This window comes from Olea europaea, chromosome 8 (assembly GCF_002742605.1).
Source record: "Olea europaea var. sylvestris chromosome 8, O_europaea_v1, whole genome shotgun sequence".
NCBI lineage: Eukaryota > Viridiplantae > Streptophyta > Magnoliopsida > Lamiales > Oleaceae > Olea > Olea europaea.
In genome coordinates, this window is record NC_036244.1 from 17476364 (window position 1) to 17548452 (window position 72089).

At 32.5% G+C, this 72089-nt stretch overlaps 4 protein-coding genes across 4 annotated transcripts; 3 read left to right on the forward strand and 1 right to left on the reverse strand.

Annotated features, from left to right (window-relative positions):
• Nucleotides 1-15037: 15037 nt before the first annotated feature.
• On the forward strand, nt 15038-16460 carry LOC111399031 (AP2/ERF and B3 domain-containing transcription factor RAV1). Its single transcript, XM_023026230.1, has one exon. It carries the CDS (start codon nt 15184-15186, stop codon nt 16237-16239), a length of 1056 nt encoding a protein of 351 aa, XP_022881998.1. The 5' UTR covers nt 15038-15183; the 3' UTR covers nt 16240-16460.
• A 7631-nt stretch (nt 16461-24091) lies between these two features.
• On the forward strand, nt 24092-41758 carry LOC111398382. Its single transcript, XM_023025295.1, has 17 exons — nt 24092-24239; nt 24483-24869; nt 24987-25073; nt 26325-26454; nt 26517-26533; nt 26611-26711; nt 28225-28312; nt 28592-28945; nt 29319-29400; nt 30105-30342; nt 32914-33075; nt 33156-33197; nt 34110-34181; nt 34875-34954; nt 36267-36364; nt 40553-40600; nt 41277-41758. The coding sequence occupies exons 1-17, from the start codon at nt 24092-24094 to the stop codon at nt 41420-41422; spliced, it is 2280 nt and encodes a 759-aa protein (XP_022881063.1). The 3' UTR covers nt 41423-41758.
• Nucleotides 41759-53134: 11376 nt separating this feature from the next.
• Nucleotides 53135-54342, forward strand: LOC111399032 (allene oxide cyclase, chloroplastic-like). The gene is made up of 2 exons (XM_023026231.1): nt 53135-53450; nt 53541-54342. The coding sequence occupies exons 1-2, from the start codon at nt 53216-53218 to the stop codon at nt 54065-54067; spliced, it is 762 nt and encodes a 253-aa protein (XP_022881999.1). The 5' UTR covers nt 53135-53215; the 3' UTR covers nt 54068-54342.
• A 6622-nt stretch (nt 54343-60964) lies between these two features.
• Nucleotides 60965-62849, reverse strand: LOC111399281 (zinc finger protein WIP6). The gene is made up of 2 exons (XM_023026541.1): nt 62396-62849; nt 60965-61610 (listed from the first exon to the last, which is right to left on the reverse strand). The coding sequence occupies exons 1-2, from the start codon at nt 62756-62758 to the stop codon at nt 61134-61136; spliced, it is 840 nt and encodes a 279-aa protein (XP_022882309.1). The 5' UTR covers nt 62759-62849; the 3' UTR covers nt 60965-61133.
• Nucleotides 62850-72089: the final 9240 nt, after the last annotated feature.

The window sequence follows — 72089 nt, forward strand, 5'->3', positions numbered from 1 at the left end:
TAGTTGTATTTATATAATGTTGTTATAAATGTTAAAAAATTTAATTATAGTACAGAACCGAACCGAACCCGAACGGTTCCATAATTATATTTGGACCCGGTGGTTCCATTTACTAAATACTCGAAAATTTTGGTTCGAGGCTGAAAGTGCATAAATGACAATAGACGTTCAAACTGCTCAAACCATCTCTCATAGTATACCACTTCGGCAACAGTACAAACCATCTCAATTTTTATATCTCACAACTTCAGCATTTATAACTTTGGTTCTCCATGTACATACTTTGAGGAAAGGCCATTTATTTGTACAAGGCACATAAGCCTCGACCTCAGTTCTGAGGGCTATTGTCGTATATGTTTGGCAAGTCTAAAATGCTCATGTGAATATGTAACAATTATACTTGGAGGATTGATGTTACTCCCTGTATTAGGTTAGCCATCAGAAAGCCACATGAAAAATCCACTAGCGTCATCAGAAGAGTCTGCTCAAAATGTATGAGAGACGAAGCAATAAGGTTACATATTGGCTCTAGAAGCCGAAGCCCTTGTCCTGATCGAGGTGCCATTTAACCAAATGGGTATCGAAGCCCTAACAAAGGGCCTATGCTGAAGTACTTATGTTCACAACCTGCCAAGGTTCTAAAAGATGAGGCCGAAGTCCTAAGAGGCAAAGAGGCTACCACATTTGCTAACCTAACGAATATCTTTGTGAAAGACTAATTAAACGTCTACTTTATCTTATGTCAGGAATATTAGCCTAGAAGTATAGAGTAGTTGGCTTTTTGTCAATGTAATAAATGCATGTATAAAAAAAATGTGATGTATAAAAGAAGGAGAGAGGGGCACATGGTTTGGATCCAACGACCACCACGTCTTCTCCAAACTCTATATATAACATCTCCTTAGAAAAAGAGGGAAGAGGGAGAGGAACGACACAGATAGAGAGAAAAAAAAAAGAAGAGAAAACTCAGGAAGAAGTGTAAGGAACGGGTACATAAAATTTTGGCATATTTTGAAGAAGAAAATAAAGACAACTCCATACGTCTCTTGCCATTTGATTGTATTCTTATCTTGCTCTCTTTTACCATTTACTTGCAAAAGTTGTAATCGTGTTTGGGTGAGATTATCACTGTCCGTGTGAGAGCTTTCCAATCACTTCGTCGGCTTCTGAACTGCATAGTCTCGTGTCAGATGAGGATCTCCTGCGTCCATTCTACAGTCCGATCAAATCAACGATCCAAACGCACCAGAATTTGCGCATGTGACGAGTTGGCCCGACATCTGTTGGTAGGGCTGGACAAATCTCCCTAACCGATCGAATCGAATCGAATCCGACGGTTCTTGTTAAATTAAATACCCGAACGGGTATCTGAATTGAGAACCGACGGGTACAGTTCGGTTCTCGGTTCTAGACCAAGAACCGAAAAATCGAATAAGAACCGAATCTTTCTAATTTTTTTTATATTGAATAAATCAAATTATTTTAATTTTAATTTTTTCTAAATAAATTAACAAATTAACAATTTCTAAATCCAAATTTTTGGCCTAATAATTTGTTTTATTTCTAATTTTTTAATGTTTGTCCCAATTACCCCTTTTATTGTTTTATTTCTTAGCCTAACAAAATCCAACCCTCTAAATAACCCTAAATACTTACACTAGAGTGCATAACGCTGTTTCGACTCTCGCAGCCTCGCTGACATTCCAAAACTTATACAATTGTCGACCGACGCTGTGACCTCTGATCGAAGCTGTGACCTCCGCCAACCGAAATTTTGACTGTAGCGATCATTTGAACAAGGTAGTCTACGAGTCTTTGAATTTCAAAACCATTAAATATGTCATTAGTTGTATTTATATAATGTTGTTATAAATGTTAAAAAATTTAATTATAGTACAGAACCGAACCGAACCCGAACGGTTCCATAATTATATTTGGACCCGGTGGTTCCATTTACTAAATACTCGAAAATTTTGGTTCGATTCGGTTCTCTTTAGATCCGAACCGACCCGCGCCCATCCCTATCTGTTGGCGTCATTTTTGAAGGTCAATACAGATCGTAATTAGCATTCATGTCAAAATTATCAAAATTTACATGTTAAACAAATCAAATTTAACAATATTAAACAAGCGTAGAATAGAAAATAAATATTTGAATGTACCTACATAAATCAAATCTGTGAATACATTATTGATATTTAATAATACAAATCAACTACTATAAATTAATGTTCACCAACTTTTAATTTGGGTAAAAAATAATCTCATGGTGCAAATTTATACAGTATACTGCTTAAAATTTATTATGATACAAAATTTTAATATATATCTTTTCATAAAATCTCTAGAAAAAGGGACTCATTGAGTCGACTTCTTACCTTTCAAATAATTTGTAGGGATAATTGCAATTGTACCCCCAATCCTTTCAAAAGATTGCGAACTTTCCTCTAACATTTACTATTGTCACTCCAGACATTTTAAAACGTTGCAGTTGAAGTTCAAATGAATGGAAAACATCCACATTTCTGTTAGTTGACCAAAAAATGAGTTTGATCACATTTTTAATATTTTTATGAAGGACAAAATAGTGACATTCTATTTATCATATTAAACAATTACAATAATAAAATAAAAATAAAAAATAAAATAACCGTATCTTCTTCCTCCCTCCCATCCCAAACCATCAAAAAACTAAAATTACCGGTTTGCAATCATTGGCATCGGCATTCCCGTCACCACAAAATGACGATGCCTCTAGTCCTGCCCCCCAAACATCCGGTTATATATTCGTACCCTCCCGATTCAAATCATAGTTATTTAAACCTTGAAAAACCTAATAAATCCCCTTTTCTTCCTCGTCCCTTTTATGTCCTCTCTCCCGAATGATGTACTTCGGCTCTTTCTTCTTCACACACACTATGCACTTCGAATCCATTATATATATTCTATATCTGCTTGTATATAGTATTGCATCTATTATTTTCGGAAAATGGTAATTTTCAAACTTCTCTCACTTGAACAATATATATATATATATATATATATATATTATTAATATTGAAAACCAATAGTTTGACATTTTTGTTGCTTGCAGATTGTGAGCCACTCAAGAGTTTGATAAAATAGGATGCAACTTGCACACAACGTTGAAAATTCAATACAATAGAAATAATAATTATTTAAAAGCGTCCACATTATATACTCCACCAAGAAAATGCAATTGGTATCTTCTTGACTTAATTAAACGTAGCAAAGTCTTCCCTCCTCTTCTTTCATCGTGCAATGACTTTTTATTGTTATATTCATCTGTTATGTTCTCTTCACGTAAATGTCAAATTATATATTTTCACAGAAAATACTTAGTTATGACACGAACTTTTGATAGTTATGCTTGAGTTAATAATATTATAAAATTGAAAAAGATTTAGTCCCCGTTTGTTTCTCATTCTTTTTTCATCAAAATGAAAAATATGATCGTTATACATCACATCAAATTATCAAATTTGAATTATTATCTCTTGTGTGAGACCCATAACAATTATATTTTTCATTCTCATTTTTATAAAAATGGAAAACAAACATCATATCTTCATGGTTACTCGTGAATATTTTTAACATGACTTACTGTTATAATGATTTGCCAAGTTTAAGGGCCTAGCTAGTGGTGGTAACAACTAACAACATGGTAGATATAAAGATAATGGATGCCTTATCTTGTATAGAAAAACAAAAACAATAATATTGTTAAAAAATATATATTTAATCAAGTTGCAAAAACTGACTTTGACTTTGCAGCTCATAAAGTTGTGCGTGACATGTCGGCAAAAAATCCTTTACCACTTATTTTTATCGAGAAAATAAGTTATAGGCCCATTAAGTACGGTTTGATGCATTATAGTTGAGAGTTGTACCGTTAGTTTTCCGATTCGGGATGTCGTCAACTTTATACGATAATTCAAAAGTTTATGTATCCATTGAGATGTAGGTAATATTTATTGAAAATCGTTCAAACGGGACGGAATCAATTTAATGAAAATGAAGAAGTTGAAATGGATGAGCCTAGACGGTAGGGTGTTAAGTAGGATGAATCGACCAGCAAAATTTTGGTGCTCGTCGCTCGTCGAATGGGACATTCACACTTTAGTTAAACAAGTCAGATCGTGCTCGCTGTTTTCACCTCTATACGTAGATAGATAGACAATAATAAGATAATAGAGGGTAGGGAATCTGCGACTAAGCTTCTCAACCAATAGAAAGAGTTATGTGGCACACAGGTTTGAATGGAAATACCTACAATCTCTCTTTCTCTCGTCAACAAAAGCAACTCAACCCTACCCCACTTGCACCAACACCGCAACTCCATAATTTTGTTTCTTTAAACTTTGAACTGTTTTATTTTTCCAACATTTACTGCTGTTATTTATTAATTAATAAGGGTATTTGGTGCGCATAAACAAAATATATATAGTTTCTTACATGTTACCTTTCATGTCAATTCAGTGAGCACGAAAAGTTGAAAATTTTGCAAAACCAACGTCGACTAATGAGTCAATCATCAAAAGTAGAATTATAAATTTGTTGATATTGATGATGATGTTTCTTATTTCTCATTGGATCGATGAGTCAAGTGTGGTGTTGTAATAATGTCTATGGTCTGATGTAATATCCAATAGGAGAATAATTCTTCAACAAATTCACATTGCCTCTCATGGCCTTTGACGAGTTTTTTTTTATGAGAAAATTGCAGCAATTATGAAACATTAGATATTACTATTCTCTTTTCTATTCACATTGCTTTTGTTAAATTGTGTTAAATAATAGAAAAAGTTAAACTTTTGTATATTTATAAAGGGATAATATTGTCCAATATTATTCAATAATCATGTTGAATTATTTGCTAAGGTTTCTTTATGCTATTTAATATTTATATGAGTATAATGTCCTTTCATTACTTTTATTTTTGTCGATCGATACATGTGATATTTGGGATACTGTTTTTTTCACGGGAATTCACAAGAGAACATAATTAGGGTTTATTAATCAAGATCTATGTGTCGTCGGTTTTCAAATGCCAATACTAATTGGATTTTTAAATAATTGCGTTGACAATATGTGTAACTTAGTGCTAAAATATAATGGCAAGGCTTTACTAAGTCCCTGTACAAATGATTTTTTTCACTTGTCAAGATTCCTTTGTAAAATTTAGGGTAAATTGCATTTATATTCCCCCAATCTTTTTAAAAGGTTTTTGTTCCATCTTTACCTTTGATTTTTTGTCGCCAGACATCTCCAACCTTCTAGAAATTGTCTATAATGATAGAATATGTTATATTTTTCCATTAAATGATTTCAGTCGACACCGTTGAATCACTACGGTCGACTTTTGTTCTCCTTTGACGAGTGGATTTTGTAGCCAAACTTCCTTCTATTTTACACTCGAGGTTCAATCTATGCCTGCGAAATGTCAGCATAATGATCTGGCAAATAGAGGCCAGGGTGTCAAGCCACTTGAAAGCTTACTTGTTAACTTTAAGATAAATAGGGAAAAAAAAAACATAAAAATAAGAAAAAGTAGTCATCTTTTTTCCCAAACCAAACCCAATCCCTATCACCACCATCGTCCACCCCCATAAGTGGGATCACCACCGTGTCGACCTCCATAAAGTGGGATCTCTTTTTCTCACTAGAAAAACAATTATATTTTTCCTTTCACTCTCTAAAAGAACTTGCTTTTTTTATTATCATGATTAAGGAATCAAAATCCACCGAAAAGCTATACTAATAAAAATCTTATCAATGGAAGTTCTATTCACATCAGCTATCCCAACAGACCCTCTGGAAAAAAATTTAATATTAAATTAATTAAGACCATTTAATTTTTTTTTTTTTTAAAGTCTGTATTTAATTATGGTTTGAGGCTTTTCAAAATAATTTAAAAATCACAATATTCAGTATTTGGTTTGATCGCCTGGGTTGACTGAAAAAGTTGGGGTCTTTGTCCAAGTCGGTGCAAAAGCTAATTTCTATATTTCTCTCTTTTTCTAGTGATAAATAGGATATTTTCTACGCAATGTAATTAATAGAGTTTATCAAAAGGAAAAAGTTGTTTGTATGATAATACCTCATATTTAACGTGTCTTTTTAATATTATAGGAGCTCATCTTGTCTCAATTATTTGAAAATTGATGAAATTTTTCTTTAATTGAAATTAGAGGAAGTGAAAACATAACGGTAATTTAAGATATTGTATTAAAATTTATAGCTGAGAAATTTAACAACTCGTCAGCTTCAATTGCTGTGGTAGCAATTGTTTGTTCGTCATGTTATAATTTACGCATTTTTCTTATTGTTAAAGGTTGAACCCCAACCTTCAGGGTCTCACGCCCCGTCCCTGAAGTATCGTGCGGGAAGTAAATCCCGGGATGTGCTCCAACACGTCAAGGAATTAGAGTTTGTCCGTACACTAGGACATACAAAAAGTCCAATTTCATATCTCAAGAATCGAACCCTCACATTGCGATTGTCAATAAGGCTAAAACTACTTCACTCATGTCCTTTCCACTATTGAATTATGCCCCAAGGGGCCATTTTTCTTATTGTTAATTACAGAAATCGGTGTTTGTTGTTCAAGAAAAAAATTACCTAATTTCGAAAGTGCTGGGTAATAGCAAAAAACATTCTTCACAAATGTGTTTAATATATTGAAATTGAAAAATATAAGAGAGAGAGAGAGAGAAAAATAGATGAGACAATATCTTTAGTTTCCCTTCTCATAAATCAAGTCATTAATGTATTTTTATCACAATTCAAGTATTTATTATAAAAATAATTATTTTAAACTTATTATTAATATTTCAATGTATATTTTCATAAATCCCGATTATAGGAGTGAAATGATTTGAAATTTAATTTTTAAAATTCAAATTCTTCTCATTTCTGTTAACTTTTAGGGTGTGTTTGATTACATTTATTTTCCTTGGAAAATATCAGTTTTCCACCTAAATTCTTACTTGAAGTGTTTGATTGCTATTTTTTTCCATTGAAAACATTTTCCAACTTTTGAAAATATGCCTAATTTTCCTTGTTTTTAAGGAAAACATTTTCCTTGGGTAGAGGTGATTTTTATTTTCCACAAAAGATGAAAAATATTTTCTTTTCTAGGTAATATTTTTCATGTCAATCAAACACACCCTTATTGTCTTTATTAGGTATGGAGAGAAAATCTTTTTTGTTATTCAGCATTTCTGCTACATTATCGTTCCTACTCACTTTTAGGTTCCAATCATATTTATCTTTTTCCTTGCAATTTTGTACAACGATATATTTTTGTGTTTTGCACTTTTTCCAAAGTTATCTCAACTTTGAGACCGTGATTACAACAAACAATCGAATATTTCAATGACTATGACTAAAAGCATTGATCATTTGAAGAAATAAATTATGGGGGTGTTTGAGCCACATTATTTTGGTAATAATACATTATTGAATAGTGTATTGATAGGAAATGTGTGGTTAAAAAATAAGAAAAAGTTTTTGATTTTCGTGTAATATTATTTTATTGAAGAATGTGTGGTTGAAATGATGTCAAATCACTGTTTAAGAATGCATTTTTTTGGAATAATGTGGCTCAAACAGGCTCTATATTATAAATGGAGATCACCAATATAATTTACATAAATAGAGACATGAGTAAATATATTAGAGGTCAAATAAAATTTACACAAATGACATAGGTGATTATATATTGAAAGTCATAAAATTTAGCAAGTCTTTTTGCTAGTCACAAGGACAGTTTTATTAAGACCACAACATACTTCAAATCGTTACCAATATTATATTTCGTACAACAAAAATTGAGAGAGAACAATATCACAAAGACAAACATATTGCACCAAATAAGTTCAAAAAAGTAAGATTACATATATAAAAGTAATTTAAAAATTAATATTAAGATCGAACGGATCTTAATAAGTAGTTTCTTCCTAATCTCTTACCCGCCTCCCCTCGTTTGTAAATCTATCAAAATCAAAAGAAAAATGAATGTTCTCCAATTGTTCGTCATGCACCTAAATATGTACCTTTTTTTTTTTTTTTTGAAAGGCGCATTGCATTCTTAGCCCCCTGTTTGTATAATGATTATTAAAAAATTTTAAATAGTATTTTTTGAAAAATATGTAGTTTAAAGGTAAATAAACTTTATTGATTTGTGTATAAAATATATTTTTGTATGAATGCATGGTAGAGAATGATACCGTAACAAATATTTTAAAATTTTAAAGTGTGACAAACATGCATATTACATCGTAAAATAAATTATCTATTATTAACAGTATCTTCAAAAAAAAAAAAAAATCTTGTTAAACATGAGATATTTTATATTTTAAAGAGTCAAACCTTGAAATCACGTTTCGGAAGACTCTTTAAATTAACATTTAATTTAGAGAGTGGTTGGAGAGACAAACACACTTTTTATAATTAAATGCATTCAAAATGTTTCAATTTTCAATATAGAAAAATAATAAAATAATCTAAAGAAAATTAATTAAAATAAGAGATAAAAAATAATAATTATTTTTTTGAAGTAGTAAAATTAAATATTAAATATAAAAAATTTGTTGGAATATTTTAAAATTTTAACTCTATAAATTTATAATTACTTTTCAGATAATGAAATATGCCATTTAAAAGAAGAAAATCTCTTGAAAATGCACCTAAAAGATAGTTGAATAATACCAGTATTGAAGATTCGATGATGCTGTTTTCATCATCAAACGTACAACATTATAAATATTTAATTCATGATATCATTTCCTCGGGAGTTGGAAAGTGCACTTTTGTGATACAATTATACAAATACATCTTTTAGTTTTCACCTTATCTTCTACAAATTGTGGTACTGAAAAAGTTCCAGATAAGGATAAACGCGCATTTTACTTCTTTATATATATATAAGTTGAAACCCAATCTTGAGGGTCCATACCGTCTCGTCTCTAGAGTTTTGTGAAGAAGGTAAATCGCGGAATGTATCCCAATAGGCTAGAGAACAAAAATATATATAAATTAGGCACTAGTCGATGTGGAATTTGATGATGACATGTGAATTAGGAATCTTAATCTTCTCACTATTAGAATATTTGGGATGTTGTAGTATCGATATAATTTTGACGAGATGTCAAACGTCGACAAAAAATGGAGAGTTACGCATGTGAAAGTAAGGTATATGATGATACTTTGATCAGAAATAAATATAACGCGAAAAAGAATACTATAGATTTGTAATAGGACGTGACAATTATGATAATGATAGTGGCTACTATGATGAAAAGAAGAAATTGATCGTTTTGATGAGTAGAGAAGCATAAACTAAAGCCCAAATCATATAAATTAAAATATATTAGAAGCTAATTAGAGAAGAGATTTATTAGGGTATAAATCCTCATGTTAAATGAGATTCTTGACTGCGACACCAACAAACAGAATCTTCAGTTTGTGCCTTGAAGATAATTTAGAATAATGGCATTGATTATCCTAAGCATATTTCCGTGAAAGAGGCCCTACCACAAAATTGGATTATTGATTTTTGATCCCATAATCGGAAAGGATATCCCACAAAGATTTCAACAATTTTATGCACATTCTAATTTTGGTTTTGATGTGTTCCCACCCACTTAACCATCTTTGTGGCTTTTCAATACCTATCGAATTAACATAACTCACCAAATTATTCTCAGAATATCGAGTTTATCTTAAAAAGATCATCACAATATCAACTAGTGTTGTAAAACTAGAAGGTTCTAGATGGAGCATTAAAATGTTGCAATAAAGTTACTTGTTACACTATATCACCTTGGGGCAGAGAAGGAAGTTTGATTTTAAACTTCTCACACAAGTTAGTTAAACACAGAGTCGACTAGTTTAGAAAAGGCCGACACCAATATGAAGGTAGTGACATTCGTATCAACGTTTACGCACTCGATCAGGGTTTCGTGAATCTTCAATTCTAAATTATTTAAATGTAGAACATGCAAGATAGAAAAATGTCTTTCAAAATTTCAAAAGATGTAAAAGTGCGTTTGATTGTCAATATTTTTTATAAAAAATGTTAATTTTTTAACCCAAAATCCTATTTTTGTGTTATTTGATTAATATTTTTTCTATAAAAAATATTTTCCTACTTTTGGTCACGTGATCATATTTTTCTTGAAAACAAATAAAATATTTTTTTTAGGAGGAGTATATTTTTTATTTTCGAGATAATTCACTCTTTATTTCTCTCTCATCTACTCTCCCTCTCCCTCCTAGATACCTACCATTACCAATAAAAAAAATAGACAAGTATAATATTTTTAAAGTTGAAAATAGAATTAATCAAACACATTTAATTAACAATTTTCATGCAAATAATTTTTAGACAATTCAATTACATATTAATTTATTTTCTTTCCATGTTATTTTCATGCTTCTAATCAAACACACCATAAGATTATTTCACCTACTCTTTAGATGACACTTACCCTCTCCCATCTTAAATAATCGCGTGGCTATTCACTCCTATCATTAGATAGTTTCAGAGGACATTAATATTATATCATATTAAGCTCTCGTTTGTTTTTCATTTTTGGAAGAATGAGAATGAAAAATATAGCTGTTACGGGTCCCACACAAAATATAGAAATTCAAATTTGATGACTTGATTTGATGAATAACTATCATATTTTTCATTTTAATGAGAAAAGAATGAGAACCAAATAGGGGATAAGAGTGCAACTATATTAACTTCATCGTGAGATTTGAATCCACTACCTTGACTTCTAGATGTCAGCTCATTTTGTAGCATTGAACTCGTCCCACCATCAATAAAAAAAGTCCGAGAAAGAAAAGCCTCTCGATGAATGTTTTCATCAGCGTTAAAGTTCAAAAATCGCCTAATTGACATCAACGACGATTTCTTCAATGAGTAAATACAAGACCACATTTGAAAAATGAAAAAAAAAATGATAGACGGATAGAAAAGTACATTTACGAAATTTATCTAACAAGCTGAGATGGTGGTATTTGTAGATATTTAGTCATTTTTAATTTATTTGATTTTCACAGAATTACCCAACAAAAGAAGAAAATAATTCACCGTCATTTCACATGACAAACCAAACAATTCACGTGCTCTGCCGACTGCCACCCGTAAGGAGATTAGAATTAGCAAAAAGGACAGATTCCCCGTATAAACTAACAGAGGCGTACCACCGTACGATCCGCAGATTTTTTTTCAAGCAATTCACATGAAATGATTTTGATACCAATATTATCAATTATCAGGTACCACCGTACCACACCCAATGAATTAGGCATATGTTAGAGATTAAAATTTGTTCATTTAAGTGAAAGTTAACATTTAATTTTAATCACATATTTTATGAGATTCATAATTTTACAATCACGCTTTTATTTGATCTAAATCTACTAAAATTTTAATTTTAATTCCCACCAAATAAGAGTTAGATTTCTTATCGTGTTAACCATAATTTTTTAATATACTTTTTCTATTCACAAAAATTTCCTGACCATGAAGAACTATAAAGTTATCGTAGTTGAACTCAAAATATGGAAATAACTTTCAAAGTCAACTATAGTTTTTCCTCCAAATTTCGGTGGTGCTTTCCCCCTATCGAAGATTTTGAATGTGTTTTGGAAGCCAAACTTTGTGTTAGGGTGGGGAGGGGGGAGAGAGTGTGGGTGTGATTTCAACCTTCTTCTTATTTCTTATTTTTTTTTTTATAATGGGATAATAGTGTTTCAACATTTTTTATTGGATAATAGTGTTTTAATTTTTGATAGGTACAATCCCGAATGTACTTTCAATCCGAAACAGTTTTTTGCAGTGGAATTTTGGATACAAGTTTTACAACAATTTTTTTCAACAGAAGCACTTGATGTATAGGTAGGAGTTCACAGAACTCCTATCGACATCTTACAATTTTTGGCATTTTTTATTTTGTGGGGTGCACTTTTTTTTTGAGTTATTTGACCGTATTCTGGGTTCTGTGAACCCGGCTTCTGTACACCCAAATTTTTTTTATTGATTTTTTTATTTTTTCAATTATGCAATGGTCTTGTTTATAGTTTTAGGGGACTTTGGTCATTTTTTATTATTTTATTGAAAGTAAGGTTCATTTTCAAAGTTTGTTGCAATTTGTGCTTTATGACACTTGTCCAATGATAAATTGCGCACGCAAGAGCTTAGTACACTAGAGCCCAAGTTGATTTTGTCATAGTTCGCACAAATATTTTTGTCCATGTCGGATGCCACCCCGGCGCTTACATTTTCTTCTGAAATTCCAAGTTTCCAAGTGAACCATCTTGACGAGTTCGAGTTGAGATATGTAGGACAGCAAATCTTAACTCCCTCTTCACGGACCTTGGATTTTTAGAGAATACTACTCTTATATCATTGTAGTTCGATATACCACCAAGTGGATTTCTTTATCTTCTAGTTGCGGGCATCTTCTTGTATAGTTAGTCATGTTGCTCATCGAGGCCTCTAGCCATGTTTCCAGCCAGTGTTAGGGTTATGCACATTTCATCGTTCAATGGAACCTCGTAACAATCGTAATTAAAAACACTAATTTACTAGATGTGATTTGCTCCTAAATTACAAGGACTAAAATGATTGATCTATTCATATTTATCATTAAAGTTTTGAAGCCTTACCATCGTACTACTTGTTGGAGATGAAAGTTTTTTCCCATTCTACTTTATTGAAGACATCAAATTAATTCTAATTAGGTTAAAGAATAGCAAAAAATAAAAAATAAATCTGCAATCCTCTTAATTTAACTCTATCGTGTTATTTAGGTCATTTCTAACTAGGGTGGACCCAAGAACATGATTAAGTGGGGCGAGACAGAATTATGTAAAAATTATGGATCCGCCCTTGATTCTAATTATATGATATATCCCAATTAATTGTATTTTTTACAATCAGAATATTTGTACATAAATTATAATTGAAAATTGAATACTCAAAATCTCAAATAATATACACACTCAAAATCTCAAATAATATACACACTATTCTTTAGATTGGACCGACACTAACAAATTTACAACAATTAAGCTATTATATAATCCTTTTTGACAATTTCCGTTGATTTAAAAAATAGTTTTTAACAATTTTTAAAATGAATGAATGTATTAGTATCGAATGAAAAATTGTCTATCAAAATTGTATAAATAGCATAATTTAATTAACAAACCCTCAGCGAAAACTGAAAGGAGCAAAAGTGTGTATTCTGCGTTTTTGTTATTACAACTTGGGATGTGGGGCCCTTTTATTAGACAGAGGACTCTTTATCCGTACAGAACCACAATATTCTATTATTATTAAATAGTAGATTTAGAATAAAGATAGTTAATTAATTAATTTAATTAAGGTGCAGTGGCCCACAGAAAATGTTTGATTTTCCATATTGAGAAAACAATAGGTTGGAGAAAGCTATGAATCAAGAATGCAAGCACCAGTGGAAAAATCCTTATCCAAATTCCTTGAGAACAATTTTTTTTTTTTTTATCGAACAACATAATAATAATACACTTAATTATTATTAATTTGATTGAGTTAACGAGACTAGAAATAAGTCTAACATATTAAGATTTCGAGTTCCATCTTAAATGTCAATTTTTTAGAAGAAATAATACAACTGTTATAAGTTGGTTTATATTTCATTTTTATTTGATGTGAAATTTTATACCTTAATATGGTGACTCGTTTGATCAATTTTTGTGTCTTAATCGGATTGAGTTGAGTTTAATGGACTCTAATACGATATTAAGATTTGGGGTTACATCTTACAATGTCAACATTGTTAAGATGAATAACTCAAACTCTTATTAGTTGTTTTATATTTTTTTTTATCTTTATTTGATGTGAAATTTTACCTCTTAATAGAACATTCATTACTTAATAATAAAAAATATTGAAAAATATGAATATATAAGGAATTGAAGATGAAGTCTTGATAGTGATTATGAGAATTGATTTTTCAATCGTTAGAAAACAAATGGATCCCACCTGTAAGTGAAGAGTAAAAAATAATGGTTAAAAAATCAATTTTTTTGAGTGAAAAATTGTTACAAAACGGAGCTAAGTTTTTTCAATGTTCCAAATTGATCTATTTGCCGACAGCACATAAATGTAAATTTGTATGTGTTTTTCCTCTTAGCGAATAATGACAAGAAATATGGAGAAACGAATCCAATCATGCCAGCCAACAGGTAAAAAAAATTATGGGAAAATTCTTGTTGGATGAGCCTTGTCTTCGACTCTATCCATCCCCAATTAAAATTGGCCCATATTTCCCCCATCCTAGACTAGTGAAACCGTGTCAATATATAAATTTTCTTTATCACCTTGATGCTGATACTTCATCAGAATCTCCTCTATTATTTGCTGCTGCCAACTTTTATTACACCAGTAGTAACCGCCCACCCCCATCCCCTCCAACACACACATACACACAATTAGATAACAGTTATGCTATATGTACAGTTAATTTGACAGATGATGAGGGTCAAATCAAGAGTCAAAATGCATGTTGTTTTATCATCTGTCAACAAAAGTGTAAAATTATCTGTACAAGTAACTTAATTAAATAGATAAATACAGAGAGAGAGAGAGATAGCATGCTAAGGTTCAGCAGCAGTAGCAGGAAGAGGGAAGGGGGGATGAACTTACTAAAACGCGGTCTGGTCATGTGAATATCATCAACTTGCTCTTTATCTATACTGCCTTGCCCCACCTAACATACACAGCCCACAACACACACATACTTTCTAGAGTTAAAACCTACCCTTACCTTACCCCTACGCCCACCCTCTACCCCGCACCACCCTCACCCCACTCCACACTCTCATGAATCTTCCTAGTTCCTTACCATCTATGGGGTTGACCCACTTCACCCACATCTTAACATCTTCATTTTTCTTTTTTAAAATCTGTACAAATTTTATGTAAACTATTATTGTATATTTGTATTTCATGCATAAACTTTGGACACCTCCTATATATAATCATCCCTCTTCTCCACAAATCATTTCATAATTCACACTGCTTTCCTTTCCTTCTCTCTCTTTCTTCTGCTCTTCACCTTTATTTCCAAGAAAATACTTCAAAATCTTTAACGGAAAATGGATACAAGTTGTATAGATGAAAGCACAACCAGTGATTCTGTATCCATGACACCGATCTCCGTGGCCTCGACGTTGCCGGTGACTAAGTCGCCGGAGAGTCTCTGCCGTGTCGGAAGTGGCACGAGTGTGATCATAGATGCAGAGGTCGGTGTTGAAGCTGAGTCGAGGAAGCTTCCTTCTTCGAGATTCAAAGGTGTAGTCCCTCAGCCTAATGGCAGGTGGGGTGCACAAATCTATGAAAAGCACCAAAGGGTTTGGTTAGGCACTTTCAATGAAGAAGAAGAGGCAGCCAGGGCGTACGATATCGCCGCCCAAAGGTTTCGAGGCCGAGATGCAGTCACTAACTTCAAACCATTGTCTGAAAGTGAAGAAGATGATGTTGAAACAGCCTTCTTGAATTCTCGTTCCAAGGCTGAGATTGTCGACATGTTAAGGAAACATACATACAGTGATGAACTCGAACAAGGCAGGAAGAACTATGGCTTGCTCGATGGCAGTGGCAGAAGGTTCACCAATAAAGACGGCGTTTTCAGCTCATTTGGTGGCAGCGATAGGGCGGCCAAAGCCCGAGAACAGCTCTTTGAGAAGGCGGTGACTCCTAGCGACGTAGGGAAGCTCAACCGCCTGGTTATTCCAAAACAACACGCAGAAAAAAACTTCCCTTTACAAAGTGGGAACAATTCCAAAGGGTTGCTTCTAAATTTCGAAGATTTGGGTGGAAAAGTATGGAGATTCCGATATTCTTATTGGAACAGTAGCCAAAGCTACGTCTTGACAAAAGGCTGGAGTAGATTTGTCAAGGAAAAGAACTTGAAAGCCGGAGACATTGTGAGCTTTCAACGATCAACCGGACCAGATAATCAACTCTACATCGACTGGAAACCGAGGAACGGATCGAACATTACCCAACCCATTCCGATGGTAAGACTGTTTGGAGTGAACATATTCGAGGTACCAAGTAATGAAAGTTTCAGTAGTGGAAAAAGGATGAGAGAAATGGAGCTTTTGGCATTAGAATGTAGCAAGAAACAAAGGGTTATTGATGCTTTGTAACAATCTGTATTCCAATTTGTTTTTTGTTATGGGTTTGGAGTAGTGCAGATGTTCCTGTTGGAAGGAGAAATGTTGTTGCAAGTTGCAAAAGTTAAATTGTATAAAGATAACAAGGCTGAAGAGCTGGAAATGATTAGGTGGGAGAAATATGGAAATACAAAACTTTGTCAATTTGTTCTTTCAAAGTTTATGTGAACTGATTTTCATATATTTTTGACATACTTTTTGTTTTGTTTTTGGTTTTTTTGAATATCTCTATGTTCTTGTACTAATACATATTAAGCCTATCAAAGCATAGGCGTTTAGAGCTTAATTAGGCATGAATAGATATTTAATTGAGATATAAATGTAACACATTCGTATTACCTTTATACTGTCTCGTCTAAAAATTTAAACAGGCATTATCGACAGAATATTGTATCTACTTCTAGTTTATATTTATTGCATGTTAATGATATACAAAATACATGAAGTGATGAAACTTTAATAAATGAGATATAAAGCACGATTCGAGCCCATGAAATTTAGTTTCTATCATTCATTACTCTAAAGTTCTTGTAAGGATATTGTTCTAAAGATCTAGTTTATTTATTTCCAATATTATTGCACACAAAATTGTAAAAGTTCCTTTTATATATTGATTGAATGGCCGTAAATAGTGAAAGATCTAACAATTTCATCTATAAGTTAAAACTTCAAAAGAGAGATAAAAAGAGTACTTTATAAATATTTTATCATAATAGCTCTTAATGGTGACAAATTATTATTTTTGGATTCCATATCCTAGATCTTTTCTCCCACTATAATTCACAATAGTAGTTGAGCAAGACAATATAACTTATGAAAGAATCATAACACTATACATTACGCAATCAAATTAATTAGTCCTTAATCAAAATTTATTAAGTTAATTAATCTTATATAACAATTAATAAATGGAATCTAAATATTTTATCCTGGCATGAAGATTTCATGAATATTGAATTAACTGCATCTTGACTATTCTAAATTTTACCAGATTAATGTCAACTTGTTTAATTAAGGTGAATCGTCCCAAACCATGCAAATCAATTACAGTCAAAGAAATCATAATTAATTCATATAAATAATATTATTTTTAGTATGTCCAAATCATCGTCATAATCATATACGTTAATTAACTAGCAATTTGACATATATATATATATTTTTTAATTTACAAATTGGAAATGAATTATATGGATGACTTGAAGTTATAGTGAAAGAAAATGTCAACAGATTACAGGATATTGGAGTGATTTTCAAGCACAAGTCAAATCTTTTACATAATTATATGTATTTCTTGGAAATTTCCAAGCTTTCACTCCATGTTCTTGTCATATGTATTTGATCCTTAAATAAGAATTGTCAAATTTTTATTTCTAATTTCTTGAATTGGTAGAGGACTTAATCTCCTTTGGTAATAGACTTCGTGTTTACTCTAATGATATGTGCACAATCAATATTTAAATGATTTGTTGATTTCTAAAATAAAAAGAGACTTAAATCTTATTAATTTAGCGGTAAATTATGCCTGTTACACGTATAGAACATACTCTTATAAAATGTGAGGTAACGTAAATTGGATATTATTGGATGTTTTGGGAAAAAAATTCAAAGATAATGCAGAGTAAGTATGCACTTTAAATAAGTTTTAAAAGTGGAAGGATACAATATTAAACAGCGTACCAAAAGAAATGAAAATATTATCTATCATTATGTATCGAAGGTACTTTTAAAATATTATAAGAAATCACGACCTTAACTAAGAAAGCAACATCTCGCGCCAAAATATTAGATAAAATTTGACTCAAAATATTTGAAACAAGTTCTTACCAAAAGAATTATGGTCATAACTTCAAATATTCTTATTTGAATACTGCAACCTTAACTAGTTGTACCTAGAATTTGGACACACTGAAAAAGGGAATCTTATTCTTATTTGATGTTTGTTTAATTTGGTTCTATCTTCACTTCCAAGTTTAAAGCAATGTGACATATTCTTAAGGACACCAGCTCGTCATCTTACATAACTATTATTTGACTAATTTTAGACACAAAAACCAAAGCAATTGTTCTTTTTTCCTTCACGAGTACGTTCACCCACTCCGCCAAATACGAATACGCCCCCATGGGCTTTGGAGGGGTCACCACTCCCCTTCTTCACGTCCTAAGTCGGCACCAGCATATGGGAACCAGGCGCTCAATCCTTCCGAACCGGCCGCCCCAAGAGGCACTGTATCCTCTTTCACGATTAACTTTGCTTATTTCTTTTGTTATATATTACTTTGGATAGTTGGGAAAATACAGACAATTATTTTATTCATTAAGTAGAACCTTTGCATTCGTCCTTTTCAATTCCTCGTTACATATTTTTCGTGTAAGTGTAACTAAATCATTATTCGAGAAATAAACCATAGACGTTTAAGCTACCAAATAAATGTTGTATGCTTGTGACAGCATATTCTTCACAGATTAAGAATGTCATGGCAATATGGGGTTGCCCCCGTCACCACCCCAATCAACAGAAGGTTAAAAAAAAAATTAATTAACTTTTCTAAGATACAAGTCTTACGTTCGTGAATATACGTTTGATCAATCTAATGCAAGCTCAAAAATAAGTTAATATTTAAAGTAATTTGTTAGTGGACGATATTAAGCTTGTTACGAAATCATATCAAGTCCATCGAACATTTAATTTCTTGCTATTTACAAATTTGACAGTAGAAACAAGTGAAAACCATCAGGATTAGAATATTCAAACTTGCATGCAGTGGCGGGTTACAAGATGTTGAATCAACCAGTGGATTGTACTAAACTTAAGTATAAGATGTCTGGATGGATGAGCTTAAAAACAGCCTTATATTGTTTTTGATAGTGTCATTTTCTCTAGATTCGTTAAGATTATTTCCTCCCTAACTTGATTGCATATATAAAATAGTTTCTTTTTGTTACGATCACTTGTAACTCTATGAATAATGTCATTTCAATTGTAATACTTACACAAAAAAGAATTACACGAGTCCATTATTTTTCAGTAAACTCTATCCGAAATTCAATTCACATTTCTGAACATATAGTATATAGAAATACTGTCAAGATAAGGAGCCAATATCTGTTTCTAGAACACAGTCAAACCCCTTTTATTACATAAAATGGTGGTGAAATCTGATGACAAACAGATAATGGGCTATTAATGTAGTTTGGCCCAGAATTTTTTCATTCACCAGTGCCCCAATTGAAGTTCTATTTGGATAAAAATCAACTCGGATCAAATGTTCCCATTTTTTCTTTTTATGAAATACTTATTTATAGCTTGATAAAAGTCGAAAATTTCATATGTAAGAGATTAACTATGATCTATTTCAAAATTAAGAAATAAAGTTTAAAACTTTAAAAATAAGACATTATTAGATTTTATTTATAAAATAATTAATTGAACATATATTTTGTTAATTTAATATATTAAGATCACAAATCTATACAATTTGGTCACATATTATCGAATTAATTGGTCATAAATTATTTCTCGATCACAAATAAAAAATTTTACATGTTACAAATTTTTTCACCGTCACAAATAAAAAATTTTATACCTCACAAGTTATTCATCGATCGTAAATTTATCAAATTAATAGGTCACATATTATTCATTGGTTGCAAATCACAAATTTTAGAAGCCACAACTTATTTCGTAGTCACAAAATATTAAATTAATTAGTGACATTATTTATCAGTCACAACTTAATAAAATATAAGTCACGATCACATTTTTTAGATTATATATTATTTATTTGACACAAATTAACCAGTTTATTGGTCACAATCAACTAAATAATTGGTCACAATCACACCATGCCTCCTCACCCCATCCCACCCACCGACCCACCATCACTAACACAACCACCACTGCACCACCGCCACAATCACCACAACTGCCAATGCCAAATCCACTATCACCAGCCCTAGATCCACTAGCACCACCGCCAATAAAACCATCCCAACATCACCAGAACCATGGAAACAACCACCACTCCAACAACCAACAAAAACCAAAACAACAAATCACGGGACATGACGGTTATTCATCCATAGATCAATACAATTCACAAATCATGGCAGCACAATGCGGTGTGCGATGTGGGTCGAGGTAGGTCTTGATGCGATGTAGAGCGGCACAACACTACAATTGTGAGAGATGGAGCGATATCGGCACAAAGCGACGATCATGGTGCAAGGCAAAGTAGTGGGGTTGGTGCGGGGTGGTTTGGCAAAACGCGACAGTGGTGCGAGGTTGAGGGGTGGCGGCACAACACGAAGGTGGTGCAAAGCGATGATCATCTAAAGGGATGGTGAGGCCTTGAGTGGTTGGTATAGAGAAGACGGAGAGAGGGAAAAGAGCGTGTAATGGGTTTAGGGTTTGTGAAGTAATTGAACAAGTTTTGCTACACGTATACCGATGTACAATCCACTCACGTGGGGGAATCCCACGATTTATTTATTGTCGTGGGGCCATCCCCTCATGTGAGGAGATTGTACACCGGAGTGTAAACCCTGGTGTACAAATAGCATTTTCCTAATTGAATTGGGGTTATGGGGAGGGTGGGGTGGATTAGTTTAATTTTATATTATTATTATTATTATTATTTAAATTTTTAATTCTATGTGATTTTTGAAAGACAAACTTATAACTCTTAATTATGAATTTTAATCTTAAAAACACTTAGGATCCGTTTAATTGTAAAGGTGGAAAAGACAAATCAATTCCATATAAGTTGGAAAAGAAAAAATCAACAAAACCATAAGAATTCTATTTTCACTCAATTGAGCAAAAACATACTTTAAGTGCTTGTACCTTGGAATTCGAATTCCATTTCCACTCGTATCAAACAGCAAAAAGTAGAAAATGAATTATTCGGTTATGATATTTTTCATGGAATTTAATATTATCAAACGGTGCCTTACTTCATGTAATTTTCACAAGTTATAATTATTCATATTAAGATTTTATTGACATAACTAGAAGACAATAACTGAAAATAATGATATTCATAAATCAAGATGAATATACTAGTATGGTAGGTTAAAACCTGGTTTTGGTCTCCCAATTCACATGATTATTTGCAAACACTGACTCAACTTTTCTTTTGTTCACTATTAGTCACATAAATGAATAAAACTCACCTCTTTGGTCATTCCGTTAGTTTCCGTTGCATAAAAGATATCTTCCTTTACTCGTCGCAATTTATTATTTTGAAATTTTTTCTAGGACTCTCGAAATATGGAGTATTCGGTACCCACTGTCACTGTTTAGTTGACATATGTATTAAATAATGTAAAATAATGACAGTGAGTGCTTCCAAACTTTGATAATTTAGGTGTAACGATCTGGGCACTGTCTCAACGAAATAGACATGTCTGTGAAGATGTGGGCTACTTGTATCTGGACAGGAACGAGTAATCTTAATGTGGACGGATTTGGTCAGGGAGATGCAGAAATAGTACTTCAAGATCCATTACGTGTCCAAAGCCTTTTATTTTTCTTGACATATGTTATTTTGGCACAAATCTTTTTCGTTCTTAAAAAGAAATAGTTTGAGAAGGTTCAATTGGCCAAAATGTAGAATATTCTTCTTTCTTTCATTTTTCTACCTTTTCCTCGCACCATACTACAAATATAATTTTGTAGAAGATTGAATAGAGAATAATTTATAAGGTTAAGATTTATGAGCTTCGGGTGCATACGAAGACAAAGAAAAAGAAATGGCCGAAGAAAATATAAGATCATCTCTAATCCATTTCAATAAAATGGTACAACTTTCACACTATCTAATTTAGTCATCTCTAACCCATTGCACAAAATGTTACCAAAAGAAATATTCCGTTTCTTCTTTATTTTTAAAATTTCAACAACTAATTTATTTGAAAAATATTTAATTGCATATATATTACTCCTAAAATTACTAAATTAAACATTATATTTAATTAACTAAAACATTAATTTTAGAATAAACAAAAAAGTATTACACTTATCACAAATGAAAAAAAAAAAAACATTACATTTAGCATTTCAATATTAAAAAAGTTACATCCATTATAAAAACTTTCAGCTAAAAAAACATAAAGTCCGGTTGGAATGTAAAAAGGATATAATAGAAATTAAAATTGTTGTGGTATAAATAATTTGAACTCCAATTGAAGCATAATTTCCATGCCAAATTGACGTTTTACTTCATTTTGAAGTTGGATTGGAGATGCACTAAATCTAAAATATATTGTAAAAATGATTAAAGTTAACTCGATTCACTCAAGTATTAAGTTAGTTGAGTAGTAGAACATTGTAAAATATAATAATAGTTTATTTCACATATTGAATTTTTTAATTTTGAACAATTAAAAAAAATAGACAATTTTTCTTCATTTTGACCCCAAAAATGGACTTTGTAAAATTTTGCTTTTGGATTGTAAAACATAATGATCACCGTATGTTTGTTTGGTTTTATGTAAAATATCTACGAAAAGAGAAAAATAGCTCATATACCTACTTTTGAATACACCCTAGGACTTGCCACTGGCCAGTGATATACTCGAATTTAAATTAAAGATTTGGAGTCTCGTTCCCAACATGTGCCAGTTGCGATCACAACAAAGAATTGCACCAAAAGTGGTCCAACTACTAGGGACCGCCCCGCCCATCTCTTCCAAACCTCCTATTTGTTGCGTCGTTTATTTTTTTTACCTTTTCTGAAGTCTGAGTCAATATACTGAAATCACCAGCACCGGAACAAAAGCTCTGATACCAAAAAAAGGGGGGTCCCTGAAAAAGAGGTTATTTCAAGGATTTTAAGGCTGTTGTAGGGGGGTTGTTAACACAATTATGAAAAATCCTACTCGGTACTCTTCTTAATTGAGATTTCTTTTTCTTTTGGTAAAATAATATCCCTTTTTTTTTTTTTTTTTTTTTTTAAAACATCCCATCTGAGATATATGAACTTGGGCCTAACTCCATTCTTGTAAGAACACCACTGGCACTCCCTTAACAAGAATTCTTAAAACAGTGATCCCTTTCTCTCTTCTATGCGTATCCTAGCCTCTTCACTGGGCCTTTACGCTTTGAGAGATCACTCAGGTCTTATTTTAAAAACAGTTTAAACTTTTAACTTGGAGTTAAGACATGCTCTTATCTACAAATATTATAGAAAGAATTTTACATAGACAACCTCAGTATAATCAGAATATAGAAGAATTAATAGATCCTGAACAAGATTATAATAGATTTCAGACTCATGGTCTACAATTACTTAATCCAGAAAACTTATATAATAGAGGAATTTTTGAATCAAGAACTCAATTTTTTAGACATACTAGAGAAGTTTCAATCCAATGTTTAGATGGTCAAGTAAGACAATTATCCTTAATATCAGAAGAATCTAAAAAAGAATTAAGAAAAAAGAATTTTAGATTTATGCATTTAGGATTAATAGTAATAGGAATTAAAGGATTAATGAGAAAACATTTAGGAAGTAAAGTTTTATTAACTATTTATGATGAAAGAATTCAAAATATAGAAAAAAGTATGATAGCAAGTACAGAAGTTGATATGAATGATAATAATGGAATTATATATTGTAATCCAGATTTTTTATTTACAATAAAAGATTTTTCAGAAAAAATTAAGATAGGAATTCAAACACATGGATATGAAGATGTTGTTTCAGGAGAAAACCTATTAATAAGTATAGGATTTTTAGAAAGATGTAGTAATAACTCTCAAACAAAATATAAACTTTATATTGATAAAGTAATAAATTTAATGAGTAGTAAAGGAATAAAAATGATTAAACCTAAGACTTATGATTCAGAACTTTTAGCAGGTTTAGAATGGAATTTAGAAAAATTTTTAGAAAATCAAGAACCAATTTTAGTTCCTCAAGAAACTATTACATATAAAGATTTATATGGAAGAACTAGTTTAAGGTTTGGTAATTATAGTCATATAAATAGAAATAATGATTCAGAAACAGAATCCAATAATGAAGAATAAGTTGAAGAATTTATTAATAAAGTAGAAATAGAAATTGAAGATAGAATTTATTATCCGAAAGAATTAGAAATGAATTTATCTCCTACAGAAATTTTAAAATTAGAAAATTATTTGTTTTTAAATAAACAAATAGGAGAAACAGAATATTTATATTATGATAATTTTAAAAATATTAGAATAGGAACTAATATAGAAGAAAATGATAATATAACAGAAATATCAGAAAATAGTAACTATAAGGAATTAGTAGATGAAGTAATGCAAACTAAAACAGAACCAGAACCATATCAATATCATAGTGGTCATCCTCCTAGAATACCTTATACAAATTATAATGATAAAGAAAGAAACTATATAGCTAGAGGAAAAGTTAGACCTTTAGAACCTAAAATAGAATTTCAGACACCTTATAAACCACAATTATTAAATATTACAGCACATGATCCTCAGACTTGGAATAATATAATAGAAGTTTGGAAGAATACGGTATTAGGTCATTATATTAGATTAGCAGATAATATGGAACCATTAGAAATGTATAGATATTTAGAAACTTTTTTAGGAGAAAGTACTAAAATTACATGGGAAGCTTATAAAAGAGATAAACAATCAGAATTTGAAGCACTTGTATTACTAGGAAATAATCCTTATAATTTTTTTAGTAAAATACATGAATTATTAACAGGAGCAGATCCTAATACAGGACAATTAATAATTCAAAATAAAGCTATTAGAAATTTAGAACAGCTTAGCTTAAATAGATGGACTAATGGTAAAGAAGTTAAACAGTTTTTAAATGAATATTATTATTTAGTTTCTATTTCAGGGAATACTTTTAATCAAGAAATAGGGAAAAAATTATTTCATAAATTACCAGGTCCTTTAGGATTAGAAATAACAAAGAAATGGAATGAAAATAAAAGTGTTAAAGAAAGACCAGATCAATTATGGAGTATAGGAATTAGAACACAATTTATAATGCATTGTTTAGAAGAAAAATGTATTGAATTACAAATACAGAATCAACTTAAAAAGACAGATTATAAGTTTTGTAAAGATATTTATACACCTCAAACTTATGGAAATAATTACAAAGAAAAGAATAAAAGAAAATATGATAATAAGAAAAATTATCAACCTTATAGAAAAAGATATTATCTTAGAAAATCTAATAGAAGAAAGCCTTATTTAGATGAAAGTAGACATGTTAGAAAATTTAAACCAGAAAGAAATTATCCTAATAAATTAAATTGTTATGTTTGTGGAGAATCAGATCATTTAGCTAAAACATGTCCAAGAAAGATAAATAATAATGATAAAAGAAGTACTTTAGTAGAATGTACTAATGAAGATTTATTAGAAATAGATGAATATATCTCAGATAAAGAGTCAGTATATAGTATTATATCAATAGATGATTATAATAATAATAATAATTTAGAAGAACAATCAGATTATGAAAATTTTATACAAGAATTTTCAAATATTAAAAACTTATCAGACTCAGATGAAGAATTAGAACTTATGGATATAGAATTAGAATGTGAACATAATTGGATAAAAGAAACAGGATCAGATAGTATACCATGTTTTATATGTAAATGGTATCCTAGTAAAAAATTAAGAGTTAAATGTAAAAATTGTTTTTTAGAAGCTTGTAAAAAATGTTTAATACAAAAAGAATTAATAGAATCTGAAGAAGAACATAATGATATAATTCAAATAGAATTATCAGAAATAAAAATATTAAGAAAAAGGATAGAAAATTTAGAAGATATGCAAAGATATATTTTACAGAAATTAGAATTTTTTGAAATTAATAAAAAAGGAAAAAATCCAGAAATAATTCCTGAACAATCAGAATTAGTTCAAGTTTTTTGTAATTCAGAAAAATTAAAAAGTATTAAAGTAAAATGTCTTCCTAAAAATCCTATACTTATTAATAAGTTTTCTCCTGAAACAACATCTTCATATCCATGTGTTTGAATTCCTATCTTAATTTTTTCTGAAAAATCTTTTATAGTTAATAGAAAATCTGGATTACATATTACAGCACATGATCCTCAGACTTGGAATAATATTATAGAAGTTTGGAAGAATACAATAATAGGACATTATATTAGATTATCAGATAATATGGAAACATTAGAAATGTAGATAGAATAATATCCCACAAAAATATTTTGAGATTTTGATATTTTGTTTTAAACTACAGATGGATCATTCCTGTAGGTATGTTTATAGTTCTAAGATATGGTGCTGAATTGTCTAAAAATAAAATTATTTTTAATTTTTTTCCCCTTTCATAGGGCGGGTTCAGGGCCAGGTGAGCGGGGGCATCCTCACCCCACCTCACCCCATGACCCTGCGACAGGGTGCCTACTCCGTCTCCACCAATCCTTTCAGGCGGGTATTTTTGCCCCGCCTTTTTTGGCCGTCACTACCAACTACGGGCTCAACAATCATTTATGCGAACACTGTTCCAACTTTCCTGGATTTTGCAGTTTGGTTCCCAATCATCTAAAATTGACAGTTTCTATCCCCTCGCTTTAAACCCACATAACTTTTAATTAACCATTCCAATTGTGATCAAATTTTTGCTTTGAAGTTCGAACTTAATTATATTTCCAATTGTATATCATTTTCCCTATGAAGATCTTTGTAACAAATCTTGTATACTAATTTCTCGCGTGCTCCGCACATAAGTTCCTCGTTTTGCATCTTTTTGGTCATTTTATGTACAAACTTCATTCCTATTGTATCTATTATCTTCATGTCCATATACATCATAGAAGGGCTATTTACAACATTCTTTTTACGTTATCTCCTCGTGCATCCTAGTTTTTTTGCTATGGAGTTTGTTATGGAGAAGCAAAGGACACTAATGTTTGTTTAGATCGGTCCCAAACCTCATACACTTGGAGAACTATTAATACTCTCAATTCTGCTAAATACATTTGCACTAATGAGCTTGGCAATGCTCGAAGAAAAAAATAGAGTGCGTGTCAAAGAACTATAAGAACGTGTTATAACAAATTTTTGATTAGACAACTTATCTTGTTAGACTTGATAATTTCTTAACTTGCTATGGTGAAAGATTAAGTTTGCTCTTGAAGGAACTAAAGAATAGTGACGTAGCGGAAGGTTATAGAAAAGATAAGCAAATCTCACAAAGATGAAAATCTCACAAAATTTTTATTTCTCTCAATCAATGTGATAACAATTGGGCTTACAATACTTTTTATAGTGGAAAGCATAAAAAAATTAGGAAAAAAATTAAATCATATAAGATAAACATTTCCTCATTTTATATGCATTTTGTTTAACATGGGGTTGAGTAATATTTCAATAATCGAATCTTGTCATAAAGTGAATAAAAGGGATAGGATAAATCCCCCCTGCCTCAATCCAATCGTTACATAGATTTCTAATTCTTCAAAAAAAAACAAAAAAAAAAATACCAAAAAAAAAAAAAAAAAAAAAAGGATAACTAAAAGCCTAAACGAAGAAATTTGCCCGATAAATTGGCCCTACGTCAGGAGCGAAGATCTGAGTGTTGTTCATTGACCTGTTTCCAATCAAATTTGACTAAAATTTCATAAAAAATGGGCAACCCCAAAATTTCTCCAAAAATCGAGAAATTGCCTATTTCTGTTTGCGCCAGTCCCACTTTTCCATAAAATCTAATTTCTTCTCCACCAAATCAAAAAGTTGCAACTACAAGTGAAGTCGATGTTAAGGGGCTAAAATAACATGTTATAATCAGTGAATCAATTATTCATACTTTTTGAGGTCGAATGAAAAGATATTTAGAAACACAATAAAAATTGGCACTTAAAAACATTCCTTTTTAGATCTTTTTTTGATAGTTAAGTCGTCCTCTTTCTTTATAAGCTGTTAATTGATTTCGTGCCTACCCTAAGACTAAGGGGGGAACTGCATGTCCTACTAGTCGGATAGAAGCCTACCCACCTACCAGACTTCTCACACGGCTATATGATCAAATATCAGGTCTCCGACCCTTAGCTAAACTTGTACATAGAACAGAGAGCTAGCGTGTACGCTCGTGACTCCTAGGTAGGTGGCACGAGTGACGTCTTCCTCACTTCGGAGTTGTGAAGGCGTACTGCCTAGCAAAGCAAAGGTAGGTCATAGACTAAAGTAGACAGACTCTCCTACATCGTGATATGAACATACGAGTAATACTCGCAAGGATGAATAATAACTATTAAGTGGATTTCAAGACCCCAATATAACTGTAGTATTTATCCATAAAGTTATATATAGTAGTTACTATCCCTAATTTCCATAGAATTTTGCTATTTGTAATCGGATGTTGGCACGCCCGGACACATATAGCACCTCTCATTTCCATATCCTCTATTTCACTTGACCTTGGGTGTAACAAAACTAATGGCCCGGCCCAGTTAACTGCAAAAAATCTTTTCATTATCCGATTCTCTTTGGAACCAAAGCAGCACACTCTCTCTCACACAATAACACTGCAGAAAATGGCTTGTGCAACAGCAGCGGTATCTTTGCAATTCTCATCTTCACTTATCAACAATGAAGCTAAACTATCTTCTTCCCATGCTTCTCTCATGGGAGCCCCGCTTACCTCACACCACTCCTTTTCTCTCTACAGTGCGTTTTTTTTTTTTTTTTTTAATATGTTACATTTATTTGTAGTATATATACATGTTTATCTAGTGTCTAAATTTTTCCTACTGTAATTTCATTTGAACTGATTATGGGTTTGATTGGTCATGAAAAATCTTGTCTCAGAGCCTTTTTTAACTTCATTTTCTTATAGATTTTGGGCTCATAAGTAATAAGATACTCTAGTATTCTATTGTATATTTTTTTCATACTTCTATAATTGCCCACCTAATATTAGAGTTCTTAACACATTGGATTTTCCCTGCTTATCAAAGTGAATTTTGGTCTGTGTGCCTTGGTTGCTTAGCTTCTTGGAATTAAATGGGTTAATTTTCTTGTAAATATCTTGAAAAATTAGATAAAGGATCAAACTTTACAAGGCAGCTTGTCATTTATGCGAAAAGGGTATCGGGTTTGGAGGAGGCCATCAGAATCAGAAGGTACCGTCTGCTTATATAGGCTTAGTAGCATTTAGTTTCTTCCTGAAATTAATTATTAGTTGTTTTAGAGTCTTAATGTAGCTAAATACAGATGGGTTTTCCTGTCATTGTTGTCTTAAAAGCGCGTTAATTTATACCAGATTAGATGCAAGTCTTGGGCTGTGAGTGTGACATTTGATATTATTGAAGAAGAAATATTTTAGAATGGTCTTTTTGTGTTGCAAAATTGTGCTCTTACGCTGGGGATCGATTTAAAATGAATTGTTGTTTAAGTTTCTGAAAAATTACATTAATGAATATCCCTGAAGAATTTATTCCTTTTGAATGATATTGAATGGTGCTACCTTCTCCTTTATCCCCTTTGATTTCTTCATTTCAGGTTATCATAATTTTATTTTGTTTTCTTGTAATCTTGACTTAAGCATAAAGCGATGCTTATACTTTTACTTTCAAATGGCTGAATGCTTAAAAATGTAAGATTTCAGAATTCTGGAATTTTTTGTGCTTATTAGTTCCATTAAGTGTAACTGTTATAATGTATAATGGAAGTCGCCTCTAATAAATGTTGGATATCTATACTGTTTATGATATGTTGATTATATTGCTTGCAGCATTGCTTCTGTTACACTATTTATTGTCCTGAACATTGAGATGATTCTAGTTTCTTCATTTTTTATTTTTATTACCATTCTCCATTGACACAGGGAACGCGAGCTTCGAACTTCAACATCATCTAGCAGAAGGCCTCCCTTGAGACGTGGAAAGGTATCACAGCAGCTTCCTGTGCCTGATCATATACCACAACCTCCTTATGTAAGCTCAAAGTTATTGCCAGAAATCTCAAGTCAACATCAAATTCATGATCCTGAAGGAATTGCTCGCATGAGGGCTGCTTGCGAGCTTGCTGCTCGGGTGGTAGACTATGCTGGAACACTTGTTAGGGTGAGAATTTATTTTACGCTTTTATATTTTAGTGCAAGGACTTGATGCTCCTATGGAATGCCAATACCTTATTGTTATCGCTCTTCAATCTAATGATTATAATTTATAGTCATCAGTTTCACTTTGTTGCCATGGATAGTTCATTTTATCTTATACCTATTAAAAGCAAATTTATATTTAAGTAAACAATTTTATATGTAGACCTGCTGAATAATTCTGTATTTGCCTGTCTAGAAAAAAAAAAAAAAACTGCTTTGAGTGTATGCATTATCCTTAAAAGCAGTTCAAATTCCTGTTCTGCTTCTTATGCATTGGCTAACTCTTTTGGTATATCATAAGCATGAATTCTTTGGTAAACACTGTGTTATGGAAATGTTGAGTTTTGATCAAGCAAGACTTGAAAATTTATTTACTAATCCCCATATGATTAAAAGTGAAATTCTAAATATTACTGCAACATGTGCTGTGTTATATGAGATGTAAAATTGGAATATTAAGAAACTGCCTCTACATAAAGAGTGTCAATAAAGTGACAATCTTCAGAATGATTTGCAATAAACCAAGAAGGAAAGAGTAAGACATGAAAATATTTGCATGTTAGCTAAAGATGCATTGTTGGAAATAAATTGTGCGAGAAGTTTTTGGTGCACTCCACCAAGGTTGTTAGATCTACCAATTAAGAAAAGTAATGTGACTAATGTATCATTGGCAAACCTAGTGGAAGAGGTTGACCTCAAGTTGCATGAAATGAGACAATTAGAAAGTATTCAAACCTTTGTTTGTTGAAATTGGAGGTCCTCGATAGAATGGAGTTGAAAGGAAGGATATATATAACTACCTTCATGTTAATATGAGAAGTATTTGTTGACTTAATTATAATTATATTTGTAAATATTGCATACTCAAAAGTTCCAACAAGTCGAAAATAATTATTTTAACTACTACAAATGGGTGTTGAAATTGGATACTTGTGCAACATTTAAAAAGTGGCTTCATTGGAATTGTCTATGCATCGTAGATATAAAAGCACTGAACTGGAAAGTAAGCTGCCAAGTGCTTACCAGATGAGATTTCCTGATGCGGAAATTAATATGTTTATTGCTGAACAATTCATTTTAATGCTTTATTGGGTTGCATGGCTTGCAATTTTCTTCTCTGTTGAGAAATAGTTTCAGCCTTTCAGGCAACTGGGATTTATTTTTTTTTATTTTTTTTGTGATTGGAGGGTGGGGTGGGGGGTGGATGAGATAGCCAAAGTTTCCAATGTTGTGTATATAAAATGGACGATGTCCCAAGAAATCACATTCCAACTCCGTCCTGTTGGCTTCTGTCTATTAACTCAATTCCAGCATCTTATCTGTCATTGCGAATGCACTTTTCCTAGGTCTAAAACTAAGCGAGGGAAGAGAAGAATTATTTTTGAGAAATTAACTAAGGGAAAATGGGTACTTTATTACAATAACCACATGAGAATGTATTCATATTACAACAAAAAAATCATGTCTCCTGGAGGGAATCTTCTACATTGATACCACCATCTAGGTCCCTTGGAGGCTGGGGTTCGACCTGCAGAACCATACAACACGAGCTACATGATATAGGCTGAACAAGTAAAGATTATGCATACTCATGCGTGAAATTGAGAATCATGTGGTTCTCAAAAATATCATCGTGCTGAGAAATCATCATCCTTGCTCATTCTTTTTGCAAGTATTGTGCTGAATTATTATTATGAAAATTGTATATTCAGCTCATTTCCCAATTGCTATCATGACCACATACCCATTATAAACTAGAAACTGGTGTCATTTGTCTCATTACATCAAAACTCCAAATCACGATCCTATGGCTCATCCCAAAGCATCATAATACATTGTCAATCATAGCACGTCATTATATGCGATAGCAAAAGGTGTCATTTCTCATTTCTTTATCAAGAAATACATGCTTGTCATCAGAAATTATTCCATGCTTGGGTTTTCATTTCACTATAAAACATGCACTGTAAAAGTGTGTTCTCATAGTCATGCTATGTTAAGGGTACGCTATAAATTTCATATCATAGGCATCAAATCTCATCATTGTAAAATATATATGAACTTATCTTAGTCACGTCTCATCATAATGTAAATAGGCCTGTACCACAAAATTCTTGTCTTGTTAAACATTTATCATGCATTTCTTGGTTAAATTTACATTTAACAACCTTAAAGCATAGTCAATGCCATAAACACAAGGCATAGGGCTGAACGCCAACAATGTAGGCATGCGTACTTTTGTCCTTGGTATAAATACTGTGTGATTGATTAGATGGCCAGAGAATTGATATTCTCCATGGTATTATTACTTGTTTCTGCACCGGTGCTAATTTCGTGTTTCCTCCCTTGTAAAAATTTAATTGACTTTTGATATTGCATGTTAATATTTCTACCTTATATATGAACTAAAGCAAAGTCATTTTCTTTCCCTCAAAAATTTTACAAAAAAAATGTGCACCATGTCAAATATTATTTATTTGCTATATGATAACTTGTTACATGGTTCGTTACACGCTATTCACTCTCATCTCAGCCATCAATAACAACGAATGAAATCGATATAGCTGTACACCAAATGATCGTAGATGCTGGTGCTTATCCGTCGCCTCTTGGCTATGGAGGTTTTCCAAAAAGTGTTTGCACATCAGTTAATGAGTGTATGTGCCATGGGATACCCGATTCTCGCCAACTACAGGTCTTGTATGCTCTATCATTGGCAATCTCTGCCGAGTCCAATTAACTTCCTACATTTTAATATGATCGTTTGGCATGCAGGATGGCGATATAATAAACATTGATGTGACAGTTTACTTAAATGTAAGTTATTGATCAATAAGTTTGGCATTCTCTGTTTTATATATTGATTTGCAATAAACTATTACTTATTTTCCTTAGCTAGTCAAAATGTTAATAAAAATCAAATTATCAATGATCCTAGAGAATAATAGGATTTCTGATTGTTTTTTAAACGTGACCTTGCTTCCAAGTACCTGAGCAGAATCTTAGTACAACATATTTACCATTTCAATATTGTATTTGGCTTTACTGTTTGCTGAAATATGTCTCCAACCCTGACTTGTGGACTTGTCTCACAAATTTGAAATTTTTCGAGGAGTTATTGTTTGAGTATAAGAGGCGAACAAATTGACCTGGGGGTGTTACTTTTACAATTTTGTGGCAAACTGAAAAAATATAGCTTCAGCTTCTTTCAGAGATTTTGGTTCGAACTTTAGCTTTTGAAGTAGAGAACTTCAAGAAAAGACGCAGACAAAGTGTGTCAAAGAAAATAAGTAAATGGAAAATGTAATAATAAGAGAATGTTAAATGTGGATAAGGAAAGTGAGCCTTCCTTGGGCAAGATGAAGCGAACATTGACTGAAACTACTGGGCGATAACCATTTTATTGTTAAAATAATAATTTATTTTATAATTGCTTGTACATGGATATGCGGCTTTTCATGCATCTCTTTTCTTTTAGATGGGTTAATATATAAAAAATTTGTTTCCTATTCACCAATTTAGTTTGCAGTATATTCTAATCTTCTCCAATGAATATATCACTTTTCAAATACTAAATAGAGTTAACGTCATACGTGTGGATGCAGAATGAAGAAAATTTTAAATGTTTTAGTTAAAAACACTCATCGACTCTTTCAAATCATTCCCTCTGAATTTCCTACAAAGTTAAGATTGACTTTTTGCTGTTGACATGTTTGTTATCTGTGTCAGGGTTATCATGGAGACACATCTAAGACTTTTCTTTGCGGCAATGTGAATGATGCCATGAAACGTCTTGTAAAGGTAAATTTAGCTTTTACTTGTAGAAAGGAAAAAAATAGTATTTTATTCGTTCTTCAAATAGTTTTAGATAATGAGACTAAGAAATGATGAATTGAAGTTAGAAGTTCGAAGCAATTTGACTCGAAATGTTTTACATTTAGCAGAACTAGGTTAGAATAAATAGAATGTGCTTATAGTAGGAATAAGGATAATAGTGTAGTCACAGTAGAGTATCATGTTGTCCTCAATAGTAATTTTTCTGATATTGAGGTTCGGTTATTGATAATGAGAGCAAATTTGAAAAGGATTCAATGCATAAGATCAGAGCCAGTTGAGCAAAATGGAGAATTATTACAGAGATTCTAAATGATTGGAAGATACTGATACAAGTTAAAGGTAAATTCTACAAAACAGTTATTAGACAATCAGTTCTCCGTGCTACTCCGAGTTTTTGGCCATTAATTTATGTAGTTAAATGCAAGTTTGTGGGAACATCTAGCTTGTTACTATTGTCATTTGTCTGAGTCATAATTTTATTTTATAAGTGACAGCCTTACGCTAGCCCACGGAGGCTAGGAAGTAAACTTCTGCTTTACAACTGTATTTACATCCAGTTTTCATGATTGCAATTGTATCATTGATTTTTTAGCGAAGCATTGTGCCATCTATACATATGTGAGTCCTAATTTCCTGTTTTTGTTTTTTCCATGGCAGGTGACAGAAGAATGCTTGTATAAAGGCATTTCTGTTTGCAAAGATGGTACTCTTTTTAGGAAAATTGGGAAGAGGATCAGGTACATGTATTATCTCAACTTTACATCTCTGGGAGAGAAAACTCAATTTTGCTATCAATATCCTATGATGGGAATTGCATAAAAAAGTGGTACCCGTAAGGCAACGTTTTACTAACTTATTCAGTTATCATACCGCTTATATACGACGATCTTTAGGCACTTGAGGCTCTGTTTCATCCAGCATTCCTGTTGTGAAGTATTTTGAGTCTAGATCAATGGTCCATTGTTTTATAAGTTTTCACGTTGTTGATAATTTTTGTATGGGTAAATATTATTTAGATTTATAAACATTTCTGTACATCTGTCTTTTTTCAGCAGATTCGTTTTCTAGCCATGTTGTTCCACTTGGTCTGGTACACGTACTATGACATACATGGCCGTATACGTGAATGATATTGTAATGTTGGTTATTAGTACTTACAGAGATGATATTGATATTATAAGCATATATCAAGCAAACTATCTCTTTAAAGTTTTATGATGAAAAAATACACAAAGGACATATCTTGAATTAACAAAATGGTGAAAGATGAGGTAAAGCTATTTCTGTCATCCTTGATTTTGCTTGTCTATGTTTTCACTTATTTCAATTTCAAAACAAGTCAGGTTTATTTAATTTGTCAAGGGTTTCCATTTTCTTTTCCTTAAATAAATAAGATTATGAAAATATGCCCACATACCTGTAAGAGCAATGCTATAAGTACAGATTTTGTATTTCAGTTAAAAAAATCTGTAATTGCAGATTAATTGTACCTGTAAAGGGCAGTTGTATCACTGTTCTTAAAAATATGACAGTTAGGGAACTAGAACTGAGTAAAAATTAGTGCAGTGCATTATAGTGCAAGATAATTCCTACCCCTGATAGAGTAAATAGTAGCTTTATCTCTGTTAGAACAAACCCTGCATCATCATTTTGAGAAAGCACAGTCCCTATCACCTTTTTTTATGTCGATATATTTGTTATTTAAACAACCTATTACATGTACAAGCAACGATACAAAACCCTATCTTATAATTTATACTCAAGAAACTGGTTTACCATTCTATGATGACCTGGGCAGTTAAAAAATAGGGTTAAATATTGCAAAATAGGGTCTTTGATTTGCAAATTTTTTCTATCAGTATGCATACCATTTCTATGGTTAAGTTCCATTCTAAGATCATGTGACAACTACTTGGAAACTTGGATGATACAGTGAAATAATGCAAAATCTGTTCTTTTTAATGCAAAACCATTCTCTAGCAATTTATACCATGCTTGTGTTTTTTCATGAACTTTATTTACTTAGACCTCGCTTGTTTATTTTCTCAGCGAACATGCTGAAAAATTTGGTTACGGCGTGGTGGATCGTTTTGTTGGACATGGCATTGGGACCGTATTTCATTCTGAACCTCTTATATTTCACCACCGTGCGTAACTTATCTTTCAGATATGCTCATTTACCAAGTGATATATATATATATAAATATATATTGATTGATTTACCATATTAAACATTCCTTAGCCCCCGTTTGAGCCCCATTATTTCTCATTACATTAAATTAAATTTTTTCTCTCTCCTACTTTTAACCACACAATCTTCAATAAAATAATATTACACGTAAATCAAAAACTTTTCAACCACTCATTTTTCAAAAAAGCACTATTCAGTTCATTATAATTTACAAATAATGAGGCTCAAACGGGGGCTTAGTTTGGTAGGCTATTTAGCTCTCTCCTAATTTAGGAGGTTATTTATCATCTTTACCTCCGTTCATTGTATATCAATAGTTGAATAGAGAAATAAACAATAATCAATTTTACACAATCATTCGTGTGTCACTCTCTTCATGGTATCAAAGCTAGGTTCGAAATCAACCTAGCAATCAATGACAACCAACAGTAAGGATTTTACAACTTTTGAATCCTCTCTAAGTGATATAGAAATTATCTCCTTGATGGGCTCCAACAATGTCGAAAATCCTTTTTTTTCAACTTTCTATTGAAAAATTGAATGGAAGGAATTTTTGAGCATGGGCTCAATCTATCAAATTGATAATTCAAGGCAAAGGAAAACTAGGTTACCTAACTGGTGACACCAAGCAGTTGACTGAAACCACTCTTTTTCAGAAGTGGAAGTCTGAGAATGCCATGATAACCACATGACTCGTAGATTCCATGATCCCATCTAAAGGGAAAACATAGCTATTTCTGCCGATAGCAAAGGAGGTATGGGAAGCAGTGAAAGAAACCTACTTGTCGAATGAAGAGAAGAAGTATAACAATTTTATTCTTAATTCATTGATTATTCATTACAACCCTATACATCAATATATAGTGCAATACAATGAGAAAGAAGTAAAGAAATATTCTAACTTAAGAAGGGAAAAAATATTCTTAAATTTACTCTAATTATACCATATACAAAAGATTACAATCAATCCCTAATTGATTAAATTGGGATTTTTACACTTCCCTCAAGTTAGATCATAGATATTGATCATATCCAACTTGTAGATAAAATCATTGAATACTTGTCTTTGTAGTCCTTTAGTGAATACATCAACAGTATGTTCTTTGGTAGGGATGTAGATCATGCATATAATTCCATCTTCAACCTTCTCTTTGATGAAGTGTCTGTCCACCTTTACATGTTTGGTTCTGTGATGTTGAACTGGATTGAGTGAGATATTGATAGCTGCTTTGTTATCACAAAATGACGAGGATATATTAGTTTGCTCAAGGAAGCTAAAGCCAAAGGAGAACCTCATACCTGAAGCACCAAGAGCGTAGAAACTGATGATAGCTTTAGATTCTCATGAGTTTAAATCTCCAGATATCAATCTACCTATTGCACTTAGAAAATAAACTAGGTACTCTTCACTCCATCTCTAGATTCATATCATATAATACTCTATCTACAGTGTTCCGCACTTTAACATCTAACCTTTACCGTACAGCAATTCCAAAAAATATTCAGGAAGCATTAAAATGTCTAAAATGGAAGAAAGCAGTGATGGAAGAAATGCAAGCTCTACTAAAAAAATTAAACTTGTGATGTTATGGATCTACCGAAAGCAAAGAGACCCGTGGATTGTAAATGGGTGTCCAATGTAAAATATAAGGCTGATGAGACAATGGAAAGATACAAAGCCTGCATTGTGGTAAAGGGGTATACACAAACCGACGGCATAGACTATATAGACATTTGCACCGGTGGCAAAGCTCAATACCATACGAGTCCTCTTGTCTTTCGCAGTCAATTTGGATTGGCTATTTCAACAACGCTTAACATTAAAAACGCATTTCTAAATGGAGAATTGTAGGAAAAAGTGCTCATGACACTACCACCATGCTTCTATCTAAATGAAGAAAATCGAGTTTGTAAACTCAAACAATCCCTATATGGCCTCAAGCAATCTCTAGGAGCATGGTTTGATCGATTTGCTAAAGTGTTGAAAAGTCAGAGCTATCTGCAAGGACAATCAGATCACATTATGTTCTTCTAATAATCAAAGAGTGGTAAGAAAACAATTTTAATTGCATATGTAAATGATATAGTTCTAACTGGAGACAATATAACTGAGATGGAAAAATTGAATGAACACGTAGCAACGGAATTCGAGGTAAAAGACCTAAGACAAATAAGATATTTCTTGGGAAGGGAGTCGCAAGTCTCACAATGAAAAATACATTCATGATCTCCTATCTGAAATAGGCATGCTTGGATGTAAACCAAGCGATACACCAATTGATATAGGAAGAAAAGGAGATGCTGGAAAGCCAGTCGAGAAAGATAAATATCAACGACTAGTAGAGAGGTTAATCTATTTGTCTCACACTAGAGTAGACATTGTATCTGCGGTAAGTGTGGTAAGCCAACATATGTATTCACCGAATGAAGCTCATTTGGAAGCAGTATATCGAATCCTCAAGTATCTAAAAAGCTCCTCTGGAAAGGGATTATAATTCAAGAAAAATAAAGGTAAAGAAATAGCAATATTCACAGATGCAGATTCAGTTGGTTCCACAGAAGATAGAATATCAACTACTGGCTACTATACTTTGTATGGAGAGACTTGGTAACTTGGAGAAGCAAAAAACAAAATGTAGTAGCAAGAAGAAGTGTTGAAGTCAAGTTTACAGCTGTTGTGCAAGGAATATGTGAATGGTTGTGGTTAAAGAAACTATTGAAAGAACTACATGTCTCTGTGAAACTTCCCATCAAACTATACTGTGATAACAAGGCAACAATATTTCTTTGAATCCAATACAACACGATTAAACCAAATACGTTGAGGTAGACAGACATTTTATCAAGAAAAAAGTCAAAGATATAGTTATTTGTATGACGTATGCCCTAACAAAAGAACAAACAGCAAATATCTTCACCAAAGGATTTCCACAACAAAGTTTTGATGATTTTATTTACAAGTTGGATATGGTCAATATTTACCATCCAACTTGAGGGGAAGTGTAGAGACCTGCTTTTAATTGTTGATTGATTGATGTACCGTAATTAAACTTTCCTTAGTTTGGTAGGCTAATTAGCTCTCTCCTAATTTAGGAGATTGTTTACCATCTTTAGCTCCATTCATTATATATAAATAGTTGAACAGATGAAATAAACAATAATCAATTTCACACAGTCATTCGTGTGTGATTCTCTTCAATTTGTATGTCTTCCTGTCAATACATTATGGCAATTATGCCCAATTTTGTACCAGGTTTGCTAATTACCAAACATTGTTGTCCTTTTGGAGTATGTTTCCTTTCCCAAGCCAACTACACAACATTCTCTGTATATGCTTCTCAATCATGCAAAATTTGCACTCCATCTGGGATTGAATTACCCCATTTCCTTTTTGAGCACTCTTAAGAATAATGTCATCTTTCCTAGGATAGACATGTTTTGCCCTGAAGTACAACACTTGAAGATTTATCAGCTAAAGATGAAATTCAAAACCATGTACCATCTTATTCTCCTGTATAATGAGCCTGCTTTAATTGGAATGTTCAGTCTAAACAGATATTAAACAAGAAATGTTTAGCCCATGTTTGAGCCACATTATTTTCATGGGAATCAATTTGAATAGTGTATTGATAGGAAATGCGTGGTTAAAAAATAAGAAAAAGTTTTGGATTTGCGTGTAATATTATTTTATTAAAGAATATGTAGTTGAAACGGTGTCAAATCATTGTTTAAAAATGTATTTTTTTGAAAGAATGTGGGTCAAACAGAAAGCCTTTGTTTGATCCACATTCTTATCAAAATACATTTTTCTCCTTCTTTTCATCCACACAATATTTAATAAAATAATACTATACGTAAATCAAAAAAATTTCCTTATTTTTTAACCACACATTCTCCAAACTATTTCAAAATACATTTTTAACCCAAAATGATGCTCAAACAAGGGCTTAGTATGATACTTTTGGCATCTCTTCAAAGAGTATTTCAAGATCGTCAAAAATTTAGGTACATCAGATACTATAAGCTTGCCATCATGTTATAATTTTATTATTATTTTTTTTAATCAAGGACACATTTATATTATTTGTGCATTTTGTCTTTTATCAGTTATTATGTAGTCCTGTAACTTTAATTTCTTATGTAGGCAATGACAAGGCTGGTCATATGGTTGAAGGGCAAACATTTACCATTGGTGAGTGTCATGCATTTGAATTATAAATATCAAATAGGTTTCTCAATTGGAAGAACCTACGACTTCTTGTTTCGTGACCCTAAATAACATTGAAACATAGCAAAATACTGACTGTTACTGAAAACTGGGAAATTTGCCATTGCCTGAGATGAGAAGCTGAAGTTCATTGTGATGTAGATATCTTTAATTTTTCACTTTGAAATTTGTATAAATCTTTGTTTGAGCAACTCGAAAAGGAAAAGTTTCAACTTTTGCACGTTCAATTAATTTTCACCCTCACAATGGATTACTTTCTTTTGACTGATCACTTTATTATGTTCATATGGGAGGAAATTCTGTATCGGGTTGTGGTCATTAAAAAGCAGCACTGCTTTTAGTGGGATGACAAATTCCTTTGCAGAAACTTCTTTACTGAAGTTACACTCATATTAAGGTTCCACATTTTCAACAAAAAGTAGGGTAAACTTTTTTATGACAAAATGTTTCCGAAGATGTATAGTTCTTAATGGCACACACATCCAGAACTATAATTACGAAATTTCTGTAATATTCGTTTATAATCTTTTGCATCTTAAGAACAAACATCCTTGCTCTCGGGGACACCCGTTGTCTGAATAGATTTCTCAAGATTTGTTATGAGTATTCTATGAAGCTGAGTTTCTATCGTTTGTTGCAGAACCAATTCTTACCTTGGGAAGCACGAAATGTACTACATGGGAGGACAATTGGACAACTTTAACAGCCGATGGCAGTCCTGCTGCACAGTTCGAGCATACAATTTTGATCACAAGAACTGGCGCCGAAATTTTAACGACATATTGAAGAAATCGATTCATATTCTTCCAGTTTTTTTGGAATGTACAGAGTGATGGTTGCATTTTTCACTTTGGAATTCTTCTCCAAAACTATTCCAGATGGACGGGATGTTTTCAAAGAGACAAATGGCATCTATGTAGACAAGAGAAGTGCAATTATTATGGTTTTGCCGTGTTACCTTACTTGTCATGTGTTATAACTACAAAAACTGTTCTGTAAGGCAGCAATCTGTAACATTTTTGGACCCACAAAATAGTATACCGGCTGCTATGTAAGCAATGCAAAAGAAAGTTGTTCTAATTAACGTTGTATATAGTTTCTTTGTTGTGCTTTCAACTATAATTTTCTATCATTACCAAATATTCCTATTTAATAAAGCATCCGGCAGAATTAAACAAGAGGCGTGAAAAGTTTGCTCATTTATCTTTTCTAGTTCCACATAGCCATCTGAAGTGAGCAAGGATTCTAGAAGTGGCACTAACCGACACAATTGGGTGGTTAAGACTTTAAAAACAGAAAAAGAAAAATGAAAAAGAAAGAATTTAAATTAGATTCCATGGAGGAAAGACCTGAGTTTCCTTCCTGCACCTAAGTTGTCAACTTCTTGGAGCTCAGGACAGTCAGCCATTATTTATTTTTCATTAATTTGAGTAGCTGGAATGGTTAATTTGGGGGTACTTTTCAAATGAGTTGAGTCAAAGAACAAGTTTTGCACTTTGATCAATTTTTTTTTTTTTTTTTATTCACCACATTGGCCTCTTGTGTTTAAAAAGACAATTGTGCCCTTATTATGTTCCATAATTACAAAAACATGTTAAATCTTTGAAAGACAATAATATCCTAAAAAGTTTAAATAAATTTAATCAGTTCCTCACGTAAATTTTAAAATCAATTTTGCCTATCAGTTTCTTCAATACAGTTAAAAAGAAATCTCCTCTTCCATCTACAAGAACACTGAAATCTCACAAAATTATCAAAGGTTCAACAAAAAAAATTACTCACAGTCGGCACTCGAAATTGGTAAGTGTAAATACATATTTTTAATTTCGTTTTAGTTAAAGTAGTATACTGTTTGAATCTTTAAATCTTATTTCGACAAAGGTAGATGAATTATTACAGTATTAAATACAGATGTATTATTTTTTTTAGCGAAAATCAAGAAAAAAATTCATCTGTATGCATATTATTTCAGGAAAAATTCATAGTATTTCGTTGGAAAAAAATTCTAGCCGGCCCGGACGAATGGGCCTCCGCCCTTTTTTTGTTATTTAATTATTTTTTTAATGTTTAAGATTTTATAATTTATTTGTTCATATTTAATGTATATTGTTTATTCTAAATATTAATAAATATTTAATACTAATTGAAATAAATATTTTTGAAACAATTAAAATAATCAATGAATTATTATAAATATAAAATTAAATTAAATATGAAATGAACAATTTAAAAAATTATGTATTAATTCCTTATGTTTAATCTATTATCTAATATTTATAATTTGTGGCAGATATGTCATCAGCATATGTCCCAATTTGTTATTTCGGTAAATTTCAAAAGAATGAAAATGCTCAGTGGAAATGAAAATGAACGAGTGAAGGAGATGTGTTAAAGTAATTTTTATAACAAGGAGTACATCGTTTACAAAAATGTACCATGATATACAAAACATGCTTAACGTCGATCTCTCTCAGTACGATATGGAATTGAGATTTTTGTTTCATAAGCATTCAATCATTCCAATTCCACCTATGAAAGTTACTTCTAAAGTGGAGATGAAGCATCTAATTAAATTGAACCAAGGTCGAAAGTCGACTCCTATTTGCATAACTTTATTAAGGAAGAATGTTCCTGAGGGTAAATGCGTAGTTTCCGATGAAGAGAATTGTAATGTAAATGATATTTGGGATACAATTCAGATTGTTTGTGAAGATGATGTGGTTATTCTCGAGACCACTGCCACTCACCATGATCACATTGTTACGCACAGAATTCCATCGATAGTTGAATATAGCAAGAATGAAAACGCATTTACAAACGAGGATTTGATTGCTTTATCCCGTATGAGACATGAATCGGGTGGGAGCTCACAGGTCTGACCGAGTACACGGTCCTCTAATTCTTCACGTGTGATTCCTGATGATGAAGATGTGTATGCCGAGCAACTGTTCGAATCAAAGAAAGAATTGCAAGAAGTTGTGCACTGGATTGCTTTAAGGCATAATTTCGAGTTTAAAGTGAAGAAATCAAACAAGTCGACGTACACAATTATCTGCATTAACAATAGCTGCCATTGATGTTTGCGAGGGACGAAGATGGACACGAATGAGTTCTTTGTAGTTCGTAAGTATGCACAATAACATACTTGCGAAGTGGGTATTCATCGAAATGATCATAGGCAGGCCCGATAATGATTCATTGGTCGAGAAATAATGCACAAGTTTCAGAACCCACGAACGATCTACAGACATTTGGATATCATTAATGACGTTAGGCGAGAGTACGAGGTGGTCATGAGTTATCAGAATGCTTGAAAGGTCAAAGAATGTGCATTGGAGGACTTGATGGGTTCGACTGAAGAGAGTTATGCTAAATTAGTCAAGTATTTTATTGTTTAGGTGTTTATTTCTTTGTTATTTTAATTGTTAATTATTTTATTTTAATTGTTTATGTAATTATGTAATTCAATTGTTTATTTAATATGTAATTAATTATTTGATTGAATTGTTTATTTTTCCGTTCATTTCATATTGAATAGATTATCTAAATTATAATTATTGTTTATTTACATTGGCCAAGTATTGCTATAACATGGGAAGAATTAATACTGGATTGACATTTTTTATTGAGAAGGATAACGATAATCGCTTCAAGTATTTCTTTATAGCTCTTAGACAATGCGTTCGAGAATTTCGAAATGCAATACGATCCCTAATCCTAGTCGACGGCACAACCCTTAAGGCGAGATACGGAGGCAAGTTGATTACTGCATCATGTCAAGATACCAACATCCAAATTTATCCTTTTACGTTTAGCATAGTCGACGAAGAAAATGATCTAGCAATGAGTTGATTTTTCACGAAGTTGAGGGAAATAATTGGGGATGTCAAAAACCTTACATTCGTAATCGATCGAGGGCAGTCAATAATAAATGATATCGCCGAAATCTTCCTCGAGGCACATCATGGTTATTATATGTACCATATACAAGGAAACCTGAAGACCAGGTATCGAGACAAGGACATCATTGTGTTGTTTAGGAAAGTTACAGAGACTTACAATTTTGAAGAGTTTGAGAAGTTCATGGTCGAAAGAGACAATAAATTGCATGCTGCATGGGAGTATATAACGGAGATGGGGATCGAACATTGGGCACGATCACATTTCCCAAGACGTTGATATAACATGATGACGTCGAACAATGCAGAGCGTTTAACGCTTTATTCAAGAAAAATTGAGAGTTACCAATTCTGGCAATGATTGAGAACATTCGTGACAAGCTACAATAGTGGTTTCATGATCGACGTGAGGAGTCACAGAGTTGTACAAGTGTACTAACCCCGGCTTAGGAAGATAAACTCTTCAAGACTCTAAATGTGGCGAGAAAAGTATATGTAGAACCACTGGATCAATTTCGCTTCTCCGTGAGATGTGTACGTAATTTCGGATACATCGTGGACTTGAATGATAATACGTGCACGTGTAGACAGTTTCAGTTGGAGAGTTTTCCGTGTACACATACAGTGGCAGTGGCTATGCGTAGAGGATTTCCACCACACACCATATGCAGTGCGTATTACATGACTGATTATTGGAAAGCAGCGTATGCAGAGATAATATTTCCTGTACCAAACGAAGTCGAGTGGGAAGTTCCCAACCACATTCTCCCACTGCATAACTTGTCGTCACCAGTAGTCGAACCATGTACTCCTGGGCGTACACGTACGTCTAGAATACCATCTATCGAAGAGTTTTCCCAGCCTTGTAGGTGCGGTGCAACAAGGCATACTAGAAGATATTGTATAAGTCAGATTTCTCTGCATGACAATGTAACAGATGTATAATTTTACATTTGTTAATAACTATTGGCAATGTAATTATTTATAACATTGACGTTAATTATTTATGCATATTATTTATATTAATTATTAGATTTAGTTTTTATTTAAACATTAATTTCATTTGTTATTCACATTATTTATACATATTATTGATGTTAATTATTTGAAGTCGGAGTATTCAAAATTTTTTTAGACACACTGTGTTCTCCACAATACGCACAAACATTATTAATAAACACATAAGCTGTAAAATAAATAATTAAATATTACATAAATAATCAACATTTTACAATTCTTTCGTAATTATGAATGAATGAATAAAATGTACAATGTTCAAATAAATGTAAAAATATGTACAATTATTTGTGGATCCCCATTAAATTCAAACAAATCGCATGCTAATTTATTTCTCCAATTTTGTATACATGTCTGGTTGATTGCATCAACCTTATGTGCTACAATAAAAAATTCTATGTACTTGATGACGAACATGTCGCAATCACCCATACAATTAAACAATATTGTATTAGCACATCACAATCTAGTTAGAACCTAAGTTGTAAATTAAAAAAATAAAATCATAAACACTTACGATATTTGCTGCCTTGTCGTCGTCATGTCCCATACGGTGGCCAATCTCTCCTGCATAGAGATGTTTGCTCGTGGATCCATCATGGGAACGATTACAGATAACGACTCCAGATTTCGCTCGAGCTAACCTTGTGTCAGACATAAATGATCGGGGTCGTACACATATATAGTGGAGTCAGCGAATACGATCTCCACTGCAATGTAGTGATGATTCATGCACACTGACGTGTATAGCTGCGTACAGCCCTCCCATGACTTTCCTCCGATACTCGGCCATATCCCTACGACACACTCCATTATATATGCCGGCAGCATGTACTCATTATCCATAGCTTGGAGCGACTAGTACTCAATGTCAACGGCACGAACGAACTCTGTGTTCAATATGAGTCGGCTAGGAATCTTGAAGAATTTTGGATGTCTTTTAGCTCGATCTCGTAGCAAATTCATAGTCAAGTCGATGTACTGCATCAAGAAACACCGATAAAAAAGGAGTTATTCCATGAATTTGATTCAAAAATCAAAATTGAACATACATAATAAATAACAATATTTTAATTTCTCTTACATCGTCGGCGAGCCAAGCCCTCGAAGTGGTGATGTTGTGAAACTACTTGTAAGCGTTTGAGATCGTCTTCTGAGCAATCACGCGGCTGACCCAAAAAAAAATAAGGACAGAAATTTTAGTTACAAGAAGTATACATGTATCAGCGTCTGCGTATCGTACTAATTCTATAAAACACAAAACTTACTCGGGCCTAATTGCTCTCCACTCCATCTCGAAGGCTTTCTACTTCGCATGGTCCACCTCCCTGAATAAATTGGGGTGATTCACATCGATGGACCTCTTCCTTTTCGCCTCCGCGGTAAAGGGAGAAACGACGAACTGTGATGGCACACTTGGCCTCTTGCCAACCACCAGCTCTGATACGTAAACAGCACGCGTCTTCTCCTCCTCCGTCTCGGGGATCTCCATCTCCCCGACCATCAGGACCACCCCTTCGCCTGCTATCGGGACTACCTCCTCCGACATATAGACTACATTTGGCGAGTCTAGCATCCTCTAGGGTACCACATCTACCTCCGGAACCCCCCAACATCCTCGGGTATCCCCTGCAGGGGCACTCCCACCTTCTCTGGTATCCCTTCTACCTCGGGTGACGTTCTCTCGGGTACCACCTCCACTTCCGGTACCCTCTCCTCCTTCTCCTCAGGTATCCCTTCTACATCGGGTGACATCCTCTCGGGTACCACCTCCATCTCCGGTACCCTTTCCTCCTCCGACACCCCCTCGGCATCCCCGAGTACCCTCTCCTCCTCCGATATCCCTTCCGCCTCCTCCGTCCCCATCGTGTCATTTAAAAATGAATCGAATGCAACAACTGATGGCCACGATGCGTCAACATACCCCATCTGACTCTTTCCCCCCTGATAACCACTGACCCCTCCGTCATGATAGCTGCCAGCCCCTCCGTCCCGATAACCGCCAGTCCCTCCGTCACCCCATTCGTCCCGGTACCAACCTATCCCTTCGCCATCTCCTCGATCCCCATAGTTGTCCGCCCCACGCAAGCCTGCTATGTCACCACGTATCGCTGCAACCTCAGCATGAAGGTCTCCTAACCAGCTTGTAAAATCGCGACATCATATCGTAACTCTGCCAAATCTCCAAACCCGGCTTGTAGCATCGCGACATCATCCCGTAACTTTGCCATGTCTCCTCTCACCTCCGTCAGGAGTTCAAACAAATCAATCGTAGAAGCACGATGACTAGATGCAGGAGGTGATACTGGACGGCCTTCCTAAAAAAATAACTGTTACAAATGAATAACTTAACACAAAAATTGAAACGACAATCGATAAATTATTTTGAAGTAACGTACTCTATCTCGATCGACGCTGAACTCAGGCATCTGAACCTCTAGCGTAGCCGAACATGATCTCCTCGGCGGAGGTGACATCCTTGCCGGACCTGATCTCCTCGGTGGAGGTGACATCGTCGACGGAGGTAATACTGAACGACTCTCCTGAAAAATAAATATTACAAGTGAAGCACTTAAATACAAGATCAAAGCGATATTCAACATATCCTGCACAGTAACATACCCTGTCTCGATCCACTCTGGACTCACGCATCTCGTCATCATGCGCAGTCGGAACCGACAATTCGCGAATATAAAGCTGACTCTCCTCCTCGTTCGACGTTGCCAACTCAGTGAGAACTTCAAGCTGACATTTCACAGTTAATGACTGTGTATTGAAATTGTAAAAGAATATACAAAATAAATCGCAAATGTAAAATACGTACCTCAGGATCATCGAGGACAGTCGATAACTGTCTGACAAGCGGCTTGTCTTGTGCTCATCAGTGATGCATCCGAGGGCAGCATGTCTCTCCTCTCCTCGCATACCGACTGGCCAAGATGGGGACAGTCTCATACACTCATATCTGTAGCAATTACAATTATGATGTATAAAATTCAAGGAAAAAAAGCGTAGGTAATTCATTAACTTAAACATATACTTGCAGCGCCAACGGCAATCCATGTACATCGTACTTGCAATCGGGCTTATCCCCCTTAGGCATCGAAAACCGTTTCCTAAACACGCGTAATGTATCTAGAAAACATCTCCGACCCCATGGGTAGTTGTTGAAGGCATCAATGTCATCAACAACCTTCAAATGAAAAATGTCAATCGATGTCTTCTTGTGATGACACCGAAATATGCTCTCAATGATAAGCACCAAGCCCAGCTTCAACCTATTAGACATCTGATCACATCTCCTTAATGCATCTCCCAACTGCGCTAGGATAGCTGTCGTCTGTCCACGAAAATATTTATTTAACAGCCTCCTGTTCCTCGGAACACGGGCCCTCGCCTTTTCTTCGTCCGTACATCGCAATCCAGTGACGAGGGCAAACTCAAATATGGAGAACGTCGCTACCTTGTCCCCAAGATCAAAATGAAGGATGTCTCCGTCAACTGGCTTCAGCAACCAACAAAGCAGGGCATCGAGCAGCTGCCCAGACCTTTGTACATCACGCAACGAATACAATGACCATAAGCATGATCAACGTAACATGTTCTTGTGCTCGTCATCCAGCAAATCTAATACCAAAGTGAAGCTCGTAAAGTTACAATTTCACGTAACTTTACCGGGGATCTGTCTGACAACGTTGTCCAGATGATATTCCATTCTATAAAATTTCAAATATTAGAACTCTGTGCAAATAATGTTCGATAAACCAAAATTTTTGTTGATAGATAATTGATAAACAAAAATATTACAAAAAGAAACTAACACACTGCTACTATATGCAATAACCAAATGATAGCGGAATAAAGAAAATGAACGTAAATTACTATTTTCCGTATACTTAATTTGCTGATTTGATTGATATTTTAATTTCCTAATTTAGTTGCTTATTTTTATTATTGTACAAATGTTTAAATATTTATTTAAATTCTTTATGCATATTAATTATTTAATATTTAATTATCTTACTAACACTTATTTTGATCGTTTATTTTAATATTTTAATTGCTTATTTTAATTATTTTTCTAACACTTAATTTAATTTTTTATTTTTAATTAATGTTTAAATACTTATTTTAATTCTTTATGCATATTGCTTATTTGATATTTACAAATTTATTTTAATTGCTTTGTAAAAATTTAATTTGATTGATATTTTAATTTCTTAATTTAATTGCTTATTTTCATTATTGTACAAGTGTTTAAATATTTATTTAAATTCTTTATGTATATTAATTATTTAATATTTAATTATTTTACTGACACTTATTTTGATCATTTATTTTAATATTTAATTGCTTATTTTAATTATTTTACTGATGCTTAGTTTAATTTTTAATGTTTAAATACTTATTTTAATTCTTTATGCATATTGCTTATTTGATATTTAAAATTTTATTTTAATTGCTTTGCAAAAAAATTAATTTGATTGATATTTTAATTTTCTAATTTAATTGCGTATTTTTATTACTTTACAAATGTTTAAATATTTATTTAAATTCTTTATGTATATTACTTATTGGATATTTAATTATTTTACTAACACTTATTTTGATAGTTTATTTTAATATTTAATTGCTTATTTTAATCATTTTACTAATGCTTCGTTTAATTTTTTATTTTTGATTAATGTTTAAATACTTATTTTAATTTTTTATGCATATTACTTATTTGATATTTAAAATTTTATTTTAATTTCTTTGCAAAAAATTAATTTGATTAATATTTTAATTTTCAAATTTAATTGCTTATTTTTATTATTTTACAAATGTTTAAATATTTACTTAAATTCTTTATGTATATTACTTATTTAATGTTTAATTATTTTTTAATTATTTTACTATTACTTAACATAAAATAAGTAATTAACTTAAATTAGCAAATAATAAATATTTAGATAAATAATAAAATATTTATATTAAGCATTTCAAAGAAATAATTTTAAATACATAATATACATTAAAATTAAACAATTCAAATAAATAATTAAATATTAGACAACACAATATAAGCAATTAAATGAAATAATTAACTTCAATAATTAAAGAAAATAAATAATACGTAATTAAAAAAAATTGTCTGGGCCGTCGGGTGGCCAGGTCAACTCGACGCCTAGTTGACTGGGCAGTCTGGCGCCCAGACGGCCCAGTTTACTGGACCATCTCGGAGCGCCCGGGAGATCGTCGGAAAACTCCACTTTCGACGATCTCCACTCCATTCCCCCTCCCCCCAAAACTATTATCCTTACCCAAATTCCACATTTAAACCTTACACACAAGGATTTTTCAATACATGTATATAAAATCATGTTTTTTTCGAAAAATTAACAGAAAAACATGTTTTTTCTTGGTATTAAAAGCTTACATTTTTTAGAGAGAAATGACCAATTGGGTCTCCTATTTTTCCTTTTCTGTCGGTGCCTGGGTTAATGATGCTACAGTAAATTTCCTCTTTTCTTACTGTCTTCTCTCTCTTCTTGAAATGGCAATGGTAAATTTGGATTTTTCTTGGTTTTCAACATTTTAAACATTTTTGCCTTTTTTTTTAATTGGTCAAAGGCCTCTTTGGAAAATGGCTAGGTCAACCGGCCAATGGCCACTGTTTCCTCGTTAATTTGTCTAGATCCAGATAGGAGGCAATGAAACTCCTGCTTATTTCATCTGTTTGATTGAATTCACTTATTTTAATACATAATTACATACTTTTAATTTCACAAGCAATGTAATTGAGTCATTGTTAGAAGCAGCTTATAATTTGTGCTTAGAGAATATTAGCCCCGTTTGGCCATCATTATTTTCCATTAAATTATAATATATTTTTTCTATCTTATCAACCACACATTCTCCAATAAAATAATATTATATATAAACTCAAAAACTTTTTATTTTTTTTAACCATACATTATCCAAAAAATTACTATTCCTCTCATTATAATGTGGAATAATGGGGCCCAAACGGGCACTTATTAGATTCATCAGACTTAGCCCCTGTGTTGGCATTAATTTAAATCAAATTTTAATCTAAATTAAAGTCAAATAATCAATATTAATCACATATTTAACGAATTTATAACTTTTCAACCACACATTAATTTTTTTTTAATCAAAATCTACTATAAATTTAATTTTAATCCCCACCAATCTGGGACTTAATCTCCTATCTAAGGTGGATATGAGATATATTGCACATTGCACACCACTGATTTTTTTGTTAAACAATTGACTTGTAGTTGTTGGCATAGCATTGGACAGGATATCTCCTAGTCATTGTGGCTAGGAGATTAATTAACGTCAAGTTAGCAGTCAAGCCTAAGATCTTTGACAATTCAATGGTTGACTTGTTGACGTAGTGTTGCCACTTCATTGGACGTGATCTCCTACCCACAGTGGGTAGGAGTTATCTTGCCATTGGTAAAACTTATGCTTTTTGACAAATCAACGATTGACTTACTAATTTAGCGTTGACACGTCAGCAATGGACAAGATGACGTTTCATATAAATTTATTGGTGGATTTTAAACTTAATTAAAATGTTGAGATCAACAATAAAATTTATCCACGATAAATTAATTTTTTTATTCTCAATGTTTAAATTAATTTAGTTATTTATCATTGGTTTGGATTGATGTATTATGTTATCTTGCGTGGGTAAGTGGGGTGGGAGGACAATTACCATTCTTGTTCCATAGAGTTTTCCGGACGTAAGCAAGAATTTAATAATTTTCATTTTCTGTCCTACATATTTATTTTTCTAGAAAAAAGGGGCTCATAGAACCCCTCAAATAGGCACTACATCTACATAAAATTATTTATATTTTATTTGGCGGTTGCATATTGATAGGATGGACTAGTCAATTTGAAGTGGTAGGTGAGTAGGTACGTGGGTGTGTGCGTGTGAAAAAATATTTTTATTTCACATGTTAATTGCCCATATACTTCTACATATTTTTATTAGGAGCCAATTTCCAAGAAAGGTCTATGGGAATATAAAATTCGTTTTTGAATTGTTAAGATTATCTTTGACTGGATTTGAATATCGAACGTAGAATATTTTATAGCTCTAACGAATTAAAAATATCTATTGTTAGGTGCACTCATGGTTGACACAAGTGGGGAATGGACGGATGATGACATATTTAAAATAAAAATTAAACTTAGCTTCGACTTGGTTTAACTAAAAATCATATTCATAATAGATTTTGATAAAAATTAGTGAAATATGAAATTGAAAATTTGAGGATTAAATAAAATGTATAGTTAAAAATATGTTCAAGTAAAAAATGGAGGCCAAACAGGGACTTCATGAGATTACGTAAAAGCCGAACAAAGTGAAAGTTAACTATACCATAAGGGTTAATAGAATTGATCTTTTGTTTACAGTGGGTAAAAGATATTTTGTTCACAATTGCGTAACAACGCCACGTCAATAATTCAACTATTGAATTGTTAAAAATTATAGAACAAAATATCCACTAAATCCTCGTTTGGCTCCCATTAAATTACATTACATTCTATAATATATACATGTTTGGCACTCAAAAGATACAACCTGTATTCGTCTTTGATCTGTTGTAGCATTCACATTTCTCAAACTCTCTACTCTCCATTAATGGCGACCTATGGAAACCCTGCAGTCAAACCATTCATTTCGTCAAAGCTGATTGACAATAGAGTCGCCTCTTCTTTCAAATCAGGCGGCAATGTCCACTTTTTGCAGTCAGTTTCTTCCCAGAATCTCAAGATTTCGACAGATTATCAGAACTTCTCCAGCAGATCTGGAAGCCTCAGTACCAAAGCATTCTTCTGGGATATTTTCAAACCAAAGCCCGATTCTTCGAGATCAAGTAAACAACCTAATTTTCTTACATTGAATGATCGAATCCATGTTTGACTAATCTTTTGAAAAAAATTAAACTTTTGACTTGATTTTTCAGCTAAGGTTCAAGAATTGTATGTCTACGAGATAAACGAGCGTGATCGTGGCAGCCCGGCGTACCTGAAACTGAGCCAGCAGAAAGATGTAAACGCTCTCGGAGACCTGGTGCCATTCTCTAACAAGCTCTACTCCGGCGACCTCCAGAAACGGCTGGGCATCACGGCGGGTTTATGTATACTAATCCAACACGTGGCTGAGAAAAAGGGTGATAGATATGAGGCCATATTCAGTTTTTACTTTGGCGATTATGGGCATATTTCGGTGCAGGGTCCGTATTTGACCTACGAGGACACGTTCATGGCCGTGACTGGTGGCTCCGGCGTATTTGATGGAGTGTATGGGAAGGTAAAATTGCAGCAGATTGTGTTCCCATTTAAGTTGTTTTATACGTTTTATTTACAGGGCATTAAGGATTTGCCAGCTGAGCTGGTGGTTAAGCCGGTGGCACCCACACCGGCAGCTGAGCCGTCGGCAGCTGCTAAGGCGACTGAGCCTGGTGCCGTAGTTTCTAACTTCACGAATTGAGAATATGTGGAGTAATCCATCATTAGCAAGTTCAAATATTTATTTCTTAATTATGAATGTATGAATTGGTAGTTTGATGAAAATTTTATGCAATTCATGACGTTTCAATAATTTCCAGTTCATGGATTTTTCTCTAATAATTAAGAGTATTGGAATTTGTTTATTAGGAGAACTAGAACACTGTTTGTTCTTCAACTATAGTTAAAATTAGGGTATGTTTGATTGCGAAGATGGAATTTGGATGAAAATAAAATGAATTCCAGGGAATTGAATTACCTAGAAATTGTTTTCCTGGGAATTGTAAATTATTGTGTTTGATTGGTATAATTTTTCATGCGAAAAATGTTGAAGTAAAAGTGTATTTTGGTGTCCGTTTGTCTTTATTTTACATGGAAATTGTCAATTTAAGGGATATCCACTTCTACTATTATTCCTAGAATTTGTTTTCCTAACCAAAAAAAAAAGATAAAAAAAGCATCTATATTTTGGTGTTCGTTTGGTTTTGTTTTATATGAAAATTGTTAATTTTAAGAATATCTTCTTTTACAGTTGTTACTAGAATTTGTTCATTGTCAACAATTAAAAAAAAATAAAAAGCAAAAAAAAAAAGGTGTAAAACCGAAAATCATCTACGCCTAGGAAAGTAAAAGGTGGAATATCACGCTTTAAAGTGTTATACTTAGAAATTCATGGAAAATCAATTCTCTGGAAAATTTTGTCAATCAAACAGACCAAAAGTGGAAGTTGGAATTTGAATTCCAAGTTCTATGAAAAATTTCGTGCAATCAAACAGGGCTTTACTTATTGGTTTTAATTTAGATTTTTGTCAACTTCTTTTAGTTAAATCAAACGGGAATTAAAATAATTTTTTTAGTAGATTTTTATAAGAGTTGATTAAAATGTGTAATTGAAAAGTTGTGGATCGATTAAAATGTGTTATTATAATTAATATTTACTTTAACTTGAGATGAAAATCAGATTTTAATTCATACTAAATGTTTAAAGCACAACAGTGGAGCAAGCTAAGTTGTCCCTCTAAAATGAAAGGCATTCTGTCCATCTCTGTGAGACTGAGCTATTGGACCAAAAGGCCCACTAGTAAAGTCGAGCCAACTCATTAACCGGCCCATTACAAGCCTGGGCCTGTTACTGATCTGAGATTTTCAAAGAACAAGATTTGACTCTACTAAAAGTATGTACGGGAATGTTTATAAACAATTGTAAATGAGTTATTAAAAAAAATGGATTATACTTGTAAGTTTTATAAAATATGGATAAAAAGTGATTTGATAAAAAATATTTATAATTTAAAGTGATTATAAACAATTTTAAAATATACTGTAAAATATATTTCATTTTTCTAAGTCTTATAATTGGACAATTATTTAGAGATTGTCTTTAAGATGGGGGAAAAAACTAACGAGTATGGATCATAAAACTCATAACATACATGAACCTAGGATAGAGCAATGGAAAAATGAAAACATTGGCTTAGAACATTTTTTTGAGAAAAGAATCCAAATGTTAACTGTGGAAAATCACCAAGAAAATCCTCTGTCAATACAAAATTAAAGCATAACAATAGCTCTGGTGCCACAACTTTACAAGAACATTAACAAACAACATATTCTCCCGTGGATAGGTTTCAAAGAGATTGGATTAATTTTTGAATATTTCTTAATCGACTGAGAGAACGAGAGAGAGGAGAGTAAGGTTAGGGTGGTGACAAGACGGGTCAACCATTCCCACCTCCGTCCCATCGGGTGTTTTTATTATCTTACCTCATACTCATACCTAATTAAAGCGGGACGGGAAGGGGCAAGTCATCAGCCCCATTTTTTTCTTTTTATTTTATATTTATTTTATTTTTTCATGTCCTTAGTTAGTAAATATTATTACTTGTTTACCAATTTGTTAAAAACAATTTATGTTCTCTTTCAAAATGATGATAAATCTATTATTTTTGTTCAATAAAAATTTAAATTTGAAATTAAATTTAAATGGGACAAATAGTAGGGTAGGGACTATGTTTCCCGTACCCATACCCGCTTCGGAGCAATAACTCTCGCCCCATACCCATCCCATTACCCGGTTAGGCGGGTAATCCTCGCCCCATTTGGAGTGGGGCTCCATGGTTATTGGGTTGAATAGGTTTTTTTGCCATCCATAAGTAAGGTTTTGAACGTTGAAGGGCTGGGAGGAAAAAATAATAAAAAAATAAAACCCTTTTTATTTTACATTTTAATTTACAGGATTTAATTTGAATAAATTTTACATTTTATTAATACTATTATTAAAACTTAGGTTCCATCTTAAAAAACCAACATTATTAAAAGATGCTGCACAAATCTTTATATATTTGCTTATATTTCTGTAATTAGTTGATACGAAATTTATCCTTAACAAATATTGAGAATTTTAGGGAATGTTACCTTGTAATGTATTGGCCCTAGCTATTTTCCTAAGCTTTAAAATGTATGTAGTTTATTTACGTGCCAGCCATCTTTATTCTATATCTTTTTAATCGCATGTTAACAAAGTACGTCACTTATCTTGCCCAAAACAGTACGTCTAATAATTATAGATCCCCATAGGAGCCAGCCAATGAACCTGCAGCTACTTACAATTTATATTATCTCTTTCATTTTCAGTACTCACAGCACAGAATTGACTTTTGCACACACTACTTATCAAACTCATAAATCCATTTATAAGGATAAATATGAGATTTTGTTTCTCATGAAAATGTAATGAGCTCCAATTAATTTCCAGCTCGTGGATGTAACATTTATACTTGGTTAATTAGGAGTTTACAATTTTTGTTCTATAGGAATTTCAGTCAATTCAAGTAATGAAGTTATCATTCTATTTAAAACTATTGTCCAGGACTATCCATGATATTCTCGATTAGGTGTAATGATTCAGTACAATATATCTCCTAACAAATACCTGTCATCATTTCTATCCAAAATGATACTCTTATGTCAATTCTCACAATCACATGGCTATAACTCGTCCTTAATAATTAAAATAGACTTGCATGAAACAGTGTGTTCAAGTAGTTATCGAAAACATTAACTTAATACTTTTCTAACATCTCAAAGGTTATCTTTTAGGGATTCAATAAAGTTAGAACCGTGCTACAGTGTCTGCATGGATGATCGTGGGGTTGACATAATATACACACAGGGGGGATTGTCATTATTTTATTCATGGGAGACCCACTTTCGACATGTGAGGGCACGGTCACCTATAGAATCGTTTGGCTATTTCCATAATGTTATAGGGTTCAAAAGGTTATTAGTGAAAACTTTGAGTAAATTATATTATTGGTCACTTAACTTTACGTTGGTCCATGTTATTTCTAGCTGTCTAATCTTCAAAATGTAATTCAATGGTCCCTCATATTTGCATCGTGATATCAATCCATTAAGCCCCCATTTGGCCCTCAATTTTTGGTAATGTAAATGGGAGGAATAGTGTTTTTTTGAAAAGTAGGTGGTTGAGAAAGAAAGAAAAGTTTTTGATTTACGTATAATATTATTTTATGGAAGATTGTGTAGTTGAAAATAAAAGAGAAAAATAGAATGTAATGAAATGTAATTTAATGTGGGTCAAACGAGACTAAGTATACTGTCTTGATGGAATTGTTGATGCGCGCATTACAAGAATTAAAAGTTTTCAAATTACCCAAACACATCTCACAATGTCCAAACTACATGAAATGTACAAACTGACAAGACTAGCAACTACTTCATCATCACAATCACAATTTTGGCTCTTGTAAAATTAATAAAGTCAATTTGTTTTGTCCTAACCCAACCATCTCACTTAAATTGAGGCCCCATTCCATCAGAATGAAATTTTCTATTATTGTGATCAGGCTCAGGCTTGACATGATGTATTGACTATTGAACTGCGTTTGTTTATAATATTACTTGTTAATGCCCCAAATGCCCCTCCTTTTTCCATGTACGAATTCTTCCATTTTATAATATGTCCAAAGGGGAGAATCTTAGGGCAAAACTGGCTAATTTAGTGCAGTCAAATGAACAGAATTTTAAGGATCAAAACTCGCAAATTTTCAAATTGTTTAGGTTGGATCCGAAGCAATAAATCCCTTTTTCTTTAAGAAAACAAGCACATACGTGCACTTCCTTTGTTCTTTACTAAGACATGCTAAATAGACTTCTCGTGTTTGAAAGGTGGACTGCGAAATTTGATAACGATAAAAATTATGAATTCCAAGTAAGTAAAATAGAAATTCTATACTATGTTCTATTGCTATAAATATGTAGATGCACTATGTTCTATTTTTGAAAATCATTGTAGATATTAGCATGTTCTTAGAACATAAATGGCTTATTCGGTAATATGTTATTTTCAAAACAGCTTCACTTTGGTGTTAATTAGAGGTTCAAATTTCTAGGCTTTAGCAAACAACCTATTTATTTTATCACTATCTAGTCCATAATGTCAAACTTTGTAGCTTTATGGATGCAAATGTTTTTGAGCAGTCACCATGTCTCTATACACACACACACAATGACCATCGTTCACCTCTATATAATGTGACACCTTCCCTATGATAAACCTTTAATTTTTTGTAAGATTCTTAGCAATTTGATATTAAATTTGTATTAGAGTATGTAAGATTAAGAGTTTGCACATGAAAGATTAAGAGTTCGATGAATTACATTATTGAAATTAGTGGAAAATTGATTGTCGAATATTGAAAAGTCTCGTGACATTGATTGAACTACATGGAAGTTATAGGAATATAGAAGGGTAAAAGAGAATTTTACAATATATATTTTAGTGTTATTTCTATAAAACTTTTTGAGTAATAAATGCACGTGTAGAGTCGTACTTTACAATTTCTTTTTTATTTCCTTTTTATGAGAATTTATTAGCTAAAGACATCAGTGTTAGAGTTAGGATTTGACTTTGAGTCGCAATAACTCATGCTACTCTCTAACTTCTTGATTTTTCTTCACGACCGACAATGGTCTTCCCTTATAATCAATTTGCCATTTTTTCTTTACCATCCGATATTCTATAAATCCGAACTACAAAAATCTTTGGTACCATTTTCTTCTTGTTATGTCGATGATTAATATGTCATCAGAGTCACCATCTTTCTTGACCTTTAAACACAGTGAATCCACCTAAGGTCATCTCTAGCATCACACCAAATCTTGCACCAAACTAAAATTCATCGCCAACCATTATATCAAAACTTACAACAAATAAACAATGTTTAACCATTTTCTTCTATTTTTTATTCTTAATAATATATTTATTTGAAATATTATTTATTAAATTATTTTATAAATTCATAAAGTACTAAATAAATAATTGCGTTAAATTAAGTAAAAAATTAAATTCATTAATAAATATAAAAATTCATTATTTATTTAATTGTTTTAATATATTTGGTGTTAACTTTAAGAAATAATTGTGTTTGTTATATTTTTAATTTTTTCTTCTTTTAATTAATTCATTAATTATTATTTTTTTACATTTAAAATTTATTTTAAATGCAAATAATAAAAAAAAAAAAAAAAAATTTTATTGTATTAAAAAATATATAGCACAAATGACAGATACCATTAATCAATTTATTTGGGAAATGAAAAGAAAGTATGAAAATGACTTTGGACCCTTTGCAACAAACTGGTGCAAAGTATTGTGTTGCATTGGAGTTGTTTTGCCCCCAAAAAATTGGTGTATTTTTGTGTTTTCGGGATTCATTAGAAATGGCCTAACAAAATCTTGTGTATCTTTTTCTTCTTGTTTGTAAGAATACTATTTATTCATCTATTATCAGCTTAAAATAGTTTGTGAAGCAAATAGACATACATTTAATTGAACAACTCAACTACCCTTTTTCTTTACCTTTTTCCATTTTTGGGACACCAAAAATTTGCTACATAACTTACTTTAAGGTATTAGAAAAGGCAATGATTTTGCATATTCAGCACCTAGAATAAAACATCCATCAAGAAAACTGGAAGACAAGATATTGCTGGATGTGAGTGATTATTAGCTTGGCGTTAATCACTCAAAGAAAAAGGAAACAAAAGGCAAAAGTGTGATACTTGCATGAATGCCCAAATCAATGCAAGTGTATGTGTGTGAATATTATTAGAGTCAGACGAGAGAATTGAAATGAGGGATGAAAACAAACGGAAAAGATTTAAATGCGAGCCAAAAGGCCTTGATATGATGTTGATACTGTGCAGTGTGTAAGCAAAGGGCAAAGCCATGCACATTATTAGGGTTAAAGAAGGTAAGAACAGGCACTCTGAAACATATTATGTTGTATCTGTTTGTTGTTGGTCTGAAAAGGTAAAAGGTAATCCTTTGGGTGGAACCCCAAAAACAGAAACTTCCAGTGGTCCATTGTTACCTTCTGACAAAGCCCTTCATCAAAGTGTTAGTAGTTCTAGTCTAACATCTGAGAAAGACTCGCTCTCTTCTCTCTTAGATATATATAAAATGAATATGTGTGTGAGAAAGACTCCAAGAAATCTAATGCAAAATGTAAAGCTAATGAACAGTATATCCTGAACCTGTAGTACACTGCAAACATGTCTGCTCATCTGCTATTTGTTTGCAGTAGGGTGAATTTACTTGACCATCTCATGCATCTCTCTCTCCTCTTTTTCTATGTCTATCTCCATCTGTGTTTATTTCTCTATCTGAATATATAATTAAGCTTGATGTATTAAACTCAAAATTTTTAAGTAACTTTTTTAAAAAGTTGATGAAATGCGTAGTTAAAATTATAAGTCCTATGAAATGTGTGATTAAAATTAATTGCTAATTTAACTTGACTCCACCAAAAATAGGCTAAATTAAAAAGGAGACTTTAATCAGAATCATCAGGTAGTAATTAAACTGGCACTTGAAATATTAATGCATAGAACCATGGCTTTCACTGTACTATTTGTCTTCTTCCATTGTCTCTCTCTCAGAAACACGCACAAAAGCCAAGCAGTTACTAATAAATCCAAGTTGTAAATTGAAAACAAAGGGTTAATTTTTTTCACATGGTTGAATTTCAATTCAAACCTGCAGGAACATATCCTCCATTTCTATATTCTTCATCATTACCTTCTTCGTCCTCTTCTTCTTCACCCTCATGAACATAGGAGTAGAGGTTGTCACTATGCGGTGCATGGCCATCTCCAAATGAACGGACATGATCTTTGAGTGATCTTTTGTGCTTGAAATCAGAACCACAGATGCAAAACCACAGCTTCCCACAATTCTTCTCATGGGTCCTCCAATCGCCCCGGACGGCGAATGGTTTCTTGCATTTTCGGCATCCAAAAGGCTTCGAACCGTGCTTTCGTTTGTAGTGTGTTTGGAGTGTCCTAAAATCCTTCAATGGCTTTGAACTTGGGTGCTCTATGTTGTTCTTGCAACCCTCAGCACAGCAATAGCAAGGCAATCTCAGTATAGAGGAGGCTGCTTTTGTTCCTCTAAGTGATTCCGGGCCCTTTCTGTATTCTGATCCATGCCCCCACATATGCATCTGAGAAAAAAATTGGGAGAATCTAAAGGAAATTAGGAGAACATGAAAAACAATTTCTTGTGTCAGTTTATCTTGGGAAAAAAAAAAAAAAATTCAATGGCTAGTACTCTTAAACTCGAATTGCATATCAATTGTCTGGGAATTGTCCCTCAAGATTTACCAACAATCTTTTTGGGAATATCAGTAAGATGATATCTAATTACCCTTAATTCTGTATGACACATTCCTTGAGGTGAATCGAACAAAATAAATCTAAGACTAAAGAAGAAAATGAAATTCAAATTTATTCATCATCCTCCGGCCAGTCTACTATTGCGTATCAAACGTGTTTATATATAATATCTAAGGCATGAGGGAATAGTCAATTAACTTTATATATATGTGTGTGTGTGTGGCAAACCTCAACAGTTAATCAGTGTCTAAAAACTTGTAAAATATTTATATTCTTTTCGAATAAAATTCAAAAGGTTGTATATTAATTCAATTTCTTCTGCATAACTATGTAAAGACATTTATGTAAGTAGACGAAGTAAAAAGAAAAAGGATTAAAAAATTGAAGTGAAGATAGGCATATTTGGAGAAAAAAATCATGTGGTAACCCTAAATTTCAACAAAAATCTCAGTTCATTCCATCCACTAAATATAGTTTAAACTTCAGAGCACATAAATTAACAAGTCAGATTTATGAACTAAAATGTCAGCAATTAAGAATAAAAAACATTATCAACTAAAAGGGAAAAAACACATCATGAACAACAATGTCAGAAATGAACTAAATCAAGAACCTGCATGTTGTTATATCTGTTGAAAGTCTTTTGGCAGACGGAGCAAGAAAACTGGGTCGGACCAACAAGGATTTGGGCCGGTGTGGGAATCCAATACTGCCCTTCAGCATGTCTCCCCATTTCAGTAGGGTTTCCGGAAGAAGTGGTTCCTGAATTACTATTTGGTGGACCAATATGAAGAGCCACTGTTACTCCAATTTCATTTCTGTTTTGGAAGCTCTGGGTCTGGTTATAGTCATGGTATATGTTGTGGTACTTTTGGCCTGGAGGGCCAAGTGAAAGTAGGGTTGAATCATCATCTTCTTCATCACAGAAACTCTCACTAGAAGATATAATGTATGGAGAGGACGAATGACTGCGCATGGCGATATAGTTTATGATTTTGGGATGGCAAAACTTTAATGTTTAGGTTTTGGGGGAGAAAAGTTTTAGGCAGTAGACAGACCATAAATAAACAAATGTCATTTGGAGAGAGAGAGTATGTATGTGTTTGGATAGGAAGGAGACAAAGGATGCATAGAATGATGTTCCAGGATGAGTTGAGTTCTGCTGTCCATTTTACTATTAATCTAATTAATTCTTGACATGTCACCAATAATTAACTAGTTATTTCAAATTCATATTCATTAACTTTACCACTAACCCACTAAATTGATGAAGTATCAAAAATTAATTGGATAGATAGTAAAATTGGACCGTAGATTTTGACTCGTACTGACGCTACACCTCTTACCTCACAAATCACAGTTTGAAGAAATTGCAACTGGGTCCTTATAAAGACCCTCATGGAATAAAATTTAAGTGAAATTTTATCGTAAATTTTGGTAAAGAATTCAATAATAGATGATTTAAAGTTTTATAACTGATTATGTAATGTTATACATAATTTAAACGTTTATAAACGAAAATTTATCAATAAAATTGCACATCTTTAAATTCATAAACTAAAACATGTTAAGTATAAAAATTATACTAAAATGTTAATTTAATCTAATATATCCTTGGTTGTAATAAAATACCATAATATCCCTTCTACGTTAATCCCATTATAATTTGGAGAAAATATTATCTGATTACTTTATTAGACAAGAATATCATAATATCACTTTCGATCATTCGATATTTACTTGTACTCATAAATAACTATTTTATTGAAAAATTATTGTATATATGTATATAATTTTTAAACTTGAGGGAATGTGTGTAGACTCATAAACCTCACGTCTCCTTAAAGTGTGTATATATATGATGAAGATGACATCCTTGTGATCTCGAGCGTAACATCTTCCAACTTTATATTTACAACAAATAAGTAACTAACCATCTCCTTGAATAACCAAACTGGGGGTGGGGGAGGGGGTAGAGTGAGAGCAATATATATATATAGACTCTTCTCTACGATGTAGTGAGGTTGTTTAACCTAATTATACTATATATATATATAGTGTCTTTTGTTCTTACCCCGTTTGGTTTAGATAAAATTTATATTTTTAATTTGTAAATTTTAATAAAAGTTAATTAAATGTGTGAAATTAATTCGAATTAGTAGGTTTGCTACGTGTAAGATAGGATCTTAGTTGCAAAAACATAAGAAATCAAAGTATTTTGGCCCTCTCTCATACCAATCCGCAAGTTTACCGACCACACATTGTCTACTCTAATCAAATTCGTTCTCGAACGTTTCTCAAAAAATCTGATTGGTGAAGCGCCTTCTACTTCTAATAGGCCTTGAACAAAATCAGAATCATTCTCAATGAGTCCATAAGAAGTTATCCCATTTTTTCATCGGGTCCAAGTGAATCGAAAGTTGGATTTATATTGGATCTCACCTGAATCGCCCTATCTATCCTCCTGAATTCTCACTATATCTTAGATTCATGGACCCAATTCAATTCAGTGGGATCTTTCATTCACATTTTTTTCCACCAACTCTACTGCGATGACGATATTGTAAGAGAGGTCATGCGGAAAAATAGCTCGACATTACAAATAGTATGCCCTAGCCCATTCGTGTATTTTTTTTTTGTTTTGCACCCCGATTTTTTAATTGTATTCCATAAAAATTTTATTCACAAATAAAAATTCAAACAGAGTTTCATTTTTTGAGTGAAGTTACACAATTTGGTTCGTATTATTAGTTTATGCTAAATGAATCGATTGATAGTAATCACGAGATGGATAAATTCGCATTGAACCCACAAATGGTTGCATTTTTTAGTTACATCGAGATCATTAGATCTTTTCTTAGAGTTAAATCACTAGTAAAATTATGTTTAAATTTTTTATATTTTTTTTGGGTTGCTAACTCAATGGTAGAGTACTTGGCTTTTTTCCTTGGAGATGGAAAATTCGGCCATCGAATTTTATCAACTTGCAAATTCTGCCTCAGTTAGTTAAAAGAATGAAATTTCAGAAGTAATACTACTCCTAGACATCCTAATATAATACCTAATCCCAAAAAGATTAAAAGAAAAATCATGTATTGGTCCAGGCAAATCCATTTGTTGAAAAGCTGTGGATCCTATAGAATGTATGGTTAAAATTAATTGTTGATTTTTACTTAAATTTTAATTTAATTTTTTAGTTAAAAATAATTGATACGTTTTGTTTAAATTTATTATTATGCACAATTTACTTTTTTTTTTTTTAATAATTGACAGGAAGGGATGGTACATCAAAATATTTAAGAAGTATTTGAGAAAAATGATTCTAATACCCTTAATAATTTTCTCTCAAAGCTATCATCCATACCCTAAACCTAAAATCAAAATCAAAATGCTTCAAATACTAGAAAAAAAAAGTAATTAATTATCACTACATTTATTATTCAAAATTAAATTATTTTTTAGTCATTTATACTCTTCACTGATTACCAAATATATAACACTTATTTTGTCTTCATTCTATAAAACTCAATTTTTCCTCAACCTATTTTTAATTACACATTTTCTGGGATCCAAGAATTTTATTAATTTAAGAATAATGTATTTTATCAATTTTAATTAAAAAATTTACTGAAAATCTAGTTTCAACTAAACAAACAGGAAAATAATAATAATGATTTCAACGTTAAAGCAAGTACAACATCAGATATTCAGTATTATCTGCCGTCATCAAAGGTCACGATTCAGTGTACTGATTTGACGTCTTGAAAGGATATGCCTCTTTTTACCCGTAATAACAATGGACAATTTTAAGCACTCCACTCCACGGAATCTATTTATGTTGTTAATTAGATATTTTGGAATCAAATCTACATATATTGCCCTAGCCCCATTTTTGGGGAAAAAAAATAAATTTTTGAATAGTGTATTGATGAAAAATGTGTGATTAAAAAAATAAGGAAAAATTTTAGATTTACGTATAATATTATTTTATTGAAGAATGTGTAATTGAAATAATATCAAAACACTGTTGAAAAATACATTTTTTCAAAAGAATGGAGCTCAAACAAGGGCATAACAAACAAATAATTGCGAGGATTATTATCATTCCAGATAATTTAACCATGCACTTGTTGGAAAAAATGAGTAAATGACTCATTTTTGACACAATTTTCGATGGGATCTGTTAGTTTAATTTGGAAGATCAAAGTTGATTCGTGTTCTCCTCCGTGAGAGTATCAAAACCATATATTTACTTGCCAAAAATGAAGTTCGGGTGAATGAGAAATTGGAACTCAAAAGTTCAACAATGGAAAATGGTTTATGTTGGAAAAATTGAGTTTGTCCCACATAAAAAAATTATGAAAGCAATAATCACTTTAAATATTGTTGCACATTGGAAGGTGTAATGTGTAGCACAGGGGCTTTCTTTACGTGCACGCGCAGGGGGTGCAAATCGCGGATCGAAATAGCTTTCAGACCTTGAACTTGTGTGCGGGCGCGACCTGTGTACTCAAATGTCGGACCGAACGATGCTTTGCTATAGAGTTAATGACAGATTTATCTATATAAATTCTCATTTTCAGCAATTCCAAAACACACGAAAATACTGCATACACAAAATACAGAGAAAAAATTTTCTGCATCAAAGTGTGTTCAGTATGTCTGCATACAAATTTTTTTTGTCAGCGTCGTCTTGGCGGTGATATTGTTCGGATATTAATCAGTTCACCGGAGTAGTATTTGTGGTGCTCAGATTCTACTGGTTTGCCATTGTATCTTGGAAAACAGACGCTCGGGTTAAATCTCAAACACTTACCGTGAGAGGACGAATCTGTTTTAAGAAAACTGTGCTCGCATGGGTCTCGGGTTGAAAGTTCATCTGTTTTTTATATATTTCTGTGATTTATTTGTGTGATTCATATAACCTACAGTTTAATTATTTTGTCATTCCATTTATGTTGATTAAAAATTAATTTGCTTTATTTGGCAAACTAGATTAGTTGATCAAATTGATTTGTTTATTCCATTGAAAATTAAATCTGCTATATTTTGTCTTGTTCACTGCATATACGGTGTTCTGGAATTCTAGTATGTGTAAGTGTAAATTCGATATCTAAAGACAGTATATGCATATACGGTAGGCAGCATATACGGTATACTAAACTGTTGCATTTACGGTATGCTATGCAAATACAATATGCTGTAAATACGGTAAGCATAAATCCAACATGTAAAGTTCATATACGGTATGAAGGAATCTGATTTCATCCACTACACTAAACTCAAGGCCTTCCCTTTGCTTGTAAATGCGGTATATGTCTATAGATTTTGGTTTGAAAATTATACAAACCTTGATTAATCATGATAGTCTCAATTAATTCTATGAAATTAAATGAGATGACTTGTACAAAATTAATGTTGCATAAGAGTGACAAAATGTGATTTTGTCCTAATCATTTTAAAGTGGAAATTGCTTACCCAATTATTCAATGTTAACGCAAATCCACTGGTGGATTTTGAATCTTTTATATCAGTATTCAATTAGAATCACTGTATCCTTCGATAACCGCTGGATATTTGGTATAATGTAATCCATAGTCACAAGTATATTTTAAGTACCTTAGTATTCTTACTATTACTTTCCAGTGATCAGCTCTTGGGTTACTCGTGTATCTACTCAGTTTTATTGACTGTGTAGGCTGTCTAATCTTATACAACTCAACAAGTACATTAGACTTTCAATAACTCTCGAGTATTCTACTAGAGAGTGAGAGACACTTTCACCTTTGTTTTTAGATAGGTGTTGACTTGTATCTATTGAAATTCTAGCCAAACCAGTATCATCTTTATTGAACTTTTCTAAAATTTTATCCACATAATGTGAGTGACTTAGAACAAAGCCTATCTGATATTCTTGAGATTTTGACTCTAAGGATGACATCAACTAAACCCATATCTTTTATGTCAAATTTCGAATTTAACATATTCTTAGTGGATTCAATCCTTTTATTGTCACTACCAACAATAAGCATTTCGTCAACGTAAAGACATAAAATGACATAACTATCTTTAGTGTCTTTGACATAAACACACTTGTCACACTCACTGATTTTAAATCCACTCTCTATCATGACATTATCAAATTTTTCATACCATTGTTTGAGTGCTTGCTTCAAGTCATATGTAACTTCAACAATTTACAAACTTTCTTTTCTTGCTCTGGTGATGAAAATTCCTCGAGTTGTTTCATATAGATTTCTTCTTCTAAATCTCTATTTAAAAAGACAGTTTTAACATTCAGTTTATGTACTTCAAGATTTCGCAAAACGGCAATCGCAAGTATCACCCTAATAGACATTATTCTCGTGTGGTGAAGTATTGGTCTTGATCAACTTAACTGTGATGGAACAATGTCGACGTTGGAATTCGTTGGACACCTTTTGATCTATTTCGTTAATATCAAATGATTAGGAAATTTATGAAATATGTCATGGTTAGTGAGTATAGATTTTCAGTAAGATCAGAGTTGATTTCTTACTTGGATTGAATTCTTGAGAGACATTTACATATAGGAGATAGTTGGAACCCACTCCGAGAAGGCGGATTCACATGTCTCCTCAAGAATTCAATCCAACTCAAAAACTTGCGAAAAGTGGCAAGACTTTTCTCCACCGTGACCACTCTGTCATGCAAGTCAATATGAGAAGAAAATATTCTTAATGGAAAAGAACAAGTGATTAAACGTAATCCAACTCCACACCTTGGATATTCTTCTCCTTTATGTAGATGAAGGAGACGTGGATTTAACCATTAGCCCTTCTCTACTATGTAGTGGTGACAAACGTTGTTGGTTTGAGGACTTGGCATTTATCGCTTTGTTGTTAATCTACTACTACTAAGGCCTGTACTTAATTATCGTTATCTTTTTGCATGAATGGTCTTGCCTCTAGCACCTTTAATTAGACTCATTAGGATGCCCATCAATGAAATCATATTTTTTTGTCTATTTATTTTTGTGATCTCATTTGTTTCGACCACGATTATCTTGTCATCTAGCAACGTTTAAGGGGTAGAGCTCCTATTGTCTTGGCACCCAATTGATCGAGCCGGTCTCATATCTCACCCTTGCCAATTTTGTCAATGCGATAGATGATCACACAGTCATTTGAAAAAATCACCTTTAACATTGCCTTGGCCAATTTTGGGTGACAAGAAATCGGTCGACAATAAGATCATGTTGATTTATTTATTTGAAAACTGTTAATGAATATTGACCGTGAAATTGTAATTTCTTATGAAATAAAAATTACAGAGATGTACAGACTGTTGAGGAGGGATTTTTTATCCCAAAAAATTAATTTTTTGACCGTTATTTCACTATTTCAGTCGTAATTTTTGACTTCTTCTTTTACAAGTGAACCCCACTTTTCTTCTAACGGACAAAAAATCAATTCTCAAACTCTCTCCCAAATGGGGCCCTAATATTTTATCTGTGGAATGGGCCGATAACAGTAGACTACAGAAAACAAGACCTTGGTTATAAAACAGGCTTTAATTTCTGGCTGGAGTCAGTCCAATTAGTTTTTGTCCATTCCATAGCCCAAATAATACCAGGCCCAATAATTCAATTTCACCCAATACAATTACTTCCCAAATCGATGCAAGTAAATAAATTTTACCCAGTTGACTTGTTGATGGTAATTTTGATATTTTTTTAACGTTTAACGGAAATATTTAAGGAGTTTGGTACCTCATTAATTTTTTTATTTATGCACGAAAATAATCAATTGATAGCAAGGTTGATAGTCAAGACATGATTGTACAACCCAACTAGCATACAATGTGGCCTAACATACTCCAAAAAAAAACAAATAATAATAAATGCCAACTTACTGAGACATTGTGGTCATATTACAATATTTTTTGTTGATACGACAATTCATATGATCACATGCTATCACACCTAGCATACTCCAATGATACTCACAAACTTCATTTTTCAGTCGACATATAAACTCCTGTTTGGCCTCCTTTTTCTTTCAATTTTTTTTTTCTTCTTAGTCTTATTTTCAATTACACAATCTTCCATAAAATAATATTATACGTAAATCGAAATCTTTTTCTTCTTTTTTAACCACACATTTTCCCAAAAAACACTATTCCAAACATTAAAATTTGAAAAGAAAGGGGGCCAAACGGGGACTAAGGAAAGACTCGGGACTTAAAATTTTATCAAAATGCAAAAACATTATATGAACAATTCAATTCGTCTAAAGCTTAAAGATTAATTATATTTCAAAAATTAGTTTTCTAAAAGGGGTCACGATCTTGCACAATATGTAAAGGGTAAAATAAACAGTAGAACAATTTACATGCAAGCCCAACGCGAAATGACAGAAAGCAAATTTTGAAGCTTCTTAATGGCTTTGCTTTCAATTTTGGAACATCTGCTAAAGCTTTTTTGGAAAAGAAACGTGAACGTTTGCTAATTTAGTGCCTAGTAAAACTTTATGTAGTAGAAAAGATTGTAGGAAAATTCTTAGAAAAGGCAATGGGAAATGTTGAATGTACATCTCTTTGAAATGCAGTGTCCTAATTGACTGTGTTTGATTGCCAGTGCAATGTTCATTATCGTCTTATTGTTTGATCACATTTTTGTTACTCCCTTAATCTAATCCTGGTAAGCAGGTTAAATTAAAGAAAGCATAGAAATTATTGAAAAATTCTTTGAAAAAAAACCCCCCCCCCCCCCCCCGCGGGAAAAAAATGTCTGCAAATCAAGTGCTGCCTCAACTGAACCTGTTGGGATTCTTTCAAAGAATCCCTGTATTTAGGGAATTTTCCTTTCAGCATGCATGTGTTGGGAATTGAGATCATGTACCTTTATTTTCTCATAGAATTATTGTTTAGAGAAATACTAATAAGCTAGAAAATATACAATATATGGAGAAGAAAATAAAGATTTATGTGAAAAAGTTCAAAATTAGAGAGAATATGGGACTGTTAAAGACATCTTTCATTGGATGACTTTTTTTGTATAATCATATAGAATCTCTTTCACATTTGAAACCTTCAAACACACACCAAAATAATAATATAGGGTTGTTGACATCGAAATTTGTTAAGCATGATTTTTTGTCAACTTTTAGGAAAAAGAACACTTTTATTGATATTAAGGGTACAAATGTGTTTCTTCTCTGGGCCTTACCCCGTTTTTCAATGGTCCCCTCCAATTTATAGAGGGAATCAAGTTTAATTCTCTTCGAATTATGTCTTGTCAATCGAACCAATCATAACGTTGAGCTTGGTTGTGTGCCGCCGATCCCTTTTCCATCAAATCATAATCATTCCCCCCCCCCCCCCTTATCAGAAAATCATCTGCGTCAAAATAAGTTGTTCTGGGGGTTAATTGGTAATTTAAGACGGTGCTGACATCACTACTTTCAAGTTTGTCTGTCTTATTAGATGATTCGACAGGTATAAGGAAACATCAATCATTATATCTATTGAAATCACAATGGCCACAAGATCGATCTGAGCTCAGAGACCCAACTTGGTATGTAGACGAGATAGGCTCTAAATATATTTTAAGTGAGAGCGGAGATCGATTTTCAATAAGGGTGATGCTATAAAAGGATCTCAAAATCTCACCCCCAAAGATCATCCATTCCTACCTCAAGCTTGGATAAATAAAATTCTAAGGAAAATTATTTATTTATATGGACAAAAATGAGAACCTTTTTATTTAATGTGAAATTCATAACAATTTCATTGCAAATAGGAAACTAGAAATCCTGTTTTATTTGAGTTAAACAAATACAAACATATTCTAATTATGAGTATATGAAGTCAAGATTCTAACAATATCGACATTGACTTTGGATGGTATAAGTTCTCGGAATAAAAATTATTACACGTCTCCTCCAAATTGACTAAAGAACCTCCACGACATTCCCGTCTCTTCTACCATCTTTGTCCAGTGGCGGATGCAGAAACTGAGTTAGGGGACATAATCAAGTTTTCAAAAAAGTTGACAGAAATTTTATATTGAAAAATTTACATAATAAAAAAAAATTATATTTCATGTAAATTTATATCCAAAAATTTACATGGAGTATGACTTTTTCGGATATAAAATTTCGAATTTTTATGATATTATACTCCATGTAAAATTTTCTAATAAAATGAAGTAAATTATGTTGAGAAATTTGTCATGCAAAAAAAATCAATGTTAATGAAATAATTGAAAATTTTTAAAGAAAAGAAAAGTTAGATGTTTATTTTTAAGTTTTACGTTTGACACACCT

What these genes read in the sequence shown, in the direction of transcription:
- LOC111399032 (XM_023026231.1), top strand. Translation starts at nt 53,216, where the DNA reads ATGGCGACCTATGGAAACCCTGCAGTCAAACCATTCATTTCGTCAAAG. An exon ending in GCCCGATTCTTCGAGATCAA is followed by an intron (nt 53,451 to 53,540) that starts GTAAACAACCTA and finishes TTGATTTTTCAG; the next exon opens with CTAAGGTTCAAGAATTGTAT.
- LOC111399281 (XM_023026541.1), bottom strand. Translation starts at nt 62,758, where the DNA reads ATGCGCAGTCATTCGTCCTCTCCATACATTATATCTTCTAGTGAGAGT. An exon ending in ACAGATATAACAACATGCAG is followed by an intron (nt 61,611 to 62,395) that starts GTTCTTGATTTA and finishes TTTTTTTCTCAG; the next exon opens with ATGCATATGTGGGGGCATGG.
- LOC111399031 (XM_023026230.1), top strand. Translation starts at nt 15,184, where the DNA reads ATGGATACAAGTTGTATAGATGAAAGCACAACCAGTGATTCTGTATCC.
- LOC111398382 (XM_023025295.1), top strand. Translation starts at nt 24,092, where the DNA reads ATGATTAAACCTAAGACTTATGATTCAGAACTTTTAGCAGGTTTAGAA. An exon ending in AGAAACTTTTTTAGGAGAAA is followed by an intron (nt 24,870 to 24,986) that starts GTACTAAAATTA and finishes AATTATTAACAG; the next exon opens with GAGCAGATCCTAATACAGGA. An exon ending in GCTATATGATCAAATATCAG is followed by an intron (nt 28,313 to 28,591) that starts GTCTCCGACCCT and finishes TATATATAGTAG; the next exon opens with TTACTATCCCTAATTTCCAT.